Source organism: Microtus oregoni, unplaced genomic scaffold, assembly GCF_018167655.1.
Source record: "Microtus oregoni isolate MIOR12 unplaced genomic scaffold, Mior012 000027F_ref0000203, whole genome shotgun sequence".
NCBI lineage: Eukaryota > Metazoa > Chordata > Mammalia > Rodentia > Cricetidae > Microtus > Microtus oregoni.
In genome coordinates, this window is record NW_024543086.1 from 368,305 (window position 1) to 438,823 (window position 70,519).

At 44.8% G+C, this 70,519-nt stretch overlaps 5 protein-coding genes across 8 annotated transcripts in view; 3 read left to right on the forward strand and 2 right to left on the reverse strand.

Moving 5' to 3' along the window:
• Positions 1–6,005: 6,005 nt before the first annotated feature.
• LOC121463870 (T-cell-specific guanine nucleotide triphosphate-binding protein 2-like) lies at positions 6,006–11,989 on the reverse strand. Its single transcript, XM_041676405.1, has 2 exons — positions 11,814–11,989; positions 6,006–7,903 (listed from the first exon to the last, which is right to left on the reverse strand). The coding sequence occupies exon 2, from the start codon at positions 7,883–7,885 to the stop codon at positions 6,641–6,643; it is 1,245 nt and encodes a 414-aa protein (XP_041532339.1). The 5' UTR covers positions 7,886–7,903; positions 11,814–11,989; the 3' UTR covers positions 6,006–6,640.
• A 12,233-nt stretch (positions 11,990–24,222) lies between these two features.
• On the reverse strand, positions 24,223–28,670 carry LOC121463867 (T-cell-specific guanine nucleotide triphosphate-binding protein 2-like). Its single transcript, XM_041676401.1, has 2 exons — positions 28,480–28,670; positions 24,223–26,590 (listed from the first exon to the last, which is right to left on the reverse strand). The coding sequence occupies exon 2, from the start codon at positions 26,569–26,571 to the stop codon at positions 25,327–25,329; it is 1,245 nt and encodes a 414-aa protein (XP_041532335.1). The 5' UTR covers positions 26,572–26,590; positions 28,480–28,670; the 3' UTR covers positions 24,223–25,326.
• A 4,572-nt stretch (positions 28,671–33,242) lies between these two features.
• Positions 33,243–41,267, forward strand: LOC121463868 (T-cell-specific guanine nucleotide triphosphate-binding protein 2-like). 4 transcript variants are annotated; one of them, XM_041676402.1, is made up of 4 exons: positions 33,243–33,255; positions 33,337–33,498; positions 34,643–34,752; positions 39,784–41,267. In XM_041676402.1, exon 4 carries the CDS (start codon positions 39,788–39,790, stop codon positions 41,030–41,032), a length of 1,245 nt encoding a protein of 414 aa, XP_041532336.1. In that variant the 5' UTR covers positions 33,243–33,255; positions 33,337–33,498; positions 34,643–34,752; positions 39,784–39,787; the 3' UTR covers positions 41,033–41,267. The 4 variants fall into 4 exon arrangements, 3 of the variants coding, with proteins under 3 accessions (XP_041532336.1, XP_041532337.1, XP_041532338.1); XM_041676403.1 differs by lacking the exon at positions 34,643–34,752; XM_041676404.1 differs by lacking the exon at positions 33,243–33,255 and having other exon boundaries at positions 33,471–33,498; positions 34,643–34,744.
• A 7,695-nt stretch (positions 41,268–48,962) lies between these two features.
• LOC121463863 lies at positions 48,963–62,005 on the forward strand. The gene is made up of 3 exons (XM_041676393.1): positions 48,963–49,164; positions 51,603–52,835; positions 58,209–62,005. Exons 2-3 carry the CDS (start codon positions 51,624–51,626, stop codon positions 59,508–59,510), a joined length of 2,514 nt encoding a protein of 837 aa, XP_041532327.1. The 5' UTR covers positions 48,963–49,164; positions 51,603–51,623; the 3' UTR covers positions 59,511–62,005.
• A 3,194-nt stretch (positions 62,006–65,199) lies between these two features.
• The window catches only part of LOC121463784 (immunity-related GTPase family M protein 1-like), a 15,661-nt gene continuing 10,341 nt past the window's right edge, over positions 65,200–70,519 (forward strand). The window contains exons 1-2 of the mRNA XM_041676258.1: positions 65,200–65,320; positions 68,601–68,897. Coding sequence (XP_041532192.1) covers positions 68,862–68,897 — 36 coding nt within the window. The 5' untranslated portion in view covers positions 65,200–65,320; positions 68,601–68,861. The remainder of the gene's footprint in view (positions 65,321–68,600; positions 68,898–70,519) is intronic.

The following is a 70,519-nucleotide window of genomic DNA, read 5'->3' on the forward strand; positions in this document are numbered from 1 at the left end:
AGGGTGGGCGGGAGGGAGATGCCTGCTGTTTATAATGTTGAATTTCTGTAAAATAAACTGTATTTGCAAATCCAAAATAAATAAATAAATAAATAAATAAATAAATAAAATCATCATTCACCAGGAGACACAGGTGACTGATTACTGAGAACAGTCATGGTAAATCAAGTTCCTTCAGAAGCAGGAATAGTGAAAAGTTACTTTGAGATTTCTTTTGTGAGTTTAACTCTTGTCCACGTCTGGTAACAAGGTCAGCTGTGTCTAGACCTAGCAGTAGCTCTAGCAAAGCGAGGCCTGATTTCCACATAGGGAGAGGATTGGGAACAACCGAAGCCTTGGTCACTGCTGTTTAGCCGGCAAAGCTGTCCCTGGCCTACTCGTCCACACCATCAGAGATCTGAGAGTGAAGACTTGAGAAACAGGAAGTGCAGACCAAGCAGCTTCTGAATCTGTTAAAAATGACACACTTACCAGCAACTTGGACAGTTACCCCATTGTCCTCCAAGGTCATTAGGGACAGAGGTCGCTGGGCAGCATGATTCTTTGGCCAGCCTCAGAAGATCCCATGGACCTTCCTGTGGAGTAGGAACTTCGGAGGAGGGGAGAGGGACTGGGCTCCCTTGTGTAGGCAAAGGGGGATAATGAACTCTCCAGTGCCCTGCTTGTCTAAGGTTTGGACTGGTCACAGCAGTGAAAGGTGAAGGGGGAAGGGTAGTTTTACACCCAGTGGCCAGCTTTGTCACATTTCAAGTAAGCTCCATGTGGAGGTTCTCCTGATCCCATCCATATTCTTTGGGAGAGATTAGGGGTGTTGTCAGGAGCTGACATGTCTATAACAAAGTCTGTTTTATTGAAAATTTTAAATGCCATGTTCAGCAGAACTCTGACAAGTTAAAGATCATTATCTACTAAGTATATCTAAAGCAGACCAACTTTGTCTATGAGTTGTTACCTGTTTCAAAGATTTAACTTTGAAAAATAATGCAGGAGGTAATATAAAGTTTATTTCTGCAATTAATCATGACTATAAGTATAGTTATGAACATATTAAAAATATGATCATCTTTGAGGTAGCTGATAATTGACTTGTATGTTTTAATTATGTGTAACAGTTTATAATAAGTTAATACATATTCTATAAGATTAGGACTTGCAGCTTTATCCCTGTTAAGTTAATTCTTAAAGTTTGAGTTGAGTGTTTAATTGGAGATCTTTTAACATGAAAACAAACCATAAACCATAAATGTAGTGAAGTTTTGTCATTACAGAATATACAGAATATTATAATTTCTGTGTGATTAAGTTTAAACTGAAGGTGGTGTCAGGACAGGAAAAGGGTTATGCAGCAGCAGCAGCAAGGGCCTTGGCCAGGGAGTTGGTAGCTTACTTGCTTCTCAACAGTGGAGAATTTTTTTTTTAATTTTTTTTTATTTTTTCTTTTCTTTTTTTTTTTTGCTGTTGTTGTTTTTTTAACAGTGGAGAATATGACTTTAGGAAGGGAGGGGGAGCTGTGTCAGGCTGAAAGAGGGGGCTTTTCAGAGTGAGGGAGGGGCTATTGGACCCTTGCAGGTAGAACATGCAGCTGAGGAGGAAGGCTGAGGGGGTTGTAGGGTAGGTGGGAGTGGGGGGTAGTGTCGGTGTGTAAGGGGGTGTCAGTCACAGTAGCCCTACACCCACCTAAGGAGGTTGCAGACCTTCTAGAACAGAAGGGAGTATCGGTTGTCAAGGTATGCTCACACTGATGTCCTCTGGACAGGACAGGCTGGAGAGTGCACAGTGAGCGGGGCTGACGTGGGAGAGGGTGTGGCCCAGTGGGGCCATTGCAATGTTACCAGAGCCCAGTTGGGCTGGAAAGAAGAGGGGACCATTGAGCACCTGCGGGTGGTGGGAAATGTAGTGGTCGCTGCTGAGGGGAGTAACCCTGTGAAGCTCTGGCTTGGGAGGGTTCTGCAGCACCCTGGGCTGAGGTGAGGAAGAGGGGCAGTAGGGGAGGAGGAGATGGGAGTCAAGAACATACAGTTTGGTCTGTCTGGCCTTGGTGAAACCCAAGTGGATGGAGAAGTGGGGAGGGTGTCAGACAAAGGTAAGAAAGGCACCTATGAGGGGGAGGGTGGATGGTGGTAAATCTTCTAAGTCACAGACAGAGTTTCAGTTTTAGGAGCAGAAGAGTCAGGGAGGGGCAGAGTACTTGAGAGCAAAGAGGCCTTAGGGTGGTGAGCAGGAAGCTTACCGGGAGGGTATGGAGCAGGGAAAGTGAAAAACAGAGACATAAAGGATCTCTTTCCATTTTCCTGTGTGCTCATAAAATCTGTAAAGATCCTGAGTAATGTCAGGATCCCAAAGCTGTTAGGTGGACTTTTAGACTGATTATCTAGTGGATGTGGAGACCAAGCCTGGGTACTGCAGCAAATGAGCTTAGGAAATTTGGTGTCTGAGTGTTGTAGCCATTGGAGATTCTGGAGGAGACATGCTGAAGTCAAGTCACTCAGTATGGAGGAGTTGGGGCCTGACACCCTTGGTGGTAGTGGGTCAAAGTGAAGATACCAGGTGTCCCTGTGAATCTCGAGAGGCCAAGGAGCAGTCTCGTAGAGAGGGTGGGTTGTCACCCAGGCAACATCACCAAGGCCGTGTCCAACGTGGTCTGAGGATGAATCAGCCATCTCTTGACAGTTTGTTTTGGAGGAGGAAAGGGCACCAGATTCAGGCAGCACAACCCCTAACAGGAAAAGGAGGAAGCCCCTACCTAACCGGACTGGACTGAATGTGCCTAGCTAGCAGCTAGTCCATGGGAGTTCACTGTAAACAGTGAAGTTCATGGTGGGGTGCAGTCTTCCTCAGTCCCACAGGACACAGTGGGGACACTAGACTCTGGATGGCTGTCACCCAATAACATGGTGACTGTTTAGGATGGCCAGGTGGGAGACTTCCAATCAGGTGCTATTGGATGCGGGAACTGGGTGCCAGAAGGATTGGAATATGCAAAAAAGGGCTGGGAAATTACCGGCCCATCCGAGTCTCAGCACCATTGAGGGAGACCCCCTAAGAGTGAGGGCTGCTTCTTGGACCCCATAATCGGCACAAACCACACCCACACACTTATTTTCACAGAGATCCTTTATGAAGTGAGGGAGGGTTAAAGTGACTGCTTTCTGACTCAGGGCGAAAAACAGCAGCAAATGACCATGAAGGTGTAATTTTTACGAAATGAAAAAGGGGATGTCTGTGTTACAATGGGCTAGGATGCTGTGTTGTATTTTGAGTGGACATGTGAATTAGATGCGCCAAAGAAGGTTGTTGGTTATCAGACTTCAATGCTTTGGTAACTGGACCTTAGTAACCAGCCTCGGGAGGAGGAAGTGGCCAATTAAGTGAGTAGATCATGGTGGCCAGCTTTAGGGATGCAATCTAATGATTTTTGGTAGGGCAGAGGGAATGGGAGAAAAGGGCAAAGCCTTCCAGAGCCCATGCTAGAGTGGGCTCGAGTCCCTTCAGTTAGTGTGCAGCTACAAGTACTGGGCCATCAGTTACACACAAACACACATAGCTGTAGGCTGACCCCTATACAGACACACAGAGAGACACACATGCAAACACATCCACAAGCATAGATGCATCAGGCACAGGGCATTGTACCTGTTGTTGTCCCAGAATGATGGTCTTTGTCTTCTACAATTTCCTCTGTAACTAAAGAAAGGACCCCGAGCTCCTCTCAGAGACAGTGGAGGTGTCTTAGCTCTGAGGTGAGCAGATTTGGCTTTTTGCAGACTCTGTTCCCACATGTGACCTTGACTCCCTCTTTCCTTGCTGGTCTCACTGTGAGATCAAGGCTCTAAAGGAATAAACTTCCCGGTATCCTGTTACCCAGGGACAAAGGTGACTGCTCTCCTCTCTCCCCTCCTCAGCTCACAATACACTGGCACAGAAATAGGAGTCAGGGCTTCCGGATGCTGAAGTCAGCTGCTCTGCCCCAGTTCTCCAACTCCTAGAATTGTGCTGTGACTCCCACAGTGAAACCAAGGAGGAGTTTATGGTCAGGGCATAGGCAGGACACCAGTAAGACTGTGACAGGATGTGTATGGTAGGGAGAAGGGATGGCTGTGTCTCCAGACAATCAGAGACAGAGCCTCCAGACAGTAGCATCAGCCTCTCTCCCACAGCCTCGGCTCACCCTGCCATTCTAACCTGTCAGGGGAATAAATAAACCCAACTCTGGGGACTGAAATGCCACAGTCTGAGCAGGCAGATGTTTGCTGATGGTACTGATGTGTACTTGTAATGTACTTTCCTGTAAACAGGACCAAGCGGCTCCCACGCTCAAAGATAGACTTCACTAGGGAAAGGCCATGCCACCTACTGATAGATCCCTTCTGCTACATGGCACAACGGCTGATCTGTGATCAAAAGTATTGAAGCACATTGAAATATATGTATATATTTAGATAAACTTTTTTTTTCAAGGCAGGGCTTCTCTGTGTGACTGGCTGTCCTGGAACTCACTCTGTAGATTGGGCTGGCCTTGAACACACATAGATCTGCTTATTTCTGCCTCCCGAGTGCTGGAATTAAAGGTGTACGCCACCACTGCCTGGATAATATACATATCACATTTATGTAAAGGCTGGAATGAAAAAATAAGGATTATAATGGGAATGAGGAGATAAATTTTGCATGGGGACCTGACCAGGTCTTACCACCCAGATGCACTAACCATTAGTAGAGTGAGCTGAAGCCGTATTTAGATGACACAAATTCTGAGTGAGGAGACACATTGGACAAACTTCTATATTGTGAATTACATCAGACAGTCTTTGAAGAAGATCCTACATCACCAAAGAAGAGAGGCTTCTTGCTCCAGGCTGTTTGGATACAAATTACAGCATCAATTTCTCCACGCATGTCTGGGTTTTCAGAAAAAGAATGAGCCATGGATACAAGAGTATTATGTTTGGAATCTGAAATGAGTTCCACAGGCTCCTGTATTTCACGCTGCGGATCCTGGGGCGGGGCTGTTAGTGGGTCTGGCGCCCAGGACTGTGAATTCCCTGCCTCGTGTCCTCTAGCTCTGTCTGCTTCTTCTCTGTCGTCTCCCAGATGACCTTCTGCTTGGATGGACCCCACCGCTTCTGTCACCTGCCACCCCTGGAAAGTAACCTGCAGTTCTCTGACTCTGGGACAAAGCAGACCTCCCTCCCTCCATCCTGTTGTTCTGTCAGGTGTGTGGGTCACCACACACAGAAGTCACTAATGTCAGTGTGGGGTGGACATGGACAGAGCTGTCAGAGGACACGGGCCTTGACCATTGCCTCTGGTTTTCTGTAGGATTCCAACACTGACCTAACATGTGCTTTATTTTTTGCCCCTGGGATGCCATGCCTGCATCTCTCCTCTTCTGGTTGGGAAGCTATCAATTCAGAAATTCCACAGGGGGCTTTAACCAAGAGTCCAGTCAGGTGTCTATGCGAGTTTCTTCTCTGTGGCTGTGACAAAATATCCTGCAAAGCAATGTAAGGCAGCCAGGCAGTCTCTCAGCTCACAGTTCAAGGTTGCAATGCCCTCAGTGGAGAGGTCCCAATGCTACAGGACTGAGACAGCTGGGCCTCTTGCAAGCACAGTCAGGGGTAGAAAGAATTCATGTTCAACTACCCTTACCCGCTTTATGCAGTCCAGAATCCCATGCCCTGGGACGAGGGTCCTGCATCACATTAAGGTGGTCCTTTGATCTCACTGATATATAACATAAAGAAATAAAATCAACTAATCCAGATAATCTCTCATTGGGATTCTCAGAGAGCCATCTCACACTCGGTTCTAAGTTCTGTCAGACTACCAGAAAATTCATAATAGACACAAATGGTCAACAGGGTGGTGGGACGAACAAGTTGTCAACAGCTCTATATCCTGGCCATGTTGAAATGAGAACAAGAACCAACAGTGGCTCTGCGACTTTTGAGAAAAGCAGTCGAGCAGATTTTTTAAATTTATTTTATTTATTTTTATGAGTGAAATTACAGCAAGGAGAGCCAGTTTATGAGTAAAGCTTCAATTGTTAATCACCTTGGGTGAATTTCAGTTCACTCTGATTTGCCAGTGCAGGATAGGAAATAGATATTCTTATTTGCGTGGACCAAGAGGATCTATACAAATGTTTATTCTTCTGTTTTTACCAAGTTTTGCTAATAATAACAGTTTCAATCTGTCATGTGACTCTTGTGCGGGGCTCACACTTCTTACTGAGGTGTATTTATCTACACAGTGTTGGTCATCAGATGCCCTCAAGGAAAAGTGACAAAGCAGAAATGGCTGTGAGAATGCAGAACTGTGTGGAGACTTTCACAGGGGTAAAGGATCCAGGAGTCATTAGACCATAAAATCAGGAATCAAATCAATATTTTCATGTGTGCTTTACACACTATTTTAAAGAGAACGAGGTTTCCTCCTGCATTTACACAGTGTTGATGACTGTTTCCTACTAAAGTATAACTGAGCTCTTGCCACAGTGATCTTCTGTCTCCAGGGAAGAAAAAGAGGAGGAGCCTACTGAGCTCCACAGACAAGATTCGTTTGTCAGGCATAGGTTATGTCAGTGTCCAAAGCAAGGCCAAGAGGAAACAATGATTGGAACTTTTGCCTCATTTCCCCGTCATTCCCAGTAATCGGGGGGCTTAGAGACATATGGTCCCACCTTGTTTTCTAAAAGACTTTTCTTATTGAGAAGAGCAATGGCATCATTTGCTGCAGCATCAATAAAGAGATTCTGCAAATAGTAAGACTTTTTGTAATATATGACAGCAGAACCTGGACCACCAACAACTGAGGAAATTCTTTGGATATAGTTCCATAGTTTTCTCCCTAAGGACACATCGTCATCTTCTGCAAACAAATGGGGAAAACGAAGGTGTACCTTGAATGCATCCACAGACAGGTTAAAATCTTTCGCAATCTCTTCCAATGAGGCATCATCCAGCCCAAAGTAAGACCTGAAGAGATTGAATGTTTCATCCAGATCCTCTAACTGATCCCTGATCATGCCAACAAGTGGAATGGTGGCCAATGCTCCAGCCTTCAGGGCCTCTAGGTAAACTTTCTGCTTCAGGGAATCTCTCTTGAGGTTAATGGTGGCCTCAGTAACACTGCTCAAGGACAGCATGAAGATGTGGCGCTTGTGGGCTGGGAGATCATATAGGAGTTTGCTTTCCAGTTTTGGGAAGTCATACTTAGATGTATCAAAGTTAGAGACTAAGAAGACTGGAGGCTCACTGGAGAGAGCCTCCTGGAGATGACGTGAACAGTCTTCTAGAATATTCTTCCGGACATTCTCCTCATTGAAAGTCTTAGGTTTGCTCGTCTTTTCATTATATATGTCGCTATCTATCTTGGCTCGGACAAAGTAGAAATTCATGTCCATCCTTTTAATGGCTTTAGCTAGTTGGGCATCATTTTCTTTGAAGCGTGAAGCAGAGATGATAATGAAGAAGTCATATTCACCAAACTTCATTTTTCTTAGGTACTTCTCTGGTGGAAAGGAAGTGGACCCAATGCCAGGCAGGTCCCATACTGTAACCTGGGGAAGCTTTGGGTGTCGGTAGGGAGTTCTCTCCATGGTGGTTTCTGTTGCCCCAGTGCAGGCTGCACCTTCTTCTTCATGCCCCACCCCTCTCAGGGCATTGATGAACGAGGACTTCCCTGACCCTGTCTCCCCTGTCACAGCAATGTTCAGGGAGGCCTTCTCGATGTTTCTCAGTTCACTGCAGATTATAGAAAGTGCTTCCTGGAGGTTCCTGTTCTCAATGTGGGATTTAACCAAGGTAATGGTTTCTTCAGAGAGGATTTTGCTTTCCCTCTTAAAATTATTAAGGAATTCATCGATGCTGGAGGCCCAAGCCATGACTCTGTAGGGTAGAGGCTGAATGGAGCTGAGAGGAGAGCAATGGTGATCATTAATTAAAGCAGGGCAAAGCCTTGGTGTTTGCTGGTTCAGTGAAGCAGGGCCCTGACCCTGACCCCCATCAGATCTGGCATGCCTGTCTTCTTTTCTCTTGGTTGCTGCTTTGGTTGCTGCTACAATTGCTGCCCTGGAAATGAAGAAGCCTCTTGCTTACACTCCTAGGAATTATCTTGTACTTCTTTGTCTAATTCAATCTCCACTTACTCTATGTAGTTTCCCACTGCAGCCTTTATTATCAATTTGAAATTCCATTTTAATGCCTTTATTTTCATTAAAATGATACCCATACATGGTATCAATGCTAAAAGGGCATGAAAGAAGTAACATTTCTCCTGGCTGGGTCCTCAACCTTTTGTGAACCCTTTACTGAATTGCCTGTGGGACCTCAAGGCTTCTGGTCTCTTTGGATGGTTATTCTAAAATGAGTACATGACACTAGACAAGGGATGGGAAAGGCTGAATTGAAAAGAAATGTCCAACTAACTGTGATTTTGCTTTCTTCTCTCAGCAAAGGTGAGACGTGACGTCCCTGGTTGAGAGACTCCTAAGTGAGGTACTCTGCTCCCTGGTGTTCAGATGCTCAGTTGGGTACGTCACTGTGCTGTGTTCTCTGGAGTGACTATGTCAGAAATCAAGATAACTGAGAATCAGAGCTTCCACACCAGGCACTGAGAGGGACATCCTGGAGAGCTCTGACAAGCATTCTGCATAATGCTGACAGATTTGTAAGGTCATAACATTTCTCAAAACCATGCTGTCTCAAAGGCTCCAGAAAACACCAGGATTAACTTGGGGAAAGAGTGAGAACTATAGAAAAAGATGACTTTTGGAATCCTCTGATGTCATTTTTACTTAATTATACATATACACATGCTGTCTCTCTCTGTGTGGGGGGGTATTTGTATATTTAATACACTTTAAATGATGTTATGCCATTGGCTGATAATGCCTCCCCTCTGAGTCATAGAGTAAAAGAAACATCATTGTCAGACATGAGAAACTTCTCTCGAGTTGTGGGTCAGGGGAGTTCAGGATACTCCTCAAACAGCTCCTGCTGTTGCCCTTGCTCGAGCCCCAGAATTTGAAGGGCGCTGTGCTGAAGACACAGCACACTTCAGATAAAGGATGCATAGAAATCAAGGTGCATTGGAGCCAAAGTCTCCTCCCCAAGGCCCTGCTTCCCTAACATCAGAAGGAACTGTGAAAGTTTCAAGTGAGGAGAACATTCTGGAATCCTGCCCAGCTGGGACTCCCATGAACCATGGTGATGATCATCACACTGAGGTAGCTGAAGGTGCAGGGTGGCATTTGTGTGTTGGTGATGACCCACCCCTTCCTAATTGTGCATCACGCTGGCTGAACAAAAGGAAAACGGTGCCTGGTAACTAAAAACCTAAGCAACCACCGTGTGCTGCTAGTGAGGTCACAGATCTCAGAGGAGAATCCACTGTGGCCACTTTCCTATCCCAGAATATTCCTAACTGCTTTCTAAACCCTTTTCTTTATACCCACAGGTACACGGAGCTCTCTCTAACCACCAAAGATGCTTCTTTTCACAGCAGTGAGAGATCATTTCAGAAAGCCACAGCTGGTCAAAAAGCAGAGAACAACTGACTTTGCAGTGCCCAGTCTCAGTTGATAACATAAGCCTTAAGCTAAGAGAGAGAAAACACTGAGGAAGAAGGTGCATAAGACACAAGAATAAGAAGATCACACAGTCCGCTGCAAAGCTGAGTCTTCTGGATATGACGAAGATACCCATGAAACCTCAACACTGTGGCCTTTTAAAAAACACCTGAGCACTGACACCAACAGTTGACGTGCCACAGTGGGTGTGGGAAATTGTGTGGGTTGTCACACTTAGGTGAAGAGTCACAAGTGGTAAAAAGCTGCAGAGAGGCAGAAGTAGTCTCTCCCAGAGAGGAGCTCCCTAGTTGATCATTCACTTCCAAATGTTCAGCCCTAATTCCTATCTGTCTGTCTGTCTATCTGACTCTATCTATCTATCTATCTATCTATCTATCTATCTATCTATCATCTACCTGTATATCTATCTATACAAGCTGTACTAAAAGTGACAGGTTGAGCTATGTATTTATTTGTTAAGAGATTTGTCAGAGAAATAAAGAGAGAGCACACATCTGAAAGGGAATATAAGGTCTGGAAGAGACTGCAGGGATGAGAGGGAGAAGGATGCTCTTATATTGTAATAAACAAAAGGACCCTTGCTTCGTGGTAAACATTTAAATTAAATAAAATTAAAAATTAAAAAGAAAGACTACTGTTAGAGGCAAAGGCACTTGAGGGGACCATCCTCCAAAGAATGTAATTCACCATATCTATCTAAGGACAGTGCAGTGATGTTCCTAAGCCAGCCAGGGTTACATTGTAGGACATTGTCTCCAAACATTGATCAGAGCCTGCCTGACTAGCTTCCTGCTTCATGAGATTAACACTTACAAGTTAGTGCTGGTGGCTGTCAACCGTCCTGCATACCCACTACCTACCCCATGAGGGGTTTCTCTGTGCCTCAGAGACTTCAGATCCCACAAATCCAGTGCCAGACAGGCCCCTTGCCCACCCACTGCCTGGCCTGTCAGACTTGCCAGCTGTCTATCCACCCAAGGGATGTCAGCATTCCCACATTTGAGTCTTAGACATCCAAGTTCACCTGACCCCTGTTGACCACCCCATGTATCAGAGCCTTCAAAGCCCACCCAACTGCTTCCTATTATGAAATAAGTAAGGTAGTAAATATATACAAAAGAAAATCCAACCAGTGATCTAAGCATATACGGACACAAAAACTTGGTTATATGAAAACCCAAGACAGCTCATCTCCTCTAGAAAATACAAACTCCAGAGTTACGGTGTTCATGAGAATGACTTAGATAAAGTTTCAGATGAAGAATTCACAGTAATGGTGTAAATGTGATCAAAGAAAAAAGATTTAAGCAATCATTTGAATTAAAGACAAGTCAACACAGGGCATGAAAATGATTTCGATAATGACAAATACTGAACAAAATCTTGACTTAAATGAAGCTGGAGATGAAAAATGCTTTAAAGCAAATGCTCAGAGCAAAGACTTAGCATCAGAGTGGATCATATAGAGGAGAGAATATCAGAAATTGAAGAACTATGTAGACAAATGGGAAGACTTGGTCAGGGAAGACTATAAAAATTGAAAACCCATGAGCAGAACATGTATGACCTTTGGAACACCATGAAACACATCGGCAGAGAAGGAGCAGAACTCCATTCCAGCAGCATAGAAAATATTCTCAACCAATCCTAGCAAGAATGTCTTCAAATTTAGGGAGAGGAATGCTCATCCAGACAGATACAAAGGCATATAGATCTCCAGATACAAAGGGTGGAAAAAGAAACTCCCGAAGTCATATCACAGTTAAACCCAAGTGGTCTGCAAACTACCAGAGAGAACCAGCGGGAAGTGTAAAGATGGAGCCATCAGAGTAACAACTGACTGACAGCAGCAGATTCTTGAAAGCCAGGGGGTCAACAGCTCTGCCAGACACTGTGGATGTGGATTTCTCATCTGGGATTTTATCTCCATGGGGTACCACATAGACTCCAAGAGCATCTGGGTATCCTAGCCTGCTGTCTTCCTCCAAGCTCGACTACTTCAGAAGACCAGCTAGGTCCACACAAGCAGGGAGAAGGAAGGGCTGCTGCTTCTCTGCTTTGGGATGCTTGTGGCACAGAAGATGGCACAGAAGGATGCTACTGTGCCTGCTCCCTGAGTGAAATCCCCAAGCCCTCCTGCCCCGGAGTCAGTGCTCCCCTCCTCATGTTATCACACACGTAGGGTCTATTGGGCAAGCTGAAGTTAGAACCCTTCACTCACCTCAGCAGCGGTGACCTTGGTCTGAGGGCAGTGGCACCTCTGGGAAAGCTCTCTTCTTAGGAGAAGTCTGTGCACTGCAGCAAGGGCAGTTGCCTTGGAACGCTCTAGAACTGGAATTCAGACTCAAGATGTTCAGGAAGAAAAAGAGGTCAGGTGTGGTTTTCTGTGTCCTGAGAAGAACTGAATAAAGAAAGGAAGAACACAGGGATGAACAGCCAGATCTTCCCCAAGTTACCTCACCGTACCCAGATCTTCCCCAAGCTACCTCCTGGTCCACACACAGCCCTTGCTGTCTACAATTTCCTGGTTAGGTATGAACTCTGGTTATACAAACCACCCTCAAGGAAAGGGCTGCACTCAGAGTTGGTTTCAGTTTCCATTCCTTGAAGTGGGTGGTTTGCATGAAACAATAAGGTGGACCTTTAGAGAAGGTGGCAGATCAATCAAGCTGTTTTAGGTTGGACTTACTAAGCCTGTGGTGTGGCCATTATAGCAGAGTTAGTGGTAGAGATTCCCATTGGAGATTGGTAGCTCAGGTGTGGGCACCTATTGGGGAAGCTATCTTTCTGCTGTGGGTCCCAGGTCATTTAGAGATTTACCAGTCTGACTTAACACTTGGGTTTTAATAAATTAGAGAAATGCACGGGTCAGGAAGAAACCAGAGAGAGTTCTCTAGGTAAGGCCCTGGCTATTGTTAGGAAAAGGATTATAAAGGAAAAACCCCACAAAGTTATAATTTTGGGGAGCCAAATTATCTCATATACTGTCTGGGTGTGGGCAAAGCTTGATCTTGGAACAGACATCCTGCAGATGTTTCAGCCATCCATCCAAGCAAGAGTCTCAGACAAAAGCAGAACTTAGCAGTTAGCCTGTTCAATCTGTGACCCACTACCTTGGTTTGTTTTATTGATTTTTATTGAGCTCTACTTTTTTCTCTGCTCCCCTTGCGGCCTCTTTGCTCCCTTTTAAACCTCCTCCAAGGTCCCCATACTCCAAATATACTCAGGAGAGCTTGTCTCTTTCTACATACCATGTAGATTCGATTTTGTATGTCTCTCTTAGGGTCCTCATTGTTGCCTAAGTTCTCTGGGATTGTGATTTGTAGGCTGGTTTTCTTTGGTTTTTGTTTTTGTTTATGATTAAAAACCACTTATGAGTGAGTACATGTGATAATTGTTTTTCTGTGTCTGGGTTACCTCACTCAATATGTTTTCTAGATCCATCTATTTTCCTGCAAAATTCAAGATGTTGTTATTTTTTTCTTCTGTGTAGTACTCCACTGTGTAAATAAATGTACCACATTTTCCTTATCCATTCTTTGATTGAGCAGCATTTAGGTTGTTTCCATATTCTGGCTATGACAAACAATGCTGCTATGAACATCGTTGAGCACATGTTCTTGTGGCATGATTGAGCATCCTTTAGTATATCCTTTGGTATATTTGGGTATATATTACCCAAAAGTGGTATTACTGGGTCTTGAAGAAGGTTGTTTCCTAATTTTCTGAGAAATAGTGACACTGACATCCAAAGAGTCTGTATCAGTTTGCATTCCCACCAACAATGCAGAAGTGTTCTCTTTTCCCCATAACCTCTCCATCACAAGTTTTCATCAGTGTTTTGACCTTGGCCATTCTTACAGGTGTAAGATGAAATCTCAGTGTTGTTTTGATTTGCATTTCTCTGATGACTAAGGATGTGGAACATTTCCTTAAGTGTCTTTCAGCCATTTTAGATTCCTCTGTTGAGAGTTCTCTGTTTAGGTCTGTACTGCAACTTTTTATTAGATTATTTGTTCTTTTGATGACCAATTTCTTGATTTTTTTGTATATTTTGGAGATTAGACCTCTGTCTGATTTGGGGTTAGTGAAGATCTTTTCCCCCTTTCTCTTCTATAGAGTTAAGTATGGCAGGCTTTATGATGAGGTCTTTGATCTATTTGGACTTGAGTTTTGTGCATGGTGATAGATATGGGTCTACTTTCATTCTTCTACATGCTAATATCCAGTTATGCCAGCACCATTTGTTAAATATTTTTTTCCATTTGATATTTTTTGCTTCTTTGTCAAAAATCAGATGTTCAAAGGTGTGTGGATTAATATTCGGGTCTTCGATTCAGTTCCACTGGTTCTCCTGTCTGTTCTTATGCCAGTACCAGGCTATTTTCAATGCTGTAGCTCTGTAGTAGACTTTGAAGTCAGGGATTGTGATGCCTCCAGAAGTTCTTTTACAGGATTGTTTTGGCTACTTTTTCATATGAAGTTGAGTACCAAGGTCTTTGAAGTATTTTGCTGGGATTTTAAAGGGCATTGAATCTGTAGATTGCTTTTGGTAAGATTGCCATTTTTACTATGATAATTCTATCTACCCAAGAGCATGGAAGATCTTGCCACTTCTTCTTCAATTTCTTTCTTCAAAGATTTAAAGTTATTTCATACAGCTTTTTTACTTGTTTGGTTAGATTTACTCTGCGATATTTTATGCTATTTGTGGCTATTGTGAAGGGTGTTGTTTATCTGATTTCTTTCCCAACCCTTTTATCATCTGTGTACAAGGGAGGGGGGGCATTGACTTTTTTGAGTTGATCTTGTATCCTGCTGCATTACTGAAAGTGTTTATGAGTGTAGAAGTTCCTTGGTAGAATTTTTGGGATCACCTATGTAAACTATCATATCATCAGCCAACAGTGACAGTTTGACTTCTTCATTTCTGATTTGAATCCCCTTGATCTCCTTTTGCTGCCTTATTGTTCTAGCTAGGACCCCAAGAACTATATTGAATAGATATCGAGAGAGTGGACAACCTTGTCTTGTTCCTGGTGGAATTTTTGGGAGTTTCAATCCCTTTAGTTTGATGTTGGCTGCTGGCTTACTGTATATTGTCTTTGTTATGTTTAGGTATGTTCTTTGTATCCCTGCTCTCCCCAAACCTTAATCATGAAGGGATGTTGTAGTTTTTTTAAAGCTTTTTCGGCGTCTAATGAGATGAACATGTGGTTTTTATTTTTCAGTTTATTTATATGGTAGATTACGTTGACAGATTTTCATATGTTGAACCATCCCTGCATCTCTGGGATGAAGCCAACTTGATCATGGTGGATGATTTTTCTGATGTGTTCTTGGATTCGATTTGCCAGTATTTTATTTAGTATTTTTGCATCAATGGTCATGATTAAGATTGGTCTGTAATTCTCTTTCTTTGTAATGTTTTTCTTTGGTTTGGGTATCAGAGTAATTGTAGCCTCATAAAAAGAGTTTGGCAATGTTCCTTCTGTTTCTACTGTGTGGAACAATTTGAGGAGTATGGTATTAGTTCTTTCTTGAAAATCTTGGAAAATTCTGAGCTGACACCATCTGGTCCTGGGCTTTTTTGGTTGGGAGAATTTTTATGATTGTTTCTGTTTCTTTAGCAGTTAGCTCTATTTAATTTTCTTATCTGCTCATGATTTAATTTTGGTAAGTGGTATTTATTCAGAAAGTTTTCCATTTTCTTTAAGTTTTCCAATTTTTTGGAGTACAAGTTTTTGAAATATGACCTGATGATCCTCTGTATTTTCTCCAAGTCTGTTGTTGTGTCCCCCTTTTCATTTCTGATTTTGTTAATTGGGATATTTTCTCTGCTCTTTGATTAATTTGGATAAAGTTTTTTCTATTTTCTTTCTGATTTTCTCTAGGAACCAACTCTTTGTCTCATTGATTCTTTGTATTGTTTTCTTTGTTTCCATTTTGTTGATTTCAGCTCTCAATTTGATTATTTCCCACTCTCTAGTTCTTCTGGGTTAGTTTGCTCCTTCTTGTTCTAAAGTTTTCAAATGTTCTGTTAATTCACAAGTGCTATGAACTTTCTTCTTAACACTGCTTTTATTGTGTCCCATGAAGTTGGGTATGTTGTGTGATCATTTTCAATAAATTTTAGAAAGTCTTTAATTTCTTCCATTATTTCTTCCTTGACCCATTGATGATTCAGGTGGGCATTGTTCAATTTCCATGCAAATCACTTTTTCAAAAAAGAATAACTTAACAGCTCCAGAAAGTGTTTGAATTGTAGCCACCCTAGAGGATACATTCAAGGTAGGAGCAACTGCCAAGTTAAAGCCTTTCTTTTTTTTTTTTTTTGTTTAAGAAAAATGAGAATTGATGTAGGTGCTGCTTTCTATGTGTTGCATTGGTTAATTAATAAAGAAACTGCCTTGGCCCTGATAGGACAGAAAATTAGGTAGGCAGAGAAAACAGAACAGAATGCTGGGAGAAAGAAGCCGAGTCAGGCAGTCGCCATGATTCTTCTACTCCAGACAAATGTAGGTTAAAATCTTTCCTGGTAAGCCTCCTTGTGGTGTTACACAGATTATTAGAAATGGGTTACTCGAGATGTGAGAATTAGCCAATAAGAGGCTGGAACTAATGGGCCAGGCAGTGTTTAAAAGAATACAGTTTCCGTGTAATTATTTCAAGTAAAGCTAGCTGGGTGGTGGGAAGCAGCCCGCTGCTCCTACTTCTACACCTCAAGGCTTATACAAGCTAAAAACACTTTTATTTTTGCACGCTTAACATAGTAAATTCACGCTCCAAACACAATGTTCATCATCACACTTCAAACCTAGCAAGCCCTACCAGTTAGATGGCTACAGACCATCCTAAAGGCCTCTGTCACTGCCTTGCCCACTGTGTTTGCTGTCTCTATCTACTTGCTTGTTTGCTGTAATCTGACCTATCAACCGTCTTCAAACAAGAAAACAGGAGCAATGAAGGATGCCTGGTCAGAACCCTGACCCTGCACCATGTGTCTCAGTGTGGAAGTGTGACTGACGTAGGTGATAGGGGAGATCACAGTCTCCTAACAGCCTGGAGTCAGCTGAGCAGACAGCGAACTTCTGACTGCAATCAGAGACTGGGTGTTCTGGCCTTGTCATGGAAGCAGCAACAATCATGTGATGTTCCCAACAGGGAATGGAGGAGGATTTTCCAGGCAAGAGTGATGTGGTGAGCATGGGGCAGGAGCCATGTTCCTTTCATAATGTTAGGACAACTCTGCAATCATAGCCACTGTCCTCAAGGAGGAAACTGGCAAATTCCCCCTGACAGTGACGAGAAAAGTGGGACAGCAGAACAGAGCCTGTCCCACATTCAACTGGTGCACATTTCCTTCAGGTTTCAGTTCATGCTTTGGGAGACTAACAGGCTGTGTCTGTATCCTGCTTCCTTTATGTCATGTGCTAAGCAGGCACCTGGGAACACAAGGGTTAGGGAGAGAGATTCAGAGCTTTGTATCTCAGTGAGTCATCACCCCAGCTCAGGGATACAAGGGCTACATCTCCCCATATCTCACAGTCAGCATTGTTTGCCCCTTTATGCTCCTGGGTAGAGACCCTCCTTGGTAGAGCAGAATATAACAAACTGGGCATCAGACAACTGGCAGTTTGTTAGGCAGGAAGGACTTCATCAATGGACACAGTGTGCAGACACAGAGGACAGCCAGAGCCACCCATTCTGTCCTTGAGGCTGTGCTTTGTCACAAATCTTTGGGTGTCACAGTCCAGAGTTGTGTCTCCTCAGTGGACCCAATCCTGTGGGTTATGTGCACACAGTTAATTGCTTAGAAGCAGTGTGTGAGAGTCATCTCCCCACCTCATGAAAGGAAAGTGGGATGGATGTGTGTTTAAAATATTCACCTTCTCTTCTTTAAAAAGATATTTTATTTAGTTTTTATTTAAAAAATTTTAATATTGCATGCTAACCCCAGTTCCCTCTCCCTTCCCTTTTCCCACCTTCCACCTCCCCCCCCATTGTTGGGTGGGGGGGGTCACGCAAAGATGGGGACAGACCACCAAAGTCTAATAAACCAGAAGCAAACTTTATTCCAAAAACCAGACTCAGAAAAAAATAAAAAATTAAAATAAAAAATCTCCATGGGGCACAAAAAGCTTATCAGCTAGCTGAGACCACAGTCAGAGATTGATTTTGTAAGGCTGTGGCAAAGGCTGGTTTTTGAACCCACCTTTTTATCATATAGGTACCGAGCATTAGGTCTGAACAAAGGAATTTTTACAATCTCAAGGTAAAATTCAGATACAGATTGCCTTACTTTACAATCTCTATTAACAGAGGTTTTTTTTTTTTTGTTAAACTAGTGTTTTACTTAATCTATTGTCTTTCTTGGTACGTCCAGGTAGTGTTTACTGAAGCCCTGTGGTCTCCCCTTTGATACTGCCAGTGTCACATAGCAGGGATAATGCATAACACAGAGGTCATATGTCTGTCTCCTAAAAGTTGACTCAGCTCATATCTGTAGGCTAGCTCTCAGTGTCAGAGAGATGCTTTGATCTTGTAAACAGAGCTATGGGTTGTAAAGCAGAGTAACCCGCTGTTAATAGTTAATCCTCGAGCTACTGAGAAAGCTGCTGACAGTCTGTTCTCATCCTCCTAGCTTACAAATTTATATTTCTTTATTTTTACATTCCTAGTTTTGGAGTCTACATCTTTATATTCTTATTCTTGGACCCTTCACCCATCCCACCTCCATCCACTCCTCAGAGGGTGTAAGGCCTCCCTAGGGGAGTTAGCAATGTCTGGTATACCAAGTTGAGGCAGAACTAATCCCCGCTCCTCTGTATCAAGGCTGAGCAAGGTGTCCCACCATAGCGATGGGCTCCAAAAAGCTAGTTCATGCACCCAGGACAAGTCCTGGCCCTACTCTCAGCTCCCCACAATAGATCAAGTGACGTAACTGTCACCAACAGTTCCATGTAGGACCCCCTGCTGTCAGTCCAGAGTTGGTGAGCTTCCACTAGCTTGGGTCAGTTGTCTCTGTGGTTTTCCCAATAGTGATCTTGACCTGCCTTGCTCATATGATCCCTCCTCCGTCCCTTCAACTAAGCTTCAGGAGCTCAGTCCAATGCTGACGTGGGTCACTGCATCTGCTTCCATCAGTTACTGGATAAAGTAATCCACTGTTAACAGTGAATCCTTAAGCAGCTGAGAAAGCTGCTGACATTCTGCTCTCATTCTCCTAGGCTTACAACTTTATGTTTCTTTCCTTTTACATTCCTATTTCTGGAACCTACATTTCTCAATTCCTATTCTGCAACTCTTCAGAATGTATCCTGTCAGCTGGCTCCAGATGGAATAATGGAATACTTCCTGGTTCAGTTAAGTTATGCTTTTAAAAAAAAGGCTATTTGTTGGACATTTCAATTCCTCAGCTATTTCTACAAGGTAATGGGTCACCAATTAAACAGGCTAACTACTAAGGTCTGTTTCTGAATGAGACGCTTGCTTGCTTTGCTTGCTTGCTTGCTTGCTTGCTTGCTTGCTTGCATGGACGTCTGAAACATCTGCAGGATGTCTGTTACAAGATCAAGCTTTGCCCACACCCAGACAGGATATGAGTTAATTTGGCTCCCCAAAATTATAACTTGGTGTGTTTTTTTTCTTTATAATCCTTTTTCTAAGAATAGCCAGGGCCTTACCTAGAGAACTCTCTCTGGTTTCTTCCTGGTCTGTGTCTTTTTAATTAAAAGTCTCAAAAAATAATTAAAAGCCTCTAATTTATTAAAACTAAAACTGAAATCAGGACAGTAAATCTCTAAATGACCTGGACCCACAGCAAGAAAGATAGCTTGTCCAGGGAGAGGTGCCCACACCTGTGTTAGCAGTCTCCAGTAGAGAAGCCAGAGGTCCAGACCCGGAATCTCTTACCATGAACTGTGCTGTTGTGGTCACAACAAGACTTAGTAAGGTCAACCACAAACACCTGAGCCCATCTGCAACCTTCTATAAGGGATCTCCCCATTGCAACCACTCTGGTCTATAGTAGGGCTTTATGACCAGCAGCTCTCTCTGGGACTAAAGGCTAGTATTTTATGGCTTTCAGCAGCTAAGGGTCAGCTTTCAGATAACCCACTTGCCACTTACAAATGTCAACTGCCATAAACTAAAGTTAACTTTTAATAACGGTTCGCAGGTGACTTTCTGTTTGCGTTATTCCATATTCTTCCCCGCTATGAGAAACCGGCAGTGTCGGGGAAATGTAGAGTTTCTGTAAATACCATTAGAGAGGCAAAGAAGAAGCATCAAACTAAGACAAGCACTAATTTAGTCAAAGACCTTGTTAGCAGGAATTGTAAAAGTCAATATGTATCTAAGTTTTACCTTGAGACTGTAAAAGTTCTTTTGTCCACGCCTAATGCTTACCTCTTACTCTAAAAGGGAAGCTCGGAAACCTGGCCCCTTTGCCACAGTTTCAGAAGCCTCAACTCTGGCTGTGGTCCATGGTCTCAGATAGATGATAAGCTTTTTGTGCCCTCCAGTGATTTGTTTTTGGGGGTGAGGGTGAGGAATAAAGTTTGCTTCTGTTTCAGACTTTGGTGGTCTGTCCACCATTATTTGTACCCTTGAACACAACACCTGAAATGAAACACATGAAACCATTTGAACGGATCTCCCGGCAACCTCCCAAAGCCAACACCCTGAGGCCTCTCTCTTCTATTACAGATCATTCCCACTAACCCACCTACCTACTCTATGCTAATGTTAAACACCAGCTGGCCCACTTCCTTGCTATATAGCAAGTTCTGAGAAATAATTCGTATTTGCTTTCACTTTTGATTTTCTTTATTTCCGCAGGTCAAAAAGGAAGCTGGAACTAAATGAAGATGAGTTACATAAAATCAAAATGCACAGGCCACAACTGAAGTCCACCTGATGTAAATGTGTAACTTTAAATACCTGTATTAACAATACCAGACAGAGTGGACTTGGTAAAGAGCCGTGATAATTTTTTGCTTTTGTTTTTCTTTCTTTCTTTTTTTTTATTGAAAAAAAAAAATTCCGCCTCCTCCCAGCCTCCCATTTCCCTCCTCCTCCCCCCACTTCTCTCCTCCTCCCTCTCTAGTCCGAAGAGCAGTCAGTGTTCCCTGCCCTGTGGAAAGTCCAAGTTCCTCCCACTCCATCCAGGTCTAGGAAGGTGAGCATCCAAACTGGCTAGGCTCCCACAAAGCCAGAACATGAAGTAGGATCAAAACCCAGTGCCATTGTCCTTGGCTTCTCATCAGCCCTCATTGTCCACCATGTTCAGAGAGTCCGGTTTTATCCCATGCTTTTTCAGTCCCAGTCCAGCTGGCCTTGGTGAGCTCCCAATAGATCAGCCCCACTGTCTCAGTGGGTGGGTGCACCCCTCGTGGTCCCGACTTCTTTGCTCATGTTCTCCCTCCTTCTGCTCCTCATTTGGACCTTGGGAGCTCATTCCGGTGCTCCAATGTGGGTCTCTGTCTCTATCTCCATCCATCACCAGATGAAGGTTCTATGGTGATGTGCAAGATATTCATCAGTATGGCTATAGGATAGGGCCATGGTTTTGGTTTTTAAGTTTTTTTTAAAGATTTATTTATTTATTATGTATACAACATTCTGCCTCCATGTATGCCCGCATGCTAGAAACAGGCACCAGATCTCATTACAGATGGTTGCGAGCCACTATGTGGTTGCTGGGAGTTGAACTCAGGTCCTCTGGAAGAGCAGCCAGTGCTCTTAACCACTGAGCCATCCCTCCAGTCCCCTTGGTTTTTAAGTTTAATATTTAGTAAGTATACAGTGTTCTGGCATGTCTGCCTGCAAGCCAGAAGAGGGCACCAGATCTCATTACAGATGGTTGTGGGCCACCATGTGGTTAAACTCAGTACCTCTGGAAGAGCAGTCAGTGCTCTGAACCTCTAGCCCAGCTATGATGTTTTAAAAGGTCTCAAGCCAACAACCAATTTCACCTGTATAAAGAAACTCAAAACAGAAAAGTAAATTAAATTTAAGAGGAAGTGAGGAGATAAAGATCTGAAAAGATAGAAAGATTGGCAAAAACTAGCCAAAGTTAATTCTAGGGGGGAACAATTAATATAATTTACAAATAATTAGCTAAAGTCCAGCTAGACTGAGCATACATGACTGAAATCAGAAATGGAAGGGGGGCATTGCTGAGTCTGTACAAATAAAAGAATTATAAAGAACCAACATAGACAGAAGAGTAAAACTCCTAGAAATAAACATTATCAAAATGATATCATCTTAGTAAAAATCTGAAGAGAGAGTACCAAGTAAAAACTCTAAATAAATACTTTTGAATCTTCTCAATGATTGTCCAGTATATGGACAACAGTTCTACACTGTATGCTCAATAGCTCAAAGGGGGGGGGGGGCTGGAATGATGTTTCTATAAGGAGATGATAAACATCTGAGAAACTAGATATGTTTAAGCCGATTTAGGCATAAGATAACATGCATATGCATTGATGCATCACATGGCACCCTCTTAATCTTTCTTTTCTTCTATTAATTAAGAGTGAATTGTGATTATGAGTAGTATATGCATGTGTTTGTGCCTTTGGAGGCCCCTTGAGCTGCCCCTGGAAGTGAGGGAGCATCCCTCAGGAAGGCCGTTACAAGGTGTTTCCTGAGCCTCTAAGTTCACTGGAGGGAGCTTCATCCTTGAAAGAGCCTTGAGGAACTCATTCACTACACCCAGGATCAGACCCAGATCCTTGGCATATGACCCAGAGCCAGGTCTCCTCCTGTTCTTCTCCATAATCACTGCAGGGAGACCTCTGAGGCCCTGCAGAGTCAAGGCAGGAGGGTTGCAGCCATTAACTCTACTCGTTCTTTCAATGTGGACATGAAGGGGTGGGCATTGTCTCCCTGGTAGTTCCTTGTTGACCTTGATTTGCCCTTTGTTCCAAATGGGGGCTTAGCCAAAGTTTCTAAACCCTTCCACATTCTGGGACTCTTGAGACCAAAGTCACTGTTCACAGCCAGCCCTTAGCCAACCATCATCTCCTCCCTACATTGCTGCCTTGGGGAATGATAGTGACTGATTGTAGTTACTGATTAGGTGCAGTTATTGACAGTTTCTAATTGCAAAGATGGTGTGTAAACAGAGTCTGTTCTTACAGTTCCCTACCACCCAGACCCAAATAATCACACAGAAACTATATTAATTACAGCACTGCTTGGCCAATGGTTTAGGTATATTCCTAGCTAGCTCTTATATCTTAAATTAACCCATTATTATTAATCTGTGTATCACCTTGAGGCTCTGGCCTACCAGGAAGGTTCCGGCACCCTTCTCCTTCAGCAGCTATATGGCGTCATCCTGACTCTGCCTTCTTTCTCTCTGCATTCAGTTTAGTTTTCCCACCTGGCTCTATTCTTCCCTGTCATAGGCCAAAACAGCTTCATTGTTAATCAATGGTAATAAAACATATTTACAGCATATATAGGTGATGTGGGATTCCTGCAGTCATTCAGTCCCAAAACAACACAGAGAGATCTGCATTAATTATAAACTGGTTGACCTAGTCACTCAGGCTTCTTATTAACTCTTACAACCTACATCACCCATAATTCTTGTCTGTGTTAGCCATGTGGTTTGGTACCTTTTATCAGCAAGGCAGTCTCATCTTGCTTTCTCTATGTCTGGATGATAACTGCAGATTCAGAAGAAAGGATGGGTCCTAGTCAAGGTTCTGCTATACTTAACACCAAAACTTCAGCCTCCAGCTGAGCCCCAGACCCCTCTCCTCACGTTTGAACCTTAAGTCATGAAGGAAAGACTCTGGCATTTGAGAAGACACTTCATCCAAAAAAGCAAAGAAAGAAAGATAAGAAAAATCAATGAATTACATGCTTTAAAAATAAAGCAAAAACCAAAAGTAGGTAAGTCCAATACAATCTCTCCACGGTGAGACCTGAAAGTTGGGGTGTCTGTGGAGTGTCCAGATTCCCATCCAGGTGTGTCCACTCACTCATTTGGTTAACTCAACCCATCCTAGATCATCCAGGATTCTGCCTACCTCAATTATCATATTACCTACACAGCACCTTCTTCTGGTATGTATGTCTAGGAAGATCCCAAGTGTGTGAAGGCAGCTGAGCCCCAGACCCCTCTCCTCACGTCAGCTCCTGACACTCCTCTCCATGTCAGGTAGGGGTGATGCTGCCCTCCCAGTCACACAGGGGTCGCCCACACAATCCTTCCTCCCAGCCTCTCCACTGCCACCGTTGCTGCTACTTCCTATTCCATGTTTATTCCCAAAGCCGACACTTCAGTTCTCATCACTCCCTTCCGACCACTCCTAACAAGGCGTCCTTTGAAGCGACTCCAGTGTCCTCTCCACACTCTGTCCATCCCCTGACTCTGCATTCCTTAGTCTGCATCAGATTTCCACTGTTCCTGCAACTAGCCAAACCTGTTTTCATATTAGTGTGCAGTGTTCCTAGCTATAGACACACCCAGTGTTTGCCCCCCTGACCTCTTACATGTCATGTCCTTTCCTGGGTCTTCTCCTGAAAAAGACACCCCAACCCACCCTGACATAGAGCAAAGACTTCCTCCTGGACCCCACATTAGACACAAACACCCATTTTCACAAAGAGATCCTTTATTAATGGGGGGGGGAGTAAAAGTAAATGCTTTCTGACTCAGGCAGAAAAACAGCAAAAAATGACCTTGCAGATGTAATTTTTAAGAGTAGAGAAAGGGGAGCCTGTGTTAGAATGGGCTAGGATGCTGCTGTAAGGGAGATAGAGGACAAGGGAGAAGGGGAAGGGGACAAAGGGAAGGGGAAAGAGAAACTGTCCCAGAGGGACAAAGGACTGTCTCAGGATAGAGAAGAGACAGATGTGGCACATAGGCAAATGGTGGTTTCTAAAAGTGAAACGGGAAACCCTGTGTTACAACGAGGTGTTTAATTTTAATTGGGCATGTTAATTAGGCGAGTCAAAGCTGGCTCTTGATTGTTGGACTTCTCAATACTGTGCTACCTGGACCCTGGTAGACAGCCTTGGGAGGAGAAAGTGAACGAATAAAGGAACAGGCCTTGGTGGCTAACTTTAGGAATGTAATCTAATGACTTTTAGCAAGTCAGAGGGAATGGGAGAGAAGGAGAATGTCTGTCAGAGCCACACGCTTGAGTGGGCTAGTGTCCCTTCATCTCCTATGTCACTGCTTTATCTTGTCACCACCTCCTGGCCATGCTGCATTTTCCCATTGCGAACATTTTGCAATGTCGTTGGTGGTATTCTCATACTGGTGAGCATCCTTCTGCTGGAGAGCAGGGCGTCGAGATGACAACTGAGAAAGAACTGGGAAGTGGTAATACACACTCCTCATCTTGTTATTACAAACTGCTTTTTGTTTTGTTTTGTGAGCTTTCTTTTTGCTTTTGTTCTCTTTTTTTGTATAAATGGGTCAGAAACAGATTCTGTCTTAGTACAGAGAATAATTAAAAGCAGGTGATGTGTTACTGCTGGAGATCAAACATAATAAACCATGGACCGAGAAAAGAGGCTACGGTCACAAAACAACTCACGCACGACAGTGATTTCCAAGGGATAACAATGGACTTCCTTCACTGGACAAACATCTTAGGGAAGAGCCGGCCTGGGAGTTTGGAGGAAGGACACCCCCATTCCCAGCTTGGACACACAAGTCCTGAAATTCATGTACTGTTTAGCTAGGCCATATTTCCTGTTCATATCATTTTCAAGAGACACTTAGCATCATTAGCCACTGTGTCAAGGAATTTTAACCGTAGAATGTAGACTTTCAAACCCTGGAAGACAGAAGACCCAAGACCTCCTTCCACGGCAGAAAAAGACTCAGCACATTTCATGACTTTTGCTGCTATGCTGTCGTCCTTTACAAGGGACCAGAAATCCAAGCACTTGAGGGACCCCCTGATGTCTTCCACAGATGTGCCCAGCTGTGCAGCAATCTCTTCAACCGATTTGTCATCCAAGCCAAAATACGATCGATAATCCTTCAAGCACTGTTCCTGTTCAGGCAAATCGAAGCCACTCAAGAAGGGCATGAAGGGGATGAAAGACAGAGCTGATGACTTCAGGGCCTCCAGCCAGATCTTCTCCTTGAGAAAATTCCTCTTTATCTCAATGGAAGCATCAGAGATATTGGGCAACAGCAGAGCGAACGTATGGCGCTTGTGCCCGGGGAGTTCCATCAGTAAAGTTTCCTCCAGCTTTGGGAAATCAAAGTCAGCCAGATCAAAGTTGGAGATCAAGAAGATGCGTGGTTCAGACACTCCAATGTCGCTGAGATTAGCCAGACAGTAGTCTCGGATCTGCTGGAGGACCCTCTCCTTTTTGAAGGTTGTAGGTTTGGTTTTCTCTTCATTATATAAGTCACTGTCCACTTTGGTTCTAACAAAGTAGAATTTCTTCCCCACGTCCTTGATTTTCTGGGCCAGGAGAGCATCGTTGACGCTGAACCGAGAGGAAGAAATGATGATGAAGAAGTCATAGCTAGCAAATTCCACTTTTTCTAGATAAGTTTCTGGAAGGAACTTGGGAGTCCCAGTCCCAGGCAGGTCCCAGAAGGTCACTTGGGGATATTTCGGATGTTGATAGGGGGTTCTGTGCATCGTGGTCTCCACAGTCCCAACAGCAGCTGACTCCTCTGCTTCGTGGCTCAGCCCTCGAAGGGCATTTATGAAGCTGGACTTGCCAGCCCCAGACTCCCCAATGACAGCGATCGCCAAGGAAGCCTTTTCTGCGGCAGCCAGTACTTCCTGAATCTGGCCTACCAAATCACTCAGTTTTCCCTCCTGGAGGGCCTTTTGAATACAGCCAACAGTTTCTGGAGAGAGCATGCCTCCTACCTTACTGGTTAATGCAGAGTAATGAGGCAGGAATTCCACGGCCAGTTTTTGGAAATTCTTTCCAGAAGCATTCTTCAGGAAGGCTGAGATGAACTCATCCATGACCACTGCCGCAGAAGATCTGGGAGAAAGGAGAAAGACCAGAGAGGTCAGGAGAGTGGAGTGGCAACACAGACACCCACCCACCCAAGACACACTGGTCCTGGGGGCCACTCCCCTCCTCTCAGACTGATCCCCGTCACTGTGACTCCTTTATATTCCTGGCCGGTTTAGTTGTCACCCCTGGAGAAGGAACACCTATGTTCTGCCTTGTTGGTTTCTGTGTCTCAGATTCAGGAGAGGGTAGCCATCTTTACAGTGTCAGAAACATGATCCTGAAGATGTCCACATCATAACTCCCAGAATCTGTGACTATGTAATTTATACAGCTAAAGCGAGTTGGCCATTGTAATTGGCAGTTTTCAGATGGGAGTCAATACTTTTTTTGTTACCGTGAAGGTTTTAATAAGGCTTAGAATATTTAAATAGTCACCTTCTCAGCTGTCTTTAAACAAACATCAGCTTTGGCTAAGTACTGTGGTAAGTGCATAGGGCCACTCACTCTCAGCAGACCGTTCTGGGAGACAGCAGTTTGTGAGCAGCATCTAACAGTGCTAGATGACAGTGAGTGTCATCTAACAGATGACAAACAGTGCAGCCTCCGCACCTTATTTCTAAAACCCAAGCACATGCCTTCTCTACAAAATGTATATGGACTCAGTTGACTGTTTTATAGGTTTCTAGATTATCTAGATCCGAAACAATGTAGGAAAATACATTAAGAATGGATCTTGTTTACAGAAAATTTTAATATAAAATTTCTTTACTGTAAACCTATTTTAGTGCATACTTAAGTAATGTTTTAAAACGAAACAATGACACAATTGCCATAGCACACATGCTGTCATTGAAAAAATACAACCATTTTAGTGGTAATGAAAATTAAAACAAGGTAGGAAGAGATGGGTCAGTGGGTGAAAACAAACACATGTCGTGCAAGCCTGGCCACCTTTAATCTCTGGAGCCCACATAAAAGGTCAGATATGATGATTCACTCGGTAACCTCTGCACTCAGATAAGAGCCACAGAAGGGAGCATGAAGGTCACGGGCCAGCTACCTAGAGTACACAGCGCAGCCACAGAAACAAGAGCAGCCCAGTCCACATAAGGGAGAAAACAAGTCTGTTGCCCCAAAATTGTTCTCTGACCACTACAGATGTGCCATAGCACTTGTGTGACCACACACACACACAAAGAAATACACACACATACATTATTTTAACCAAAGATATAAAAAGTAAAAGGGCTGGGAATGTAGCCGTAGGGCTCTTTCCTAGTGTGTGGGAAGCCCAAGGTTCAATCCCAGCACAAAGAAGGAGGAGGACACAAAGAGAAAGAATGGGAGGACAAAAGCCAGAAGGAGGAAGAGCAGGGAGAAAGAGCAGGAACAGGAAGAAGAATTGTTTTATCTCTGATTACTAATGATAAAAAGGTGAAAGCTAGAACGAGCGAGGTCTGTGAGCATCTTAAACAACAGACACGTTTGCTCTCAGGTGTGTTCTGTGAATGTGAAAATGGAAAGGACGTTCTCTTGCAGAGCAGGGTGGGCATCGTCAGACTTCAGCAAACAGGAGCAGATGTTGACACATTACATAGAGTTTTGCTAACTATGGAAACCTCACAGAGTTGTGACAATAGCTGCCTGGCAGTGGAACACTAGACTCAGAACAGGCAGCCGTTTCACAGTAAGAACTTCATGGATTCCGGGAGAGTCACCCATAACTATTCTGCTCGGTCCAAAGTTTTCCACAACTCCATAGCACCACCAGCACCAAACAGCAGCTCCAAACCCACGACTCCCTTCTGGATAAAGATGATGACATGACTTGTTGCTTAGCCAAGCCAGCTCTGCCCTCAGCCCACAGAGCTGACACCCAGGTCACCACCGAGGCAAAGGCTTTTCTCACTCACCAGCTCCAAAGAGTTTCTGCTGTAAATAACCAGGGCCAAAGTTTCCACGAAAATAGAAAGCACTGAGTCTGCTGCTCGCTGCAGCCCACAGCACAGTCGCCAAAAGCTGCACAGAGCTGCCCTTCTTGAGGGAAGTATCAAGGAGAGCAGAGGTGGGAGGGGGAGACTCTGTGGAGTCTGGAGCAATGAGCCCAGTGTACAGAGAGGAGGGTTCTACAGCTGTCTCTGTCGATAGGCGGAGCTGGCTGGAGGGTAGGCATTTGCAGGAAATAGAAGTGAAACTTAACCTCCCTATGTGCATTCTGGCAGCATAAACAGTTCCGGGAAAGAGAAAATGGATAGTTTATGACTTCAAGATGGAAAGAAAGCTGGACTATTCTGGGTCAGGAAGGCGGTTCCCTAGAGTCATGTGAGGGGGTCCCTTGGCCAAGACACCTGAGGAATGAACTCTCTGAAGCCAAGGGAGTCCTGGGGACAAGGATGAACGCTGGGAAGGTTCCAAAAACACCAGTAAATGAGGGAAACACGTTGCCCTGCCTCATTGTCTGTCTTTTCAGGAGCGCTATGACTGACTACCCTCACTTCAACCCAAGGGCACACATGAGCGCGGGGTCTTACAGAGTCCAGAGCCATCAAGACAACTCAAGATCAGGGATCAGATCACACAATGAAAGAATGGGGTGTTTCTGGGGAGCTCATAGTACTACATGAGGTGGAACTTTGAGGAGTCTGGGTACACCCTTTGATCCTTCTTCAGTGAGTAGGAAGGCCATGAGGAGCAGAGGGGATGGTAGAACTTGAAGAAAATACAAGGGTCCAGCTGCTGGGCTGTGGGGAACCTGCGTGGGCTCCCTGGATATTGGAGGCTTGTAGATGTAGAGATTGCTGATGGAGGAGGGGAGAGAGCATAAGAAGTTCCTCATCCTCACCAGCCCTCCCCTGGTGCTGTGAGCATATCTTTTCACAACTACAGCCACAAGCCTCTTGTCGCCTGGGTTCATTCTCTAGGTCTTAGATAGGACAGTGTGTTCTTCTAAGTTGCCTAGACCTTGCTGATAATCCAGCCAAGCAGACAAACACTCCCACTGGTGGAATAGTGGCAAGACTGCCTATGGGGGTAACCAACAGCTCTCCGTTGGATTGGAGGCCTGTTCCGCAGAAGGAATTTACATCTGGTACTGAAAAAATGGTTTTTTAAAAGTAAAAAAAGAAGAAGAAGAAGCCTGGTGGTGGTGGCACATGCCTTTAATCCCAGCACTTGGGAGGCAGAGGCAGGCAGATCTCTGTGAGTTTGAGGCCAGCCTGGTCTACAGGAGCTAGTTCCAGGACAGGCTCCAAAGCCACAGAGAAACCCTGTCTCAAAAAACTGAAAAGAAGAAGGAGGAGGAGGAGGTTAGAGAGCTCATTGGTCCAAAGGGAGGACCTACTATTTTCCTAAGCAGCCAAACTGCCTTCTAAATATCTATATTCGTATTTTCAGATGTGTGCCGCCCTCAGCCTTAGGCAAAGGATCTTCTTATTCTAGTGGGTGTTAGTAACTGCAGAGATTCTTACTCTTCAAAGTGCTAGGAAAAAGTGATTAGGAAGGTCTGCTGTAGATGGAGCACCTACATTGATCATCCCTTGATCTTTAAGGCTCAGGGAAGATCACAGAAGGGCTGCAAGAAAACCTCTAAGAGCTGGAGGATAAGGAGGAGGAGTGAAAAATGTCCCCTGGACCTGGGACGGCTGTTGCACCTATGAGCTCACGGTCGCCGTGGTTACTCTATTAAGACCCACACAAGATCTACTCAGGTAAAAATGTCAGAATATTAACTAATATCATTGATGAAAATAGCTGCAAAAATCTTCAGTTGAAAAAAAAATGAGTACAGAAGGCCCAAGCTGACGGTAAGAAATCCACGCCTCCCTGATGCAATTCTCAGGTGGGTTCTAGCCACCCCCAGGTTCAGTCAGGGCCCTCAAGGTCCGGGCTGGCAGAAGACATCCACCACCCACCTAGTGTCATGTGCACTGGCCAAGTGGGTCCCATTATGATGAGCAAATTTGTGGTAGAGAAATGGGAAGGAAAGAGAAGCAGAATGGTTCAGGTCTGTGGAAAGAGGCAGAGAATGGAAGAAATGAAGGCGGTGAGGAGTAGGCTGATATGGGAGGCATGCTTGCCTCCTGGGGCCAGAATGACATCAGAGCCCAGGCTGATGCCAAAGGCCATGTCTGGGTCCATGGTACTACCACAGCCAGAGTCTGTGTGGGCATCCACGGTCCATGTTGCCACCAAGGACCACAGGATGCCCCGTGCCTGGGCTGCCACCTGTGGCCATGGAGGTGTCCAAGCGCTGTATCACTGCTGGATCCATGCTGGTTAGGTGGCCTGTGTTACCAACCAGGGCCCTGGTGTTGTCCAGGCTTGGGCTGCTGCCAAGGGCTATGACTGGGTCCGAGGCCCAGCTACAACCAGGGTCTGTGTTGACATCGTGACCTGTGTAACCTCAGAGGGCCATAGGACCAGGCTGGCATGATGAAAATAGAGGGTCATGCTAAGACGACCCTACCCTTCACTGACCCTGGGGAAACTACCCCTACCTCTCAATGAACACTACAGCAATAGAGCTGATCCCAGCCCTTGCTGGAGAGCTGGCCCCTGTACTCAGGAAGGGTGGTCCCACCCCTCATCACAGGCGAGGGAGAGCTGACCCTGATGGCTTGGGCATTGGGGAGCTGGCTGTGCCCCCTCACCTGAAGCAGGCAACTCCAGTGACTCAGACTGACCAGGTCAGTTACCACGTAGGCCCATAGCCAGACCTTCGGTTGACCCATGCTAACATCTGCCCCATCTAGGACCTGCAGGAGTTCGGGAAAAGACTGGCCCTGTGAAATGATACCCACAGGATCTCCACAATTAGAAGTAGTCACAGGATATCCCAGAGGAGTTTCTGGGGATGCAGTGAGGACCCAGTGATGATGGTGTACCAGAAACCAGAGGCCTTGGACCAGAACAGTGAGTTAATGCACTGAACAACAAGTGAAGCTGATTGGACAAAAGGGTGTGCTCTGTGACACACTGCTCCCGATGCCATCAGAACAAATGAAGAAGAGTTGGAGAGCTGGCAAAGAAGGAAAAGCAAAGAGGGATTTTTTTTTTTTTTGGTTCGCTGTCTGCTCAGCTGACTCCAGGCTGTTAGGAGACTGTGGTCTCCCCCATCACCTGCATCAGACACACTTCCACACTGAGACACATGGTGCAGGGCCAAGGTTCTGACCAGGCATCCTTCATCACTCCTATGTTTTCTTGTTTGAAGACGGCCGATAGGTCAGATTACAGCAAACAAGCAAGTAGACACAGAGAGCAAACACAGCAGGCAAGGTCTCAGTGAACAATGCCACCATGATGGTCTGTAGACATCTCACAGCCAGGACTTGCTGGGTTTGAAGTATGATGGTGAACATTGTGTTTAGAGGATCAATTTACCATTTTAAGCATGTAAAAATAAAATTGTTCTTAGCTTGTATAAACCATGAGGAAGTTGCTCCTGCCTTGAATGTGCCCTATCAGCTAGACCCAGACAGAACACTTCCTGAAACAGTTAGGCTATGAAAAGTTTCTGCACCTCAACAAGCCCCTCCGCCAAGGCAATAATCCATATCAGACCAAATCAAACCAAATTAGAGAAAGCCCAGGTTTAATGCATAACAACACTCCCAGATGACTTTCCAGCACCCCAGAGAGGAGCTGGGGAAGGAAGACCAGAAAACCACGTGTTTGTTCTCTGGGGACAGTTTAAATACCCTTTGGGTGTGGTCTTGAGTATCTCTCAGGAGGCGCCATCATATGGCAGGCTTTCTTAGGGGTGGAGTCTGAACTGAGTCAACTCCCAGGGGAGAGGGCTTGGGATGGTACTATTCCCCAAACATTCCAGACTCTTTAGATACATGGATGCCAGGGGCTGGGGTGAAGCCTTAACCCAAACATTCCAGACTCTTGGGGTATATGAATGCCAGGGACTTGGGTGAGGCGCTAACCCAAACAGGATATTCTTGGGGAAAAAGAAAGGAAGGAAGGAGAGAAAGAGAAAGAAAGAGAGACAGAGAGAGAGAACGTCGAACGTTGGACATTTCACTTCCTCTTCTGTTCCTACAAGGTAATGGTTGGAGAATAAACAGGCTAACTGCTAAGTTCTGCTTTTGTAGGAAACACTTGTTTGGACGGCTGAAGCATCTGCAGGATAACTGTTACAAGATAAAAGATTTGTTCACACCCAGACAGGAATATGTGTTATTTGACTCCTCAAATTAAAACTTTGAAGGTTTTTTTCCTTTATACTCCACTGACTAACAATAACCAGAGCATTACCTAGAGAACACCCGGGTTTGCTCCTGGCTGGTGTCTTTTTAATTAAAGGTCTATAATTCATTAAAACCTAGACTGAAGTCAGGCTCGTAAATTTCTAACGGACCTGGGACCCCCAGCAGAAGGGTAGCTTGCCCAGGGCTAGATGCCCACACCTGAGTTAGCAGTCTCCAATGGGGAATCCAGAGGGTCAGACCCAGATTCTCTACCATGAACTGTGCCCTCGTGGGCACGCCACAGACTTAGTAAGACAGACTAAAACAGCTTGACCCGTCTGAGACCTTCTCTAAAGGACCTCCTAAGTGTTTCATGCAAACCAGCCATTTCTAGGAATAGAAACTGAAAGCAACTCTGAGTGCAGCCCCATTGCTGGGGGTGGTTTGTATGAAGAGAGCTCTTGTCCAGTCCGGAAACTGTACACAGCAAGGGTGGGTGGAGACCAGAAATGATGAAGTAACTTGGGGAAGACCTGGCTGCCCATCACAAGTGCCCCATCTTTCTCTTTGCAGTTCTCCCTAGGACTCAAACTCCAGCACTCAACGCTTTTTTTCCTGAGTCTGAATTCCAGTTCTAGATCATTCTGAGGGAACTGTCCTTGCTGCAGTGCACAACAGACCTCTCCTAAGAGGAGAGCTTTCCCAGAGGCTCAGATCAAGGTCACCACTGCTGAGGTGAGTGAAGGGTTCTAACTTCAGCTTGCCCAATAGCCCTACATGTGTGATAACATGAGGAGGGGAGCACTGATTCCGGGGCAGGGGGGCTTGGGGATTTCACTCAGGGAGCAGGCACAGTAGCATCCTTCTGTGCCATCTTCTGTGCCAAAAGCATCCCAAAGCAGAGAAGCAGCAGCCCTTCCTTCTCCCTGCTTGTGTGGACCTAGCTGGTCTTCTGAAGTAGTCAAGCTTGAAGGAAGACAGCAAGCTGGGATACCCAGATGCTCTTGGAGTCTCTGTGGTACCCCATGGAGATAAAATCCCAGATGAGAAACAGCCATCCACAGTGTCTGGCAGAGCTGTTGACCCCCTGGCTTTCAGGAATCTGCTGCTGTCAGTCAGTTGTTATTCTGATGGCTCCACCTTTACACTTCCTGCTAGTTCTCTGCCAGTTTGCAGAACATTTGGCCCTGAATTTTCACAGTTTAACTGTAACTTCAGGAGTTTCTTTTTCTGCCCTGTATATCTGGTGTTCTACAATCCTCGTGTATCTGTCTGGATGTGCGTTTCTCTCCTTAAACTTGGGGACATTCTTGCTATGGTTGGTTGAGAATATTTTCTGCGCTGTTGGAATGGATTTCTCCTTCTATGCAAATACATTTCATGGTGTTCAAAAGGTCACACATGGTTTGTTCATAGATTTTTCAATTTTTGTGGTCTTCCCTGACCAAATCCTCCAATTCCTCTACATTGTCCTCAGCTCCTGACATTCCCCCCTCCATATGATCGGCTCTGATGCTGAGTCTTTGCTCTGAGCATTTGCTTTAATGTATTTTTCATCTCCAGTCATTTAAATCAAGGCTTTGATCAGTATTTCTCATTATTGAATTCCATTTCCATGCTCTGTGTTGACCTCTCTTTCATTCAGCTAATTGTTTGAGTCCCCATTTTTTTGGTCACATTTACATCATCCTTTTGAATTCTTCATTTGGAACTTTATCTAAGTCATTCTCATGAAGGCTGTAGTTCTGGGGTTTGTGATTTTTAGAGCAGACAAATTGTCTTGGTTTTTCATATAGTCAAGCTTTCTGTTTGAATTTGATTAGATCAGTGGTTGGATTTTCTTTTGTATTTATTTACCTTTTTACTTATTTTATAATAGGAAGCATTTGGTGGGCTTTGAAGACTCTGAGACATGGGATGGTCAACAGGGGTCAGGTGAACTTGGATGTCTAAGACTCAAAAGGGGGTCTGACCTCCCTGGGTGAGTAGGTGGGTAGACAGCTGGCAACTCTGACAGGCCAGGCAGTGGGTGGGCAAGATGCCTGCAGGCAGTGATGCTGGGAAACCTGAAATCTCTGAGGCACAGGAAATCACCTCAAGGGTGGGTAGTGGGTACACAGGGAGGTTGGCAGCTACCAGCACTCATGAAGCAGGAAATAGGTCGGGTGAGCTCTAATCAGTGATTTGGAGACAATATCCTACAGTATGTGATCAGTTTTAGAGAAGGTTCCATGAGGTCCTTAGAAGAAGGTATATTCTTTTGTGTTTGGGTGGAATGTTCTATAGATATCTGTTAAGTCCATTTGATTCATTGCATTTGTTAATTCTCTTATTTCTCTATTAAATTTCTATCTGGTTGACCTGTTCATTGGCGAGAAAGGAGTGTTGAAATCTCCTACTATTAGTGTGTGGGGTTCGATGTGCAATTTAAGCTTTAGTAACGTTTCTTTTATATATGTGGATGCTCTTGTATTAGGGGCATAGATATTCAGGATTGAGACTTCATCTTGATGAATTGTTCCTGTTATGAGTATAAAGTGTCCTTTTTCATCTCTTCTGATTGATTTTAGTTTGAGATCAATTTTGTCAGATATTAGGATAGCCACACTTGCTTGTTTCTTAGGTCCATTTGATTGGAAAACCTTTTCCTAACCCTTTACTCTGAGTTAGTGTGTGTCTTTGAGGTTGAGGTGTGTTTCTTGTACACAGCAGAAGGCTGGATCCTGTTTTCATATCCATTTTCTTAGCCTGTGTCTTTTTATGGGTGAATTGAGTCCATTGATATTAAGCAATATTAATGACCAGTAGTTGTCCACTCCAGTTATCTTGCGGTAGTAGTGTTTATGTGTTTCCCTTCTTTGGGTTATCCTGGTGGAGGGTTATCAGATGTCTGTGTTATTGTGGGTGTAGTTGGCTTCCTTGGGTTGAGGTTTTCCTTTTAGTACTTTCTGTAAGGCTGGGTTTGTGGATTGTTTAAATCTGTTTTTGTCATGGAATATCTTGTTTTCTCCATCAATGGTGAAAGAAAGCTTTGCTGGGTATAGTAGTCTGGGCTTGCATCCATGGTCTCTTAGTGTCTGCAGTACATCTATCCAGGGCCTCTGGCTTTCATGGTTTCCATTGAGAAGTTAAGTGTAATTCTGATAAGTTTACCTTTATATGTTATTTGACCTTTTTCCTTTGCAGCTCTTAATATTCTTTCTTTATTCTTTATGTTTTGTGTTTTGATTATTATATGATGAGGGGATTTTTTTGTTGTTGTTTCAGTCTATTTGGTGTCCTGTAAGCTTCTTTTTTTTTCCTTAACAAGAATAATATTTTTCCAAGTTTAAAAACTGATCCCACAAGAGAAAACTGACTTTTGCTTTCCTGTGTTAAAATACCTCTTTACCCACACTAAACTTCATAGTGATAGAATTTCTTAACCCTTTCTCTCTATTAACACCATTAATGAAATAGGTTTATTGATGTGAAATCCTCAGCTGTACTTCTAAACTCAAGACTCTCAGTCCTGGTGGCTCATTAGAATCCTCCAAGGACCTTTATCAAAATACCTATTACAGGATCTACCTCAACCCAATTAAATGAAAATCACTCAGGGGAATGTAGGCATCTAATTTTTTTCCCATGATATTTATTGGGCTCTACATTTTTCTCTGCTCCCCTTCCTGCCTCTCCCCCTCCCCTCTTCAATACTTCCCCAAGGTCCCCATGCTCCCAATTTACTCAGGAGAGCTTGTCTTTTTATACTTTCTACTTCTCATGTAGATTATATCTATGTGAATCTCTCTTAGTGTCCATATTGTTGCCTAAGTTCTCTGGGATTGTGGTTTGTAGGCTGGCTTTCTTTGGTTTATGTTTAAAAACCACCTATGAGTGAGTACATGTGATAATTGTCTTTCTGTTTAGGTTACCTCACTCAAAATAATGTTTTCTAGCTCCAATCATTTTCCTGCAAAATTCAAGCTGTTGTTATTTTTTTTTCTGCTGTGTAGTACTTCATTGTGTAAATGTACCACATTTTTTTTTATCCATTCTTCAATCGAGGGGCAATTAGGTTGTTTCCAGGTTCTGGATATGACAAAGAAAGTTGCTGTTAACATCGTTGAGCACATGTCCTTGTGGCACAATTGAGCATCCTTTGGATATATACACAAAAGTGGTATTATTGGGTCTTGAGGAAGGTTGTTTCCTAATTTTCTGATAAATTGCCACACTGACATCCAAAGGGGTTATACCAGCTTGCATTCCCATCAGCAATGCAGAAGTGTTCCCTTCTCCCCCACAACCTCTCCAGCATAAGTTGTCATCAGTGTGTTTGATCTTGGCCATTCTTGCAGGTGTTGTTGTTTTGATTTGCATTTCTCTGATGGCTAAGGATGTTGAACATTTTCTTAAGTATCTTTCAGCCATTTTAGATTCCTCTGCCTAGAGTTCTCTGTTTAGGTCTGTACTCCATTTTTTGGTGTCTAATTTCTTGAGTTCTTTGTATATTTTGGAGATCAAACCTCTGTCTTATGTGGGGTTAGTGAAGATATTTTCCCATTCTGTATGTAGGCTGTCGTTTTGTCTTGTTGACTGTGTCCTTTGCTTTACAGAAGCTTTTTAGTTTCAGGAGTTCCCATTTATTAATTGTTTCTCTCAGTGTCTGTGGTGCTGGCGTTCTATTTAGGAAGTGGTCTCCTGTGCCAATGCATTCAAGTGCACTTCTTACTTTCTCTTCTATAAGGTTCAGTGTGCCTGGCTTTATGTTGAGGTCTTTGATCCATTTGGACTTGAGTTTGTGCATGGTAATAAATATGGGAGTATTTTCATTTTTCTATATGTTGATATCCAGTTATGCCAGCACCACTTGTTAAATATGCTTTCTTTTTTCTATTTGATATTTTTGCATCTTTATCAAATATTAGGTGTTTGAAGATGTGTAGATTGATATTTTGTTTTCTGTTCGGTTCCATTGGTCCTCCTGTCTGTTCTTATGCCAATACCAAGCTATTGTCAGTGCTGTAGCTCTGTAGTAGAGTTTGAAATCAGGGATTGTGATGCCTCCACAAGTTCTTTCATTGCCCAGGATTGTTTTGGCTATCCTGGGTTTTTTTTTGCTTTTCCAAATGAAGTTGAGTACTGTTCTTTCCAGGTCTTTGAGGAATTTTGCTGAAATTTTGATGGGCACCTGTAAGCTTCTTATACCTTAATAGGGATATCCTTCTTTAGTTTGGGAAATTTTCTTCTATGATTTTGTTGAGTATATTTTCTGTGCCTTTGAGCTGGAGTTGTTCTTCTTCTTCTACCCTTATTAATCTCAGGTTTGCTCTTTTCATAGTGTCCCAGATTTCCTGAATGTTTTGTGTTAAGAATTTGTTGGATTTAACGTTTTCTTTGACCAATGAATCTATTTCCTCTATAGTATCTTCAGTGCCTGAGATTCTTTCTTCTATCTCTTGTATTCTGATGGTTATATTTGTCTCTGTAGTTCCTGTTTGCTTACCCATATTTTCCATATCCAGAATTCCCTTGGTTTGTGTTTTCTTTATTACCTGTAGTAATGAGGAGCAGCAGGTCACTTTCCCGCCTCCCAGCTCCCGGCTAGTTTATACCCGAAATAATTACATGGAAACTGCATTCATTTAAACACTGCCTGGCCCATTGGTGCTAGCCTCTTATTGGCTAACTCTCACATCTTGATTTAACCATTTCTAATAATCTGTATGTCACCACGAGCTCATGGTTTACTGGGAAAGATTCAGCATGTCTGACCTGGCAGCTTCATGGTGGGTGGCTCTTTCTGACTCTGCCTTCCTCCTCCCAGAATTCTGTTCTGTCTACTCCACCCACCTAATTTTCTGTCCAATCAAAAGGCCAAGGCAGTCTCTTTATTTAACCAATGAAAGTAACACATAGACAGAAGACCCTCCTACACCAATTACCTCTATTTCAGTCTTCAAGTCTTGAACTGTTTCCTTTTCCTGGTTGATTGCTTTTTCTTGTTTTTCTTGGGTATCTTTGAGGGATTTATTAATTTCTTCCAATTTTTTGTTGGAGGAATTCTTGCATTGGCGCCTACCCATCTCTTCCTTCAAATGAGGCTGACAGTGTCTTGGTGTCTAGGTCCAATCCTTGCTGTGGCTGTCTAAGTACTTGGGAGTTTTTCTTGGTCTGCCCTCTCTTAGGTCCCCTCATTATTAGAGCAAACTGTGTTGCAGGGTTCCATAGAGCTCTCAGGCAGGCGAACAGGTGGGTTTGGGGGTGGGGTGGGGGACAGCCCAGCTGCAGGAAAACTCCCTGCTGGCTGGCTAGAAAAAGCTGAGGGAATTGGGGAGGGGCCCCTGGGTTTTGTTCCACTAGGGAGGTCCCAGAGAGTTAGGCGTCCAACTGTCCAGCACTTATAGCTGTTGACTCACTTCCCAGGTCCCCTCAATATCGGAGCAAGCTGTTTCAGGGTTCCACAGACCTCGCAGGTGAAAAGGTGGGTTTGGGAGTGGGGTGGGTTGGGGGATAACCCAGCCACAGGAAAGCTTCCTGCTGGCTGGCTAGAAAAGCTGAGGGAATTGGGGAGAGGCCCCTGGGTTTTGTCCCACTGGGGAGGTCCCAAAGAATGGGGTGTCCGGCTGTCCACAATGTTCACATAAGGTTGAGAACTCTGCTAGAAGTGTTGCTTCTTTTAAGTCCTTTTAGGGTTGCCATCATGTATGAGTATCATTCTAATGAAAATAAAGGAATGTAAAGGAGACTTTAAACTGATAGTTAAGGCAATAGGTAAGATCACATAGTAATTGGAGTCTGAATTAGAGCAAGTAGTGCAAGGAAATTCCTAGGAGGAAGTGAAGTGTGAGAAAGAGACCTCGTTATGTCCCACTGGGGAGGTCATTAGGGGAAGCAGCAACCAAGAGAAGAGAAGAAAGCCAATGCTGGATGTGAAATGGGACAGGATCAGGGTCCTGATTTACTGAACCAGCAAACACCAAGGCTTTGCCCTGCTTTGTTAATGATTACAGTTTCTCTCCTGTCTGCTCCATTCAGCTCCATGGCTTGGGCCTCCAGCTTTGATGCATTCTTTAAGAATTTTAAGAGGGAAAGCCAAATCCTCTCTGAAGAAAACATCATCTTGATTAAATCCTACACTGAGACAAACAACCTCCAGAAAGCCCTTTCTGTAATCCACAATGCACTGAGAGACATCGAGAATGCCCCCCTGAACATCGCTGTGACAGGGGAGACAGGGACAGGGAAGTCCACATTCATCAATGCCCTGAGAGGGGTGGGGCAGGAAGACATAGGTGCAGCCCCCACCGGGGTGACAGAGACAACCTGGGAAAGAATTCCGTACCTGCACCCAAAGCTTCCCCAGGTGACACTATGGGACCTGCCTGGTATTGGATCCACTTCCTTCCCACCAGAAAACTACCTAACAGAAATGAAGTTTGGTCAATATGACTTCTTCATTATCATCTCGGCTACTCGCTTCAAAGAAAATGATGCCCAGCTAGCCAAAGCCATCACTAAGATGAAGATGAATTTCTACTTTGTCCGAACCAAGATAGATATTGACGTAGATAATGAACAGAAGAGTAAACCTAAGACTTTCAATAAGGAGAAAGTCCTGATGAAAATCCGAGGTGACTGTTCAAGGCATCTCCAGAAGGCTCTCTCCAGTGAGCCTCGAATTTTCTTAGTCTCTAACTTTGATGTGTCCGACTTTGACTTCCCAGAGCTGCAGACCACCCTACTGAGCGAGCTCCCAGCCCACAAGCGCCATGTCTTCATGCTGTCTTTGAACAGTGTTACTGAGGAAATCATTAACCTCAAGAGAGATTCCCTGAAGCAGAAAGTCTTCCTAGAAGCCCTGAAAGCTGGAGTACTTGCCACCATTCCACTTGGTGGCATGATCATGGACGACATAGAGAACCTGGATGAAACTTTCGATCTCTACAAGTCCTACTTTGGCCTGGATGATGCCTCACTGAGAAACATTGCCAAGAAATTTAACATACCTGTCAACACACTCAAGGCACGCCTTCGGTTTCCCCATTTGTTCACACAGATGAACAATGAGTCCTTAGAGGACAAACTGCGGAAATATATCCATCACATTTCCTCAGTTACTGGTGGTCCAGTTGCTGCTGGCATTTATTTCAAAAAGTCTTACTATTTGCAGAATCTCTTTATTGATGCTGCAGCAAATGATGCCATAGCTCTTCTCAACAAGGAAGATCTTTTAGAAAACAAGGTGGGACCATATATATCTAAGCCTCCCGATTACTGGGAATGATGGGAAAATGAGGCAAAACTTCCAATCAATGTTTACTTTTGGCCTTGCTTTGGACAGTGAAACATAATCTACACCTGAGAAACAAACCTTGTCTGAGGGGCACCAGGGGGCTCCTCCTTTTCCTCTTCTGGAGCCAGAAGATCACTGTGGCAAGTGTTCAAATGTGCTGGAGTAGCAGAGCCATCAGCAACATTGTACAAATGCCTGAGGAAACCTCCTTTCCATTAAAATGGTGTGTAAGGCACACATGAAAATATTGACTTGATTTGTGATTTTATGATCTAATGACTCCTGGATTTTTTACCCCTGTGAAAGTCTCCACACAGGTCTACATTCTCGTAACCAGGTCTGCTTTGTCACTTTGCTTTGTGGGCATCACTGGTGCTTAACACTGTGTAGATAAACTTATACCCTATACCTTAAGAGGTATAAGTCCCACATAGGAGTCACATCACAAGAGGGGACTGTGGCCATTAGCCATGCTCCATCCAGGAGGAGCTTGGGGAAAAAAAAACACAAAAATAAAAACAAAAAAACCAACAAAACACGAGCAAACATCTGTAGGTCCAGTCAGTGCACACAACTCAAGATAGATGTCCTATTCTTCCCCAGCCAATCCAAACAGCTGGAAATTCAAACTGGGTGAATGGCAACTGAAACTCTAATTATAAACTGTCTCTCCTTGTTATTTCACTCATTAGAAAAAACGAAAAACCCGTTTGACCTCTTTTCTCTAGTTTCCCGTGGGTACTGTTGGTACTTGCTCTCCCTTGATTGGGCCAGGATATGGAGCTGTTGACGACTGGTTTGCCCCACTACCCTCCTGACCGTTCATGTCGATTATGGATTTTCTGATAGCATGACAGAATGTGAGATGGGCCTGAAATCTCTATGAAAGGCTATCTTTATTCTTTTATTTTGTTCTATCTCATGTTATTTATCACTGATCCAGGAAGAACCGCCTTTTTTTAGACATAATTCTTCATTGATTCTTTTGGAATTTCACATCATGCATGCCAATCTGTCTCGACTTCCAGTCCCTTGGTATCTGCCCCCACCCCTACAGCGTCTCCCACAAAAGAAACACCCACCAATTAATTAAGAACAAAACAGATAAACAAGTAAAAAAAAACAAAAGAAAAAAAAAACACTTCCTTCTCCCTCTTTCCCATCTCTCTACAACCTCTTCATTTGACCTAGTGGCACTGGGAGCCATGCTGTGTCCCACAGTATAACCTTTTGTCCAATCATCCCTACCCAAAGATGACCGTTGTAATGAGTCATTGGTCCAGTGCAAGGCCTCTGGCACACCATCATCCCTGGACCCTCACAGAACCTCCTCTTGGTTGCCCTGATGTTGCCCCAAGTCTTGGAGAATCTGTGACTTTTGTTCTGCAGGACCAGTCCCCTCCCATGCTCCAGCAGACCACCATGGGATAGATGTAAAGGTTGGCCAACCCAAGGCCCAGGATCTGGGTCTGGTTGGTAGCCAAGATCCTCAGTCAGGACCGCTGGGACTTCCCCCTTCAGGAGAGGTGTGGAGCCAGGTCTCCTAGGCCCATGTAGTCAGGGCTAGCTCTCTCATGCCCATGTTGTGAGGTGGGGCAATCTCCCCCTGGGTGCAGAGGGAGCTCTCCCATGAGAAGTGGCATCAGCTCTCCTGATGCAGTGTCCAGTAAGGGGCAGGGGCAGTGAGAGGAGGGACCAGTTCAGCAAGGCCCTCAGAATTCAGCACACATGGTTCCTAGGACCCGCTGTGATAACATGAGCCATGGACATCATGGACATCAACACAGACCCCAGATGCAGCAGGAACATGGCCCACACATAGCCTTCAGCAGCAGCTCAGGCCGTATGTCACCATGGCCCCAGTGGCAGCACAAGCCACCCAGATCAGTGTGGTCCCAGTGGTGGAATGACCCTCAGACAGCAACATGATCTCAGATAGCTAACCAGACCCTGGGCATCTGCACAGACTACAATGGTAACAAGAGCCACAGACGTCTACTCAGTTCCTGGCTGTTATAGGGCCGTTGACCCAGATATAGCCCTTGGCACAGCCCCAGGCAACACCGTGAATGGGCATGGCAGCACAATCGACTCAAATTGGCATGGCACAGTGATGGCAGGGCCCTCAGACACCGATATTGCCATAGGTTGAGGCCTAGACCCTGGGCATCTGTGTGGTCTTTGGTGGCAATTTGGGTCACGGATGTCAACACAGACCCTGGCTGTGGAAGGACCATGGACTCAGACATTACCCTAGGCAGGAGTCTGGGCCCTAACACCACCATGGCCCTGGGTGACAAGCAGGCCACCCATATCAGCCTTTTCCTCACCGCCTAGTTTCCTCAGTTCTGCCTCTTCCCACATCACATGAACCATTCTGCTTCTCTTTCTCTCCCATTTCACCACCATATATGTGCTCATCATAACGGCATGTACAAGCCCGGTGCCTTCAGCAAGCCTAGACTGTGAGGACCCAGGATGGCCTGTGGGTGTTGTCAGCCTGTCTGAGCTGAGCAGCAGGCGGACCTGTGGATGCCTTCAGCCAGTCTGAACTGTGGAAGACCATCTTAGTGTGAGGCAGGGTCCTGCTTCCAAGACAGAGGATTCTGGACTGCATAAAGTCAGCAAAGGTAGTTGAACATGAATGCTTTCTTCCCCTCTCTGCTTCCTGACTGTTTGCCACAGGACCAGCTCTCTCAGGCCTCTACCGCTGTGTCCTCCCCACTGAGGACTGTGCAACCGTGAACTGAGAGCTGAGAGAAGCCCTGGCTGCCTTACATTGCTTTGCAGGATATTTTGTCACAGCCACAGAGAAGAAACTCGCATAGACACCTGACTGGACTCTTGGTTAAAGCCCCCTGTGGAATTTCTGAATTGATAGCTTCCCAACCAGAAGAGGAGAGATGCAGGCATGGCATCCCAGGGGCAAAAAATAAAGCACATGTTAGGTCAGTGTTGGAATCCTACAGAAAACCAGAGGCAGTGGTCAAGGCCCGTGTTCTCTCACAGCTCTGTCCATGTCCACCCCACACTGACATTAGTGACTTCTGTGTGTGGTGACCCACACACCTGACAGAACAACAGGAGGGAGGGAGGTCTGCTTCGTCTCAGAGTCAGAGAACTGCAGGTCACTTTCCAGAGGTGGCAGGTGGCAGAAGCGGTGGGGTCCATCCAAGCAGAAGGTCATCTGGGAGACGACAGAGAAGCAGCAGACAGAGCTAGAGGACACGAGGCAGGGAATTCACAGTCCTGGGCGCCAGACCCACTAACAGCCCCGCCCCAGCATCCGCAGCGTGAAATACAGGAGCCTGTGGAACTCATTTCAGATTCCAAACATAATACTCTTGTATCCATAGCTCATTCTCTTTCTGAAAACCCAGACATGCATGGAGAAATTGATGCTGTAACTTGTATCCAAACAGCTTGGAGCAAGAAGCCTGTCTTCTTTGGTGATGTAGGATCTTCTTCAAAGACTTGTCTGATGTAATTCACAATATAGAAGTTTGTCCAATGTGTCTCCTCACTCAGAATTCGTGTCATCTAAATACGGCTTCAGCTCACTCTACTAATGGTTAGTGCATCTGGGTGGTACCACCTGGCCAGGTTTCCATGTAAAATTCATCCTCTCATCCCCATTATAATCCTTATTTTTTATTCCAGCCTTTACATAAATGTGATATGTATACCTAGGCAGACAGTGGTGGTGTACTTTAATTCCAGCACCCAGGAGGCAGAGACAAGCAGATTTCTGTGAGTTCAAGGCCAGCCCAATCTACAGAGTGAGGTCTAGGACAGCCTGTTACACAGAGAAACCCTATCTTGGAAAAAAATGTATATCTAAATATATACATATATTTCAATGTGCTTCAATACTTTTGATCACAGATCAGCCGTTGTGCCATGTAGCAGAAGGGATCTATCAGCAGGTGGCATGGCCTGTCCCTAATGAAGTCTATCTCTGAGGGTGGGAACCGCTTGGTCCTGTTTACAGGAAAGCACACTACAAGTACAAGTCACTACAGTAAACGTCTACCTGCTCAGACTGTGGCATTTCAGTCCCCAGAGTTGGGTTTATTTATTCCCCTGACAGATTAGAATGGTAGGGTGAGCAGAGACTGTGGGAGAGGGGCTGATGCTACTGTCTGGAGGCTCTGTCTCCGATTGTCTGGAGACACAGCCATCCCTTCTCCCTACCATACACATCCTGTCACAGTCTTACTGGTGTCCTGCCTATGCCCTGACCATAAACTCCTCCTTGGTTTCACTGTGGGAGTCACAGCACAATTCTAGGAGTTGGAGAACCGGGGCAGAGCAGCTGACTTCAGCACCCGGAAGCCCTGACTCATATTTCTCTGCCTGTGTATTGTGAACTGAGGAGGGGAGAGAAGAGAGCAGTCACCTTTGTCCCTGGGTAACAGGAGGAAGTTTATTCTTTTAGAATCTTGATCTCACAGTGAGACCAGCAAGGAAAGAGGGAGTCAAGGTCATATGTGGGAACAGAGTCTGCAAAAAGCCAAATCTGCTCACCTTAGAGCTAAGACACCTCCACTGTCTCTGAGAAGAGCTCGGGGTCCTTTCTTTAGTTACAGAGAAAATTGTAGAAGATAAAGACCATCCTTCTGGGGCAACAACAGGTACAATGCTGTGTGCCTGATGCATCTATGCTTGTGGATGAGTTTGCATGTGTGTGTGTGTGTGTGTGTGTGTGTGTGTGCATGTGTGTGTGTGTGTGCAGGGGTGAATCTGAATGTATGTGTGTTTGTGTGTAACTGATGACCCAGTACTTGTAGTTTCATGCTAACTGCATTACACTAGCCCACTCGACCATGTGGCTTTGCTCTTTTCTCCTATTCCCTCTGCCTTGCTGAAAACCACCAAATTACATTCCTAAAGCTGACCACCAAGGTCCTCTCACCTATTTGGCCACTTCCTCCTCCTGAGGCCGACTACCAAGGTCCAGTTATCAAAGTATTGAAGCCCAGAAATCAACAACCCTCTTTGGCTCACCTTGAAAGACCCTCGACGAGGACCTCTTTTAAGGAGGAGACCTCCCCAACACCAAGGAACAAGCCGAGACCACACGGATGCAAGTCGCAAGAGGTTTATTGAGTAGACACAGGTACCTGTGGGCAGCAAGATCTCTCGGAAGATTTGCGCACCTGCCAACTGGAGGGCGGGCTTCTTATAGGGGAGAGCAAAAAGCAAGTTTACAGAAGCAAAAGCGTGGTTGTCCGTCGACCGGAATGAGGCGGGGGCATGAATGGTTTCCTCTCTCAGCATGGGTGTCAGCAAGAAGCAAGTTTACAGAAGCAAAAGCGTGGTTATCGGAATGCGGCAGGGGGCATGAATGGTTTCCTCTCTCAGCATGGGTGTCAGCAAGAAGCAAGTTTACAGAAGCAAAAGCGTGGTTATCGGAATGTGGCGGGGGGCATGAATGGTTTCCTCTCTCAGCATGGATGCCTGGCAACAATCATCCTGTTCCTATCTTATAGCTAACCTTCTTTGTTGACATCTTGCCTTGCAGTCTTCCTATCTCTATCTCCTGCTCTCTCAGCCACATGGGATGTTCTTACGGGAGCAGGCTGGCTGCTGATCCGGAGAATTTTTTTAAAAGCAAACAGGACGTTCCCCCCGGGAGCTACGGGTTTTGAGGAGGGGGTCTGTAGGGTCTTTCAACCTAATTCACATGCCCAATCAAAATACAACACAGCTTCCTAGCCCATTCTAACACTGATCTCCCCTTTTTCTTTTCTTAAAAATTACACCTTTAAGGTCATTTGCTGCTGGTTTTCTTCCCTAGTCAGAAAGCAGTCATTTTAACCCTCCCCCATTTCATAAAGGATCTCTCTGTGAAAATAAGTGCATGGGTGTGGTTTGAGCCTATTATGGGGTCCAGGAGGGAGCCCCCACTTTGCAGGGGAGGTTCTCCACATTGGTGCGGAGAGTGGATGGGCCAGGAATCTTCCAGCCCTTTTCCATACTTTCAAATCCTCTGTCTCCCAATTCCCTCATCCAATAGTGGCTGATTGGTAAGTTTTCCACTTGGCTGTCCTAAAATAATCACCAAGTAATTGGGTGAAAGTCACTCAGTGTCTAGTGTCCCCACTCTGTCCTGTAGGATTGGCGAGACTGCACCTCACCATGGACTTCACTGCTCACAGTGAACTTTCTTGGACTGACTGCTAGCTAGGCACACTCAGTCCAGTCTGGTTAGGTAGGAATTTCCCCCTTTCATTCTTGGTGGTCCCACTGCCTGAATCTGGTACCTTTCCTCCTCCAAAAAGACCTGACAGGGGGTTGTGGATTCACTCTATCATCTCCCAGGCCCCAGAAAAGCCCTGATCTGCAGCCCATACTCACTCCCTGAACAACTTGGCTCCAAACCCCAATCCAGTAAAAGAAACACACACTGAAAATGGGACTCAAGTTAGGGGAAGAGACACTTTGTCCCCAAACCTATAGCTGGAAAAATTTTCTCAGACCTTGAAATCAGGACCAGAAGAACACACTAAGCCCCTATATTCAGAGCATATGAAAGATATTTTCCCTGGTCCCAGAATTAGAGTTAAAAAGGCAAAAAGAACCGAAAAAAGAAATACAGTTTGATCCCAGAATCAAAGCTATCTCTGCCCCTGACACAAAACCACCCAATCCCTGAGCGTGGAAAACAGACCAATCGCTGAGCACCTAGAGGCAGTTGGGAATTCCCTCAGGCCTGGAAATCGCTTTCCGTCAGAGAGGACAGCCAATGCCAACTCTGGAAGTCTGGAATTCCCTTCACTCCACTCGGGGGCAGCCAATCACAAGCACAGAGACTTGGAATTCCCAAAGCCTCTTCCCCAATATAGACACCCTCTTTTCACAAACCCCTGTGCTGTTCCTGTTGCTGCTGGAAGAACAGAGGTATCCAAGCAAACTCACAATAAAGACACTTTGCTTTTGCTTTGGAAATGGGATCATGATGACTTTTTAGGACTTTGGGTGTAGCAAAATTAACTCATACCCTGAGTGTGAGAAAGGCTTGGTTTTGATAAGTGATGTCCAGCAGGCGGCACAGCCATCCAAGCGAGCAAGCGTCTCCAAAAACAGCAAACCTTACATTACCCTGTTTAATCTTGTGACCCATTGCCTTGTGGGAATAGCTGGAGCAGTAAAATATTTTACAGCAATTAGCAATTTTTTAAGAATAGCCCAACTGTATCAGGAAATGGTCCATCTCAGGCCAGCTGACAGGGCACATTCAAAGTAGGAACAACTTCCTTGTGGCTTCTACAAGCTGAACACAATGCTGTTTTTACAGCCACAGTACATGTATCCTCTAAACATGGTGTTCGCCATCACAAGGGAAATCTCCACGAATGGCTAGGGAGATCATTCATTTCTCCCGGGAGCTCACTTGGCAGGCAGCCTTGTCTGATTGGTGAAGTCTGAGCCAGTGAGAGTGTCTGTCTCAAAGTCAGGAGAATGGTCCTGAGTGAAAAGAGCACCTGCACATACGTGTCCACCTACATCATCACCCTCTGGTGAGAGACAATCAACAGGACAGCAACACAGGGTGCGGGGTTACAGCAAGAGTCTGCAAACGCTGAAATCCGGGATCCATGGGTATGAAGGTCAATAGTTGCCATCAGCTGACAGAGGGTCCTGAGGTAGTGGAGTAAAATGGTCAGTGCTGGGGAGCACAGGAGGACACTGGAGTCGGCTTCCAAGGTCCCAAGCACCCTGGATATATAGAGCTCGGCCTCCCTGTCTGAAGGAGGTTGTGAAACCTATTTCCCTGATTTGTGCAAACCAATGCCCTAGTTCAAAGAACAGAAACCAAACCCTCCTCTGACTGCAGCCCCTCCCTTTAGGGAACAAGCTGGCAGGATTGGAATCTAGGAAGTGCAGAGCAGAGAGCAGAGACTGTGAGGGGCAGGATCTGGAAGGAAATCTGGGCAGATCAGCCTTTGCTTCCCAGCTGTTCTGCTTTCCGAAAACACCAGAAACCCAGCACTGAGCATTCGGTCTGGCTGCTGGACATCCCAGCTAAGAAGACGCCATAGACAGCTACCCCAGCGACCTAGTTCCCAGGGAAGAGGGGACATCACAGGAGGGTCACTCACTTCATCACTGGGGAGCAGGTATGTGAAGGAATCTAAGTGCAGCTTGACCAGAAATCCTCCTTACTTATGACGTGGCAGGGGAATTTCTGGTACCAGGGCAGAGGAGCTTGTATTCCAGTTTATTTCAGTCAGGGATTTTTCACGGTTGGGCCCTTTTGCATCTTCTGTACCACAGAGGACCCCAACCCACCAGCGAGGCAGCAACAATCTCTTCTATCTCCTGCACATTCCTGGGTCTGTTGCTCTTCTGATGAGAGCATCAGTGTGGAGAAGGGGGGCAGGCTGTGTGAGCAGACTCTCCAGAGTCATTGCTGTAAGCTGTTTGGGGTAGGTTTTGTTATTGGGGCTGTTTGTTGTTTTCATTGTTTTGGTTGCTATTAGAAACTGGATCCCTCTGTGTGCCTTTGGCTGGTCTAGGACATGAAATCAGGCCGGGCTCAAACTCAGAATCTATCTACCTCTTCCTGCTAGTGCTGAGATGAAAGGCGTGTCCCACCACACCCTGTTTTACTATAACTATTTTATTTACCCCACAGTGATAAAACACCATAATTAGAACACCCACTGGTATTTCCTGGTGAACAACGAATCTATGAAAAAGCATGAACTTGACCTTGACCACCTGTAGAGTAGAAAGGTCTTTGGGTTGGGTTTAGAAGAGGAAGGCTATAAGTCGTCTTTTCTCTGGCTCAGATCAGCTATTTTCTCTGCGTTGAGGAAACTGAGGCAGGGCAGAAACTCCTTCAGTAATTACTGAGGTTTGGCCTTTTCCAACCCTTCAGAGAGTATGCCATGCTCAGTACTGACTAACCTGAAGATCATGCAGGCATATATATTTTACTGCAATAAAATAGCACATTAATTATTCTCTCAAACTTTCCATATAGTAGTCAAATATTATCAGGGAATTTTCTCTTTTTATTCAGATGTCAAAATTTTTTGTCATTTAGCATATTTTTTGAGAGCCTCATGCATGAACACTGCATCTACCTCACTCCAGGTTCCCTCTCTCCTCACTCCAAATTTTCCCATCTCTCAATTACTGATCTATTCTTTAATTATTATCATAATATGTATGTACATACGCAATGGCGGCTACTTTGCCCACTTTCAAGAATTCTCATTGTTTCATACATATATTTATCAGAATATATCAAGGCTAGGGTAGTTTTTTTTTTGTCTCTCAGTCCTTTGATGGAAGTTCAGATTAGTTACATAAAACAAGAAGTGCATAGAGCCTAGCATAGGAAATCTATTCATGAACAGCCTTCATTTTGTATTAACTCATTTGTTTATTTGGTAAGGTACAAGCACATTTGTTAAAGTTGACCAATTGGAAGATAATATAATTTTTTAAATTCAGTGAACACCAACAGAATAGACCAGACAGCACACCTGAGTAGTAAACTCTTTTCTATACCATGGTGCTATGAGTGCACCCACATTGGGTCCTGTGTCAAATGGAGTTCCTGCTGTGGGTGTCAGTCGGAAGCTGCAAAGATGCCGCTCCCAGATTCAGGATCTCTTCCACTTTGTATCCTGCATCTTTCCAGGTGTCCCTAAGTGGCACCATCTCTCACTATTGAATCGCTCAAATCAACCCTTGACTGCTCCCACGCTTTCTCCTCACTTGTGAATTTGAACTCCTCGTTCCAGCTACAGGTCGACTGGCAGTTCTCCAGATGCACCGCAGTGCGCCATCTTTATCTCCACGCACGCGCTCTCTTCACTCCCGCCCTTTCCATTTGCCCAGCCGGCTCCACACAGCATTCCACACCTTGCTTAGATGTCGCTTCCTTTCGAAAATCTTCCATGGCCATGGGTTCTATTCTGTGCTTCCCAGCAATCCCACAGATACCTGGTTCAGATGGTAGCGTGTATGAGGCAGGCCAAGAGGCAAATTCTGAGTATCAGAGCCTCTGTCTGGATGTTTGAAGTCAGGGACAGGTCATTCTTGAGAAACGGCAGCCATTTCGAAGTGAAGCTGGGGGACAACTGCTAGGGGCCCACAAAGGTGCTTGTGTTACCCTGGTTCTGGAACAGAACTTAAGACCAAGAACAGTGATGGCCTCAGCATTTTCCCCGCCTTGGCATTACTTTCTCTGTCTGGGATCTTTTGTGATTTCAAACAGAACTTTAAGAGCTTTTCTGTTTTGGTGAATGACGGCATACCATGTGATCCATAGCACGACCTCCTTAGTGCTGCTGGTATAGGTCTGAATTTATCTTGATGAACTAAAAGTGCTTCAAAGAGGAAAATGGTCAAGGGTAAAGGAGTCTCAGTCAAGCCAAAATATACAATCAGGCTAGAAGTAAATGCATTTGAGTCCTGAGCATTTGATTAAAAGAGGGAAAGACCCCATTTGTAATATGTGTGGTTTAAGGGACTTTGCTTTCCCGTTGGCTTGCTCTTTCTGAACTAATTCTTTGACCTTCCTGGTTCTTTCCTCCCTTAGCACCATCAACTGTTACCAGCCATGGGTCAGTCCTCCTCTTCTACACCCCCTCAGAAGGAGGAGCCTGATTTGACCTCCAGCTTGGACACAAATCTTTACAATTTCAAGATGGAAACCAAGATCCTGTCTCAGGAATTAACCACCTTGATTGGATCATACCTAAAGGACGGAAACCTGCGGGGAACAGTTTCTGCAATCAGCGATGCTCTGAGTGACATCGAGAAAATCCCACTAAACATCGCAGTGATGGGGGAGATTGGGGCTGGAAAATCCAGTCTCATCAATGCTCTACAGGGAGTGAGGTCTGATGAAGAGGGTGCGGCTGCTTCCACCGGAGTGGTATGTACCACCACTGAGAGAAAACCATACCCATACTCCAAGGCTCCCAGTGTGACACTCTGGGACCTGCCGGGCATCGGGTCCACTGCCTTCCAACCACAAGATTACCTGAAGAAAATCAAGTTTGAGGAGTATGACTTCTTCATTATTGTCTCTTCTGGACGCTTTAAACACAATGATGCAGAACTAGCCAAAGCCATCGTGCAAGTGAATAGGCGTTTCTATTTTGTTCAAACCCACACAGACAATGATCTAATGGCTCAAAAACAGTGTAGTCCTCAGAGATTCAATAGAGAGAACACCTTAAAGCAGATTCGAAATTCCATCTCAAGTATACTTAAGGAAGTGACCCAGCAGGAGCCTCCAGTCTTCTTAGTCTCTAACTTTGATGTGTCTGACTTTGACTTCCCAGAGCTGGAGGCCACCCTTCTGAGGGAGCTCCCAGACCACAAACATCACATCTTCATGCTCACTTTGTCAGTTGTTACACAGTCTGCCATAGACCAGAAGAGGGACACACTGAAACAGAAGGTCTGGAGGGATTCCGTAATGCCAAGAGCATGGGTCACCATACCATTTAAGGGCTTGACCAAAAATGACATAGAGAAGTTAAAAGAGACTTTGAACTTCTGCAGATCTTCCTTTGGCCTGGATGAGGCATCCCTGGAAAACATCGCTGAGGATTCGCACGTGGCCCTGGAGGAACTCAAGGAGAACATTAAGTCTCCGCATTTGTTCTCAGAAGAGCAGGGTAAATCCTTAACAGATAAACTTTTGGAGTACATTAGCCGTCCTTACTTTTCAAAGACTTTCCATTTGCAAAATTTCTTCATTGACACTGTGGCAAATGATGTTAAAATTCTCCTTAGCAAAGAAGAGCTTTTCACAGAGAGGGTAAGTTCATTTCAACCCCAAAGCCTCTCTATATTAGGAGGCATCAATGCATCAAAACTGTTTTCCACAGTTGTTCCAGGAAGAACCTTTCTATTGCATTTTGTTGAAATGTTTCACGGTGTTTCCAAGTCCATTTTCTGCACCTGTTGAAATCTTATGATCTGTTGGAGAAGGCTGCTTGTTCGTTCCCGGCTGCTTAGACCCAAAATAGCCACACAGAAATATATTCTTTGCAATGCTGTTTGACCAATAGCTTAAGTATATTGCTAGCTAGCTCTTATATCGCTGGTTCCCATTTCTATTCATCTGTGTATCACCACGTGTCTGAGGCTTACCGGCAAGGTTCCAGCACGTCTGACTCCAGTAATGGCTACAAGACTTCCTGCTGACTCCGCCTACTCTCTATATATATCTCATTCAGCCTGGCTTTACTCTGTTAAGCCATTGGGCAAAAGCAGTTTCTTTATTAACCAATAAAAGCAACACATAGACAGAAAGACTTCCCACACCAATGGTCTCTCAGATTCAGACTTACAGGATGCAACTCTTAAGGTTTTTCCCTTACAAATTGTCTCATTGCTGTGGTGTTCATTTGCTTTGTTTTTATGAAATATTTCCATTAGATGGAATCCTTGTCGTCAGTTTGCTTTTGTTTCATATGCTATGGGTCCCTATGTCCTGATGTTCCGATGAAGTTTATCATATACATTTCCCTTTAGGAATTTCAAATTTCCCTTCTTATATCAAGCTCATTGGCCAGCTGAGTTGGTTTTTGTATAGGGTCATGTTTTAGTCTTGCCTGATGTGCAGTTTGCCCAGTTCTGCTTGTCGAACACTGTGCCCTTTGTGCAATATTAGTTTTGGAAGCCTCACTGAGATGTTGATTGAGTGTAGGTACCCCCAGGTGGCTGTACATGTATGCCGACATTTCTGGGTCCTCTCTTCTGCTCAGGTGGTGGGACTATAGACCCATTTCCATGCCACTGTCAGACTGTTTTCTGCGGTTCTGTTTTATTCCTTGAAAGCAGGTATTTTGGTGCCTCCTTGCCCTATTTTGTTTTGTTTTGTTTGTTTTTTTGACCAATGCTGTTAGGTCATTAGCATTTGCTTGTGCTTCCATGTACATTTTATCATTCCACATCTAGTTCTATTTTATGTAGTAGGAGCTGCAGGGCACTTCCCGCCTCCCAGTTCCCGGCCACCAGCTAGCTTTACCCAAAATAATTACACGGATACTGTATTCTTTTAAATACTGCCTAGCCCGTTATCTCTAGCCTCTTATTGGCTAATTCTCACATCTTGCTTTAACCCATATTTAGTAATCTGTGTAGCACCATGAGGTGGCTTACCAGGAACGATCTTAACCTGCGTCTGTCTCGGGTGGGAGAATCATGGTGACTAACTCACTTCCCTTCTTCCCAGCATTCTGTTCTGTCTACTCCACCCACCTAAAGGCTGGCCTATGAAATGGGCCAAGGCAATTTCTTTATTAACCAATGAAATCAACACAAACAGATTGACAGATGACAATACTACATCAATTTTAAATGACACTGATATTTTTGATGAGATTTAATTGGGACTGAAGATTACTATGCAAAGTATGGACAATTTGACAACATTTAGGGTCATTTATAAGCTATAAACCTGGCAATCTTAGCATCTTTTGTAACCTTGTTTGAGATTTCTTTCATCAGTGTTTTGTGAGCATTGTTCAATGCTTTCCATTTCCTTGGTTAATAATTGAATTTGATTGCTCCCTGCCTTTCCTTTCCTTTTTATCTTTCCTCTCCTCTCTTTTTCTTTCCTTTCCCTTCCTTTCTTTTCTCTTTACCTTCCTATCCGCTATATGTGTATCTGTGTCTATTATAAACAGACTTTCAAGGTTTCTTTCAAATTTTTACACTTCAGATTTTCTAAAGCAAATCGTGCATTATCATTCTAATTTCATTCATCAGTATTCTTTGGATTTCAGAAAGATTTTTTTTCTTGTTTTTTTATTATAGTTTTTGGTTTACATACAAGATAGTGGGTTATATTATGGCATTTACATACAAGTGTACTGTTATACATTCTCATTCATTCTGATATGTTCTTATTCATTCATATGTTCTTACCTATTACCCTGATACCCTTCATCATGCCCTTGTGCATGTCTGGCTAGCTCCTTTTTCCCGAAGAGTCCCTTCTTCTCCTCCTTATCATATAGACTCTAATACTCATCCTATGCATTTCCTCCTTTAACATTTCTTCTGCTGCTCATGTGATTGGAATTTTTATCATTGTTTTTGAAATATTTAAAAGAAATGCCATTTATTTTAACTTCTTCAGAATCTTTTACTAGAGAGTGTATCACTGCCTTGGCCATTTTTAATAATTCTTGTGTTCTATGTAATAATTCTTGCTTCTCAGTGGAAATCTCTACTACTTAAATAGGATATCTGTACTAAGCAACTTCTCCAGAAAATGTGTCTTAGGAGGTTGGCTTGTTATGTGATATTGGGTCTATTTCCTGCTGACCATCACAGTGTAGGTGCTATGTCTTCATTCTGGTGGCATTTAGTGAGTTTTGTCTCAGTCCATTCCATGTCAGAATTGTGGAGAACTATTGTCTCAGCTGGTCACACAAGACTGGGGACTCTCATGCATTACAAGCAACTGTGACATGAATAGTACAGTGTAAGCAATGCATCATACAAGAATTTATATTCATTTCTGTAGCCACAATGACCAGGAGTTCCTAAACATTGTTTCTACTTGTCAATCAGTTGTGGGCAGAGTTCTAGCACCGGAGAGGCAGAGACAGGCAGACTCCTAGGACTCATACTACATACATGTGCACTTGCACACACGCATGCAGCTTCACACACAACATCTCAAGTTATTCACCTGAGAGTTTTGATTTTTTCATGTATTACTCTGAATGACTGTAGCATCTGTAATGCTGTGTCATTCCCCCCACTTCCCTTACTGTTATTGGTGACATGGCTTCCAACAAGGTGATTGGCAGAATCACAAATAGAATTCTGTATACCTGAAGCTCCTATATTGAATTATATCATATGCCAGAATATTAGAGCAACTTGAAGCCAGTCTCTCATGACTGCCGGCTTTTACCTTCTGTTCTAGTTGCAATTCTAGTGCCCTGTCTGTGTTTTCAACATCAAAAGAAAAGGATACAAGTGTAGATCTGCACCTTCTCCCAAAGCTCTGGTATCTTTAGGATCAGAATTGATAAACGTAGATCTACACTCAAAGCTATCATGGAGTCTGGTTTTATACAATTCATGAATTAAAAAGTTTTAATATTCTTGTAAGATCATAATAAACTGTAAGTATATGACAGTAACTGGATGTGACATATAGAGTCCAAAATATGAAATCTGTGGACATTTAAGGGAAGCATGTGTCACATCCCAATGGAACCTGTCTGAGCTTGCCCCACCTCTTCTGCTTTAAAAATTGATGCTTTTTCAGGGAAGGGGTTTGATGGGAATTCATTTCTTCAGGTTTCTTTGGTTGTTGTTGTTTTGTTTTGTTTTTCGAGACAGGGTTTCTCTGTAGCTTTGGAGCCTGTCCTGGAACTAGCTCTTATAGACCAGGCTGGCCTCAAACTCATAGAGATCTGCCTACCTCTGCCTCCCAAGTACTGGGATTAAAGGCGTGCACCACCACCACCACCCAGCTTCAGGTTTTTTAACTTTAAGAAAATGAGGACACATTTTTTAAAATTTTTTTAGATTTATTTGTTTATTATCTATACAACATTCCTTCCATGTATGCCAGTAGGCCAGAAGAGGGCACCAGATCTCATTATAGATGGTTGTGAGCCACCATGTGGTTGCTGGGAATTGAACTCGGGACCTCTGGAAGAACAGTCAGTGCTCTTAACCTCTGAGGCATCTCTCCAGCCCGAGGACGCATTTTTTAGTGTCTTCTTTGTGTTCTCTCTCTCTCTCTCTCTCTCTCTCTCTCTCTCTCTTTTTCTCTCTCTTTCTCTGTGTCCAGTTTGAGATTTTTTATTTTTGTTGGTTGTTTGCCTAAGATTTAAAGACCAAACCACTAGAAAGCAGGGGCACATGGGGAATTTGCTTACCAATGAGGCTGCCCCCTACTTCCCCTGTTGAAAATAAGGAATAACATAGATTTTTAATAATGATTTTTTAAATTTATCCATTTTTAAGTTTTCAAACAAGCACATACTACATGTTAAGTATAGCCCCTATTAGTTCCTTTGTTCCTGAGATAGTTTCTCTTTCCCTTTCGTATCATACATACGTATGTAACTATATAAAATCTAAGATTCATTGTTGAAGGAGCTGCAGGCTGCGTTTCTGCCACCCAGCTCCCGGCTGCCTGGCTAGCTTATGCCCCGAAATAACAACACACAAATTGTATTCTTCACTGCTTGGCCCATTAGTTCTAGCCTCTTAATGGCTAATTCTCACATCTTGTCTTAACCCATATTTAGTAATCTGTGCAGCACCAGTCTTACCGGGAGAGATTCAGCATGTCTGACCTGGTGGCTTGCTTCATTGCGTCTGCCCGGGAGAGGGGAACATGGCGTCTGAGCTCACTTCCTCTTCCTCCCAGCATTCTGTTCTGTTTACACCTATGTTCTAACCTATAAGGGCCAAGCAGTTTCTTTATTAATTAACGAATGGCCTTCCTCCATCAATTTATGAATAACAAAATATATTTCTCTTTCTGCGACTGGTTTAATGACTTAAAACAATTATCTCCAGATACATCTGATTTCCTACAAATGCCATAGTTTCCATCTTCTTTATGGCTAGAACAAAGTCCATCACACCTGGGTAGTGATGTGTCCACCCCTCTGTGGGTCACGTAATGAATCTTGCCCACTCCCTACCTCATGTCCTTTCTCCCTTCATTCACACTCCTCCCAAGAGAAGCCAGGAGAGCTGTGCTAAGGGAGCAGAGGGCATGAGGCCTAAGAGCAATGCTTGTGAGCTCACAAGAGGCAGGGAGCCTTCCCAGGAGAGATGCTGCTGGAGGATTTGCTGTGCTGCTCATCTCTGCCCATAGTGACATTGCACGGGTGGTAACTTTAAAAGGAGTAAACACAATCTGAAGATAATTATAGATAAGATATAAACACAAGGGAAGGTAATTGCATGGAATAAGTGGACGTTGAATCAGACAGCAAGGAAAGAGGGAAGTCACAGGAGAAGTAGAGCCTGAGAAAGAGGACATTTTCCAGAAATCAAGGCAACAGCCTACAAGGTACAAGGGAGTGTCTGCCTCTAAAGGGCACGGAGGATGAAGTCCTGCTTTACTGAAACAGCAAAGCCCTAGGCCCTGCTCTGCTGCACTCATAATTGCAATGTCTCTCTTGTCTCCTCTCTTCAGCATCTTTTCCTGGAAACATCTGCATGTAAGCCTTCCAGACCCTCCCCTTCAACGGCCCAGCTTTTGGAATCCAGCTTTGAAATTTTTTTTAAGAACTTCAAGAAGGAAAACAAAATTCTCTCTGAGGAAACTATCACCTTGATTGAATCCCACCTGGAGAATAAGAACCTCCCGGGAGCGGTTTCTGCAATCAGCAATGCTCTCAGAAACATCGACAGAGCCCCACTGAACATCGCAGTGACGGGAGAAGCAGGGGTAGGCAAATCCAGCTTTATCAATGCCCTGAGAGGAGTGAGGGATGAAGAAGAAGGCGCAGCTGCCACTGGGGTGGTAGAGACAACCATGGAGAGAACTCCATACCCACACCCAAAGCTTCCCATGGTGACAATATGGGACCTGCCTGGCATTGGGTCCACGTCCTTCCCTCCTGAAAAGTACCTAACAGACATGAAGTTTGGTGATTATGACTTCTTTATTATCATCTCAGCTACACGCTTCAAAGACACTGATGTCCATCTGGCCAAAGTCATGGCCAAGATGAATACAAAGTTCTACTTTGTCCGAACCAAGATAGATCAAGATGTAAATAATGAACAGAAAGGTAAACCTAAGACTTTCAATAGAGACAGCGTCTTAAAGAAAATCCGAGACGACTGTTCAAGGCATCTCCAGGAGACTCTCTCCAGTGAGCCCCCAGTTTTCTTGGTCTCTAACTTTGATGTGTCTGACTTTGACTTCCCAGAGCTGGAGACCACCCTACTGAGCGAGCTCCCAGCCCACAAGCGCCATGTCTTCATGCTGTCCTTGCACAGTGTTACTGAGACTGCCATTGACCGGAAGAGGGATTTCCTGAAACAGAAGATCCGGCTGGAGGCCTTGAAGGCCGGAGCTTGGGCCACCATTCCATTTGGGGGCTTGGTCAGAGATAAGATCCAGAAGGTAGAGGAGACCTTGGATCTCTACAGGTCCTACTTTGGGCTGGATGATGCCTCGCTGGAAAATATTGCCAAGGATTTTAACGTGTCTGTCAGTGAAATCAAGGCACACCTTAAGTCTCTCCATTTGCTAACGAGGACCAACGACATGTCCTTAGAAAACAAACTATGGAAATACATTGAATATATTTCCTCTGTTACTGGGGGGCTACTTGCCACAGGCCTTTACTTTAGAAAGACTTTCTATTTGAAAAATCTCTTCATTGATACAGTGGCAAGTGATGCCAAGACTCTTCTCAATAAGGAGTTTTTATCAGAGAAGCTGGCTAACCCCCCAGAATACTGGGAAGCAGCGATGGAGCTATGAGGCACTTACCTTCAGGCTGGCTTTGGTCACTGACTTATGAACTACTTTGAAGCAGCAAATATTTTCTATGAAAGACCAGAGGATTCACCTCTTTCAGAGTCTGTGGCAGCTGAAGAAGAGTCATCAACAACGTAAACACACATGGGAAAAACTGTCTCCCACTATAATATCATGATGAGAACACATGGGTATATAACAAGTGACTTATAATATCCTTCTGAAATTAAACTTGGATCTTTTGTCTCATGGAGATTCTCCAGGCATTGCCACAAGAATATCTTTTGGAGTTATGAAGGACAGGGGGCTGATTCCCAGAACACATGAGGCGGTATCTCCTGGACACAAGAGCCACATGGTAGATGGGACTGTGAGCATTGTCCATGCTACCTCCAGGATGGACACAAGAGCCTCAGCAGCCTTCCTTAAGGGCAGAGGCAAATCCCATGACCCCTTTCTTCTATCCTTAGCTCTAAGTCCAGAACCACATGGCCGTAGCTGCCAAGTTCCGCTGCTTGCTGGGGCTAGAACATGGCTCCCTTGTTCATTTACATCTTTACCAGCTACCTGGTCTTGATGGTTCCCATCACTGCCTCAGCTTGGCCGTTTGGAAATTTACTCTGTAGACCAGGCTGGCCTCAGACTCAGAGACAGGCCAGCCTCTGCCTTCCCAGTGCTGGGATTAAAGGTGTGCGCCACCACACCAGACTCTAAACTTTTCTCTAGCTCCTTTTCACGAGTTGAAATTTTATCTGGGTGGGATTTTACCCTGAGGTCACCACTCCCTTTAGTATATTTCTTAATCTGTTTATCTTCTTGGACACAGGATTTGCTCTATTCTACTTCCTAATGCTTTTTTCCTCCTTAAAATTTATATTTTATAATTTACCCTGCTCAGATTGCTCTTTTTCATTATAAATTTTCATTAGAGTTAACCTGACATAGTACATACCGGGCTATTTTGATATTTCTTCTGCCAATGGAATTAATCCAAAAGTCTTAACTTTAGCCTCAGGCAGACTCTTCAGACAAGGGCAGAAGACAGCTACTTTCTTCACTAAAATGTCACAAGAGCTATCTACTAAGGCAGCATACTAAAATTCTCCCATATAAACTCTTGAGCAAATGCCCACATTCATCAAATCACATTCAACACCACTGTCTTCCATGCTAGTACCAGTATGGCCCATTAAGCAGTACTTAAAGCATTCAACTGCTTTTCTAACCCACAGTCCTAACGTCCATATTCCTTCAAACAAAAGCATGGTCAGACCTGTAACAGCAATACCCCACTCCTGGTACCAACTTCTGTCTGAGTTAGGGTTTCTGACACTGTGAAGAGACACCAAGACCACAGCAACTCTTGTAAAGGAAACATTTAATTGGGGTGGAAACATTTAATTCAGATATTCAGTCCATTATTTTTTTTAAATATTTATTTATTATGTATACAATGTTCTGTCTGTGTGTATGCCTGAAGGCCAGAAGAGGGCACCAGACCTCATTACAGATGGTTGTGAGCCACCATGTGGTTGCTGGGAACTGAACTCAGGACCTCTGGAAGAGCAGGCAATGCTCTCAACCGCTGAGCCATCTCTCCAGCCCCCTATTCAGTCCATTATTAATGTAATGTTCTGTCCCTTTAAGAGACAAGCCACACCCACTCTCTCCCTGTCCGTTGAGGCTGATCTTCAGCTTCCAGCCTGAGTCCCTTCTCTTTTATGTCCCTCCCACAAAGAAACAGCTTCTGCCTTGCTCCATTCTCACCACTTCTCCCCTTTCGCCCTCTCTGTCTCTCTCTGTTTCTCTCTGCTCTTCCCCCTTCTCCCCTTCCCCCTTCTCCCCTTTTCTTCCATAACCCAGTAAATAAATATCCAAACTCACTCTGCATGATGTGCCTATCCTTATGTCTCTCGCCTGCCATGTAGCTCCCTCCCCAGGATCAGCTGCCTTCTGAGACCTGTGGCATGATCTCATGTTGTGCCCATCCATCTGTCTCTCCTCATAGGACTCCCTGCCCCTGCGCCATCCCTGCCTGGAATTCGTGGTCCACTGCAGCCACTTGGGGAACTGCCCCATCCCTGCCTGGGACTGTCTGCTCTCGCAACCCAGTGCCTGCTGCCTGGCCCCACTAGAGGACCTGCAGTATGGTCTCATGGCCCACTGCCTGCTGCAGCCACTGGGGATCCGTAGCATTTTTACTTAACCCATTACAATTATCAAGGACCATGGTGCTGGAGAAGTAGTTGAGAGTCCTACATTGCAGGCAACAGGAAATGGTCTGACAGTCACACTGAGGGAATCTTGAGCAAAAGAGACCTTAAAGTCCACCCCCACAATGACACACTTCCTCCAGCAAGGTTATACTTCCTCCAACAATGCCACACCTCCTAATAGTGCCACTCCCCATGACTTAAGGGGAGCAATTACTTCAAACTATCACAAACCCTATCTCAACAAAAATGAAACAAACAAAATAAAATAAGTAACTGCCCATTGATCATCAACTGTTCTTTGAGTTTCTACCCACTCCGCCTGTAGTGTATGCAAACTTCCAGTCTGTTTATCCTATGTGTGGTTGTGATGTGTGTGATATGTGTGGAATGGACGAGCATGAATCCTGCCTACAGTTTCTCGGACATCAGAATGCTATACTCAGGGCTAAATCTATGAACTGTACGAGGAAACCACTGATTGAACACATGAAAAAAAAAAGCAATAGGAAGAAAGTCCTCATGGACATTCCAGAACCGGACAACAGAGAAATACCTGAACTGCACCCTTAGCAGCATGGTTTTTGTAGTGATATTTCATTTGAATTTTAATAAATAAAGCTTGCCTGAAGATCAGAGAGGAAAACACCCCCACTGATGAGCCTTACAGACCAGGCAATGGTGGCACACACGTTTAATCCCAGCAGCCACACGAGTTTGCCATAGAAACCAGGTGGTAGTGGTGCACACCTTTAGTCCAGTCCTAGAAAGGAATAAGAGATGAGAGGAGACAGGTTTCAGACACAGTCTCATTCTGAGATTCATGGAGGCAGGATCCCTATTTCGGACTGAGAGAGAGGTAAGAGCCAGTGACTGACTGCTCTGCTTTTCTGACCTTCAGGTTGAACCCCAATATCTGTCTCTGGGTTCTATTAATCATGCCTCATGTTTTCACCTGTGTGTCTACAGCGAATGAATGATTAGACAGAACAACCTTACTATCAACACAGGGCATCAGAAGCTCCGGTTCCAAGTGTCTCACACAGCAGGGAGGTGTGCCAAGGTCGTTCGCACATTCATCCTCATTCTAAGCAACAAGCATCTTTGATTTTTTTTTTTCCTATCACTCCAGCAACGTACAGAAAACAAACTTGCAGAAGTCATGGAAAATCCAAGACTTGCTCCAGCATCTTAAGATGGGCATGGGATATATGTATCAATGCATGGAAAGTTTGGCGCTTGAGAGACTGCCCTGGAGTAGATTGAGCCCCCTCCATTGAGTTCTGGATTTCCTGTGAGGGAAAATCCATTTTCTTTAAGGATGGGGGTGGTTCCCCATAGGAAAAATATGCCCCACCCTCATGGGTGTATGGGCAGCACATATTGGACTCTGGATTATAATGAAAAAGAAAAGAGGACATGAAGCTGGAAGGGAACTCAGGAAGTAGGAGTGGACCTGGGAGGAGGTAGGGAGAGAACATGCATGAATATGATCAAATGCATTGCATGCATGAAATACTCAAAGATCTAATAAAAACTGTACTTTCTAAGAAATTACGGAAACAGAGTAAATGGGGGAAAACAGAATTGCTTTGTTTTAAGAAGGACAGACAAGGGGCTGGAGAGATGGCTCAGCGGTTAAGAGCACTGACTGCTCTTCCAGAGGACCCGGGTTCGATTCCCAGCAACCACATGGCAGCTCACAACTGTCTGAAAATGCAGTTCCACGAGATCTGACACCTTCACACCAACAAACATAATAAATTAAATAAATAAATAAAATAAATAAATAAATAAATGAAAAAAAAAGGACAGACAAACATGTTTGTGGCCCATTAGTCCTTTCTTCCTGACTGGAGCTGGTTCAATTGCCCTGCCTCCTCATGAAGAGGAAACTTATCTTCTTAAAGATATCCTCCAAGAAGCTCAGGCCCAGGCTTCCCTTCCCTCAGCTTGGGGCATAGCTTTGAAAGCTAAGAATGGAAGCAGTTTGGGTTCAGAAACGTTTATTACAGAAACCCTCACCCTGGTCTGCTGAGGTGTGTGACACAGATAATTAAACTGACAGGAGGGGCTGGAGGGATGGCTCCACGGTGAAGAGCACTGGCTGCTCCTCTAGACGACCCAGGTTCGATTCCCAGCACCCACATGGTGGTCTGGCTTGGTCTTCTGTCTTTCTGCTCATTCAATTCTTGTCAAAGCCAAAGAACAAACACTGCAATTCCCTGGATGACTTCAATTATACATAGAGTTCCAGGCTGCCAGGGAAAGAGACTGAGATTTTGACTCAAAAATCCAAGATAGACAAATGAAAGGGAGAAAAAAAGTGGAGGTGGAGCCAATGCTGGGTACCAAGGGAAGTCACAATGACAACTCTGATTCTGCCTTGGAGGTGCCTGTGCCGACCCTGAGCCCCTTCCTGCTTGGGTGGGAGGAAGTCAGGAACAGAGAAACAGGACATTGCAACACAAGAGAGAGGAGATCTGGCAGTGTGATGGGCAGGATTTGTGCTCAGGGCTCCAGAGCAAGGCACATGGGTGTTGCATGAGACACCCAGCTCCTGTCCTGCCCAGCTTGTCTCCTTCCTGCTTAAGACATAGGTTCAGCTCTGCGCTCCACTCCTGCTCCTCTGTACTCAGATTTGCAGAGAGAACTTCCCGTAATTACCAAACAGCAAAGGCCATAACAGAGCTGCCCTGGCCTTCTGAAGGAAGCTTGGCTCCTGTGCCCTGCACCTGCTTTTCCTAGAATCCCCCAGCCCATCTCACCTCCATCTTGGGAAGAACACAAGTGTTAGTGCTGCTTTGACAAGGTGAACCCAGTCCCTGGCTCCATCCAGAAGTCAACCATTCACCAAACGGTTCTGAGCTCTTAGGAAATTGAGCTCCCCCTCCTACCCCAGCTCAGCGCCCCTTTCCTCTCAGTCTCCTGCATACTGACGGGAGACCGCTTCTCTTTCTGGATGAAATCATCACTCTTGTGAAGATGGTGAAGTAGAGGAAGCAGATGAGAAGAAAGGAGGCTTGCCAGGGAGCAGGCGGGGTGAGGTGTGCAGTCATCCAAGGGGCAGCTCCGGGATTAATATTGTCCTGGGAAGATGGGTTCTACAGAGACCCAGAAAAAGCCTGACCCGTTGACCGAACTGTGATCCTCTCTGGGCAGAATATGCAAAGCCTGGAGTTAGGCTCCGCCCCTCTGAGAAGGTTAAGGAACTGGCTGAATATGCAGTGTCCAAAAATGGGAACCAAACCAGCCCTTACTGCAGGCCTCATCCCATAAGAGCTCAGGCACAAAGAACCTAGGGGAAGAAACTGCAGAACAGAAAACAGGGGCTTGTGGTGGACGGGATCTGGAAGGAAATCCAGGACGGTCAGAGATCAGAGCACTCTCAGCTCCTCCTCCGCCTTGGGCTCTGGGTGTCACAGGAGGACCTCAGAACTTCACAGTTCACCACTTCCTTTGCTGAGCATCCTCGGTCTGCATAAGAATTGTGTGAGGAGCGGACCCTGCCTGAGCTCAAACTACTTCCTTAGAGAGAGAAAGAAAGGGTTGACTCTTCAGGAGGAAAGCGGCATCTGGCCACAGTCACTTCAGTAGAAGGTAAGTAGACGTTTCTGTTGTTTTCTTATCCGTTTCTGTGACAAAGAGAACTTAAAAACAAGAGTTTGTTTCTGTTTGTGGTTTATAAGGAGCTACCGTCTGTCTTAGTGAGTTTTCTATTGCTCTGATAAAACACCATGACCAAGGCAACTCGAAAAAGAAAGTGTTTGATTGGGGGCTTATATCCCCTAGAAGCCAGCAAGGAAAGCTAATTTCAGTTGCTATAGACTTTTGAAACCTCAGAGCCCACTCCCAGTGACATGACTTTCCAACAAGGCCACACCTTCTAATCCTTCTCAAACATCCTGCCAACTATTCAAAGCCTTCCAGTTTAGGAGCCTGTGGGAGCCATTATCATCCAAACCAGCACACAGCCCTGGGTGGCACCAAGATGGGAAAGCAGGAGCATGCGACAGTTGGTCACATCACATCTGCAGTCAGGAAACAGAGAGCAACAAATGCCGATGGTGGTTATTCGTTCTGTCCCTGCCCTGAGAACAGGAAATGGTGCCCCCCACAGTCAGAGTGGGTCTTCTACTGCCACCAAACCTCCCTAGAAATACAACCACAGATGCAACCAGAGGTTTGTTCTCTGCATAATGTAAAAGCCAATAAAATGACAGAAAGATTCACCATTACAACCCTGTTCGTGGGGTGACATGAAATTTAACCCCTGGCACCAGGACAGGAGAGCTGGAGGTCTGGTTTATTCCACTCAGGAGTTCACAACAGGGCCCCTCTGGTGCTCTTCTTTTTAAAGATTTATGTAGTCATTTTATGTGTATGAGTGCTTTGCCTGCATGTATATATGTGCGCCACATACAAGCCTTGTGCCCACAGAGGGAATGGGAATCAAAGTAGGCTGTGAGGCGCCATGTGGGTGCTGGGAATTGAACCTGGTGCTGGGCAAGAGAAACCAGTGCCTTTAGCCTCTTTGCCTGCTCTCCACCTTGTGATGGTCTTCTGTACCAATTAGCGTATTCTTTTACCTGCTTAAGCTCCTCCAACACAGCAGTGAGGAGGTAAATATCCCTTCTATCTGCCTACGCTCACTTCCTGGGTCTTCTGATGGGGATCAAGTTTGGGGGGAACAGAGTACAATATGCTCCACAGGTCTAAGGGAATCTCTACTGTAACTTCCTCATTTTCTTCAGAGGGTTAAACCCCACTGTCAGAACCACCCATAGGCAATACCTTGGTTACCCTGTAAGTATAAGAATTCATAAGCTGGGAGTTGAACTTAAAACCTCTGGAAGAACAGCCAGTACTCTTAACTTCTGAGCCGTCTCACCAGCCCCCATATAGTGATTTCTTGATGTATATTCCATTTTTGTATAATAGTTGCTAGTTAAAAAAAATCCTATGAAATAGATATCAGGATTTGTACTATTTGATCACACTCAGCGACAGGAATGGCGGCCATCCATAACCTTGTGTTGGACCTATTAAGGACACTTGGGCACCCCTGCAGAGAGGCCCAAGTGATAAAGAAATAAGGTCCTTGGTCTCAAAGCCAACTAGGATTTGCCTGTCATGAACTACCAAGTAAGTAAGCTTGGAAGCAGATGGCCTGGCCTCCCATGGCCTCTACCTGGATGGGGAGCCTGGCTGCAACATCTTCAAATGGCCTGAGCCAGACTTGCCCAGCTAAGCTTCTCTCTGATTACTGACCCTCAGAAAATACACAAAGTATCAAAGGTCGGTTATTTAAGGCTGCGGTTTGGTGGGTAATTTGATATGAAACAGATATTACAACACAGTCACTGGGAGAACCGCCCACTACGCTGTTAACTCTGAGCCTCCCTTCTAACTGTTTTCCTTCCGGTGAAGACCAATTTTTCTTTTAGAATATCTTTTAATAAAGACACATTCATTATAGACCCTGAAAAAAAAAAGAACTCATGAGCCCCTCACCCACACGAGCCCCTCACCCACCTCTCATGGAAGGGGAATCTCAAGCTAGGGTTGAAAGATGGCACTGTCTGCGCACCCTTCCAGTTTGACTCAGCTCAGGTATTTTATCTGCATGGAGAAGCCAGCTCCACAGCCAGGCACAGACTCATCCCTCTGTACACTACATGAATGCAGTGGGAACTTTCCAAATTCTCTTTTTTTCTGGTTTCCGGTGCATGCCCTGTGTGCCACGGACATTGTCGACCATGAGGACGCAGATCAAGTCCTTCTGGAATAAATCAACACACTGGTGTTAGCTCACTCTTCCCCCTACTGGACAAATGTGGAATAAAACCAGATATTTGACCTGGTGGTTGTGGCACAAGCCTTAAATCCCAGCACATGGGAGGCAGAGGCAGGGGGACCTCTGTGAGTTCAAGGTCAGCCTGGTCTACAAAGAGAGTTCCAGGACAGTCAGGGTGGTTACACAGAGAAACCCTATCTCAAAAACAAAAACAAAACAAAACAAAAATAAATGCTCAAAACCAGCACAAATATTGGTCCCTCCTCCAAGGTAGTAGAAGCAGCAAACACTTGCTGCGGAGAGGAGGCTTTCTACAGTAGAGCTGCCTTCACCCAGCACAGGAGCTTCCAAGGATGCAGGGTTCATGAGTCATCACCCCTAGTGAGTGGGCTTCCCAGTGAGGCCACTGCCCTCAGTCACCCAGGTTTCTGCAAATGACCCCCAAATGTTTGGTGGTTGGCTAAGACAGGCTTGGAGGAAATGGCTTTACTCTACCTGGGGGGAGGAGGGGGGTGACTGTTCAGATCGCTCCAGAAATGTCACATGATTGGGTCTGTGGCCTCCTGACCATCACCCCTTATCACCATCCCTGCCCATAGTTCTCAAATGGGTAAACCTTGCTGACAGAGGGAACGAAAACTGGACCACAGTGACACCTAGAGGCTACTTAGGGAAAGACAACTTTTTCTTGTGTGCTTTGTCCTTTTTTAATTTAACATTTTTCAAGACTTCCATAAATGAATATTCTGTTTACATCACTTTCATACCTCCCTTTCCCCCAACTCCTTCACTTCTAAAACTCATGGCCTCTTTTTCTTTATTTATTGCTATGCACATACATGCATACACCACACCCAAACACACACACAAAATGCCGAGTCCATTTAGTGTTGTACGTATAAGTGTTTAGAACTGATCATTTGAGGCTAGACGATCCTTCAGGAGTCTCGTCCTCAGAGAAGACTGGTTAGCCCTAAGAGAGAAACGTTTTACGTGAAATATGTGAGCCAGGGCAAAAATGAGTTCATCATTAGGAAACCAAAATATTACATGAGAAAATAATCCCACTTTCTGTCCCTTCAGAGAATGCAAAGACAATTACTTTGGAAATTCAAGATGATCTGCGGAGACAGACGACGTGAGGTGAATGATAAACGCTGAGGGAGCAAAGGCAAATGAACGAGAGTTTGACAAGAAGACTAAAGAAAGATTGCTCCATCTCACCTGAATTACACCAGGAAGAGCTGAGAGCAACCACCTCCTCCAACGTGTGGTCAGGGCGCTAAGACACTTCACAGATTCCTCAGCACACACCTCCTGAGCCCGCTGAGTCCAGTATCCAGTATGAAGCCACGGCCAAGAGGGGCAACTGCAGACGAGGTAACCTCCTTTCTGATCCCCAACTGTAAACGCCTTGCTTTCCATGTGGGAGTCAAAGTGCAGTTCTGTATGCTGAAGAACTGAGGGGTGACTTCACGGTAACTGGAGCGCTAATCAGGACAGCGTGTGATAGATTGATTACATCCTTGGGTGCTTTGTGGGAGGGAGGGAGGGAGGGAGGGACGGAGGGAGAGAAAGAGTAGCATGGGTCCCCAGCTCAGTGAGAGCGGGAGACCAGGAAAGCCCTTGCTCTCAGAGCCCCCTCCATGCGGCTGTAGACAAGTCTTCTGTGAGGGCGCTGGACTGCCAGGCTGTGGGGCACACACCTTTAATCCTAGCACTCGGGAGGTGATGCAGGTGGATCTCTGAATTTGAGGCCAGCCTGGTCTATAAAGTGAGTTCCAGGACAGCTGGGGCTACATAGAGAAATCCTGTCTCTAAAAACAAAATAATAATGATAAAATAATAATAGTAATAATAACAAGGTCCATGAGAAACTAAATTTGCTGATCTTGGAGCTAAGGCACCTTTACCACCCCTGACAGAAATACTAGAGCCCTTTCTTTAGTCACAGTGCAAATTAGAGGAGAACTAAGTAGCCTGTAACAAAAGTGGGTACAAGGCTCTGTGGTTGCCCGGTGTGTGTGTGTGTGTGTGTGTGTGTGTGTGTGTGTGTTCGTGTGCATATGGATTTGTGCATGTCTGTTTGTACATGGGCATGCCTCCATGTGTGATAGGTGTGAGATTGTGATTGACAGGTCACCCAGCCATGTACAAAACCCTGCTCATCCAGGGTGAGTCAGCATGAATCTTTCTGTGAGGAGTAACCTGGTGTGGGGATGAAGGAACAGTACCAGGATGTCACTGTTGAACGAAAGGGGAAAAGTGCCAGAGAGAGGCAGTTCCCACAGCCACTTGAGTGTCAGAGAAACGCCTGTGCTGTGTATTTTATAGTCCTTGACCCTCCCTTTCATTAATGCATTAATGATTAATCAGAGTGAACGCCTATTGAAGCTGGAGCTTGAGTAACTCAGATGTTAAGGGTCTGTGTTTGTCATGGTAGCTCATGCCTTCAGTTCCAGCACTCAGGAGGCAGATACAGGTGGAGCTTTGGGGATTCAAGGCCAGCGTGGTCTACTGACTGAGAGTTCCAGGCCAAAGAGGACCACAGTGAGATTCTATCTCAAAGCGTTTCTCCAAAAGAGCACTCTTCTATTCTTGCAAAAGACCCCAGGTTTAGTTTCCAGCACCCATATGGTGGCTCACAAGTGCCCTTAACTCTGGTTCCAGGGGATCGGGCCCTCTCTTCTGGCCTTTGTAGGCACCAGGCTCACACAGTGTGCATACACATACCATCAAAACATTCATATACATAAAACAAATTAATCGTTAAAAAGAAATCTTTCCGGGAGGTGGTGGTGCACGCCTTTAATCCCAGCACTCGAGGAGGTAGAGGCAGGCAGATCACTGAGTTTGAGGCCAGCCTCGTCTACAGAGCGAGTTCCAGGACAATCAGGGTTACACAGAGAAGTGCTGCCTCAGCTCCTCCCAGCCAGCCAGACAGACAGACAGACCACACCACACCACACACACACCACTTAGAATCCAAACCAGACTTTCTC

Coding starts and splice junctions, on each gene's coding strand:
- LOC121463867 (XM_041676401.1), bottom strand. CDS start 26,571: ATGGATGAGTTCATCTCAGCCTTCCTGAAGAATGCTTCTGGAAAGAAT.
- LOC121463863 (XM_041676393.1), top strand. CDS start 51,624: ATGGGTCAGTCCTCCTCTTCTACACCCCCTCAGAAGGAGGAGCCTGAT. Junction 52,836..58,208: donor AAGAGCTTTTCACAGAGAGG/GTAAGTTCATTT, acceptor TCCTCTCTTCAG/CATCTTTTCCTGGAAACATC.
- LOC121463870 (XM_041676405.1), bottom strand. CDS start 7,885: ATGGCTTGGGCCTCCAGCATCGATGAATTCCTTAATAATTTTAAGAGG.
- LOC121463868 (XM_041676402.1), top strand. CDS start 39,788: ATGGCTTGGGCCTCCAGCTTTGATGCATTCTTTAAGAATTTTAAGAGG.